The following is a 57,517-nucleotide window of genomic DNA, read 5'->3' on the forward strand; positions in this document are numbered from 1 at the left end:
AGAAAATTGAACTCTCTTTGTATATATATGAAGGCATCAAAAAGTGCATAAGATTGCTCAGGTTCTGGAGAGTAAATGTGTAAGCAAAATTAATGGTGTAAGTGTGCATGACATCCTGCACTTCAAATATTCACATCTGACCATCATGTTCACTTAGTTCAGAGATAAGCTCCATATGCACTTCAAATATTCACATCTGACCGTCATGTTCACTTTGTTCAGAGATATGCTCCGTATATTTTCAGTCAACAACTTGGAAATGTGCTTTTGTTGTTTTCATAATCAACAAAGTGCAACAGGCAAGTAACGTTCAGCTGTCACTGTCTATTTATTTGTTTGACAAGAATTTTGAATCATATTATTTCTTACTTTTAGCCATGTGTTTCCATTTTTTAGAACATAAGAAAATAAATATTTTCCAGCTTTTTAGCACAAAAAAATTCACTCCTTGACCATCATTTAATGTTTCACATAATTTATAGGGAAATCAATAACAAATTAAATAATTTAACGAGCAGAAATGTCAAAATCACATGGAAAGTTACAATTCATGTACAAAAGTAATGACCAGGATTAGAAATTGGAATTACAAATAAACACAAAATATAAGAGAATATTTTTACTACAATATTAGGCACAAGAGTGATTTTGCGGATCATGTATTGAAGAATAATAAATTAATACATTCTTCCAATCATAAAAATATATAAAATAAACCTTGTTAATTATACCAGGGAAAATGTGAAAACAATGAAATACATTCACAAAAAAATTAGAGACAAAATTACTCTTGCTCTACACAGGTTAAGAAAGGTTCTCAAAATCTGGTATGAAATCTTCTAAGTATGTACTTTGCAAAAATCTACAATAGATTTTCGTTGAGGTCCCTTGCATATTTTGCTATGTCGTCTGAGCATCCCCCTATTAAGAAATATTTTATTACACACAGCGCAGCCAAAAGACCTTTCAATTTAAAATCTACCATCAACATGAACAGTACGTTTATGTCTGCTCAGAGAAGATTTTCTAGAAAACTTTATACCACATGTTTCACATTCAAAGGGCTTTTCAATAATTTTGTTTGAAGGCTTGCATATTTTTAAGTGATTTTGAAGAAGGAATTTACGATTGAATGCTCTCTTACATAAGTCACACGCAAATGGTCTTTCCTTAGTATGAATCCTTTTATGTATCTTCAGATAGCTTTTATAATAAAATGTCTTTCCACATTCTTTACACAAACAACGATTTTCACCTGTGTGACTTTTCATGTGAAGCTTTAGTGCCGAGTTTGAATGAAATGACTTCTCACATACACATTTGAACAATTTGCTTCTTTCAGTATGCGTCTTCTCGTGTTCTCGCAACACAGACTTCCTTGTAAAATTTCTTCCACATACACTGCAAGGGTACAGTACATTGCCTGTGTGCCTGTTCATATGATGAGGCAAATACTCTTTATTTAAAAAACTTGCTCCACAAGTATCACAGGAATATCTTTCCCTTGAATCAGAATGTATTTCTAAATGTCTGGAAAGTGCAATCTTACTGTGAAAACTTTTCCCACAAACATTACAAAAAAGACTATCTGTACAATGAACAATTTCACGGTGTGACTTTAAGCATGCAGAAGTTTTGAAAGAGAAACCACATACATCACACGCATAATCTCTTGTACAAGCATGCACACTATTTTTGTGATAGTTGAGCTTCCAATTGTCAAAGAATAATTTGTTACACTCAGTGCATTTGTATGTACCTACTTTTTTCAAATGAACTCTATCCATGTGTCGTTTTCTGTCACAAGGTAGGAAGAACCATTTATTGCAAAGGGAACATGAATAAGGCTTCACTTTCGTGTGATAGCGCATGTGCATCTGCACACATGCTTTTCTTCTAAATACCTTTTGGCACACACTGCAGTGAAATGGCTTGTCACTTGAGTGTGTAATAAGATGGGATCTCAGGGAACATTTGCTCTTACAAGTTTTGCCACAAATGCCACATATACAAGGCCTATGCGTAAAACATGGAGGATGACTCTTCAAATATTTGCGGTTAACAAATGACTTCAGGCAAACTGGGCAAGTGTGTTTCTTCACCCCAGTGTGCCTCCATTGGTGACTATCACACGAACTCTTTGAGGTGAATGATTTTCCACACACTGAGCATGAATATGGTTTGATATTTAAATGAGTTAACAAGTGACTTTCCAGACCAAACTTGTATCTGAATTTATTTTTGCATATGGTACACGAAAAGGGCTTCTCATCTGTGTGAATCATCATATGTCTTCTGCATGCCTTTTTAGTGGTGAAAGTTCTATCACACAAGCTGCATCTGAGAGGGTCGCCGGTGCAGTTGGTTGTTGCTTCATACAGAGAGTAGGATTCTGGTACAAAGTTCTCATCATTTGAGCATGAGATGTAATTGGAGAGAATTTTTTTCCAATCATCTTCTTTGCTGAGCCCAAGTTCCTTTTTAAAATCTTCACTCTCATTCATGAAGTTCCTAAATTTGAGAAAAAAAGGGAAAAATGACTCAATGTCTACAATGTAAAACATATATGTGTTAAAAGTTTTGTAAAGTACATTTTTACACTTATAAACTTTAAACTTTGGAGTTTAAATAAACATTGACTAAATACAGGATGGTGCGGAGCCGACTGACACATTTGAAAGTTTAATATACAGTGTGTCCGAAAAGTCACGCAACCCGGTGTTTACGACCGTATAACGGAATAGCGAAACGGAATGAGAAGAAACGCTTTCTGCCAAGAGAATGCCCTGTATATTGGGAAAATTTAGAGAGACAAACATATGTAAGAACATGCATATTTTAATAACAAATAAGCAAAGTGTTGCCAAAGGCGGAAAAAAAAATATTTGCAAATCGTGTATATTGATGCACAGAACTCACTGAGGTAAATTATTGCAACATTTCACAATACCAACGAACAATTTGGATGGCCATCTAATGAATTTGACAGAAAAATAACTTTGACGAAGTTTCAAAAACATTGCAGAAGGGAATAAATGGGCTGTTCCAAAAATCGATGTTTTCACAATATTACGCAGGACACTGGCAACACTGTTGCTGTCACGTGTCACTAACAGACGTGTTTCACCTCAGGCTATCACACTAGGGCACTTTTAAAGACAAAGGAGAAAGTTGGTTATTCTCGAACATATGCAATAAATTACATACACCTTGCAACCCTGAAATGTGGGTATCCCTAAATGCTTCTCTTACGCAAGAATATGACGATGTTCGGATATATTCTTTAACAATAAACACTCTTTCCTGTGTAGAATATGGCATTTTAAAAACACACACACGACCTCAGCATAAGTAGACACAAAGTAGACACAATCTGGAATGCCGTTCGCTGCAAACAGCAACCACCTAAGGCACAGAAAACATAACAATTGATACACGTTCTTCTGAACACACATTTCAGGGTTGCAAGGTGTATGTAATTTATTGCATATGTTCGAGAATAACCAACTTTCTCCTTTGTCTTTAAAAGTGCCCTAGTGTGATAGCCTGAGGTGAAACACATCTGTTAGTGACACGTGACAGCAACAGTGTTGCCAGTGTCCTGCGTAATATTGTGAAAACATCGATTTTTGGAACAGCCCATTTATTCCCTTCTGCAATGTTTTTGAAACTTCGTCAAAGTTATTTTTCTGTCAAATTCATTAGATGGCCATCAAAATTGTTCGATGGTATTGTGAAATGTTGCAATAATTTACCTCAGTGAGTTCTGTGCATCAATATACACGATTTGCAAATATTTTTTTTCCGCCTTTGGCAACACTTTGCTTATTTGTTATTAAAATATGCATGTTCTTACATATGTTTGTCTCTCTAAATTTTCCCAATATACAGGGCATTCTCTTGGCAGAAAGCGTTTCTTCTCATTCCGTTTCGCTATTCCGTTATACGGTCGTAAACACCGGGTTGCGTGACTTTTCGGACACTCTGTATTATGCATGTGCGATAGTTTGAAGTGGATTGCGGGGGAAATGAGAAGAGGATAGGATGCCATTTCATATGAAGACAGCAACAGTCATAATGGATCGTTGGAGCGTTGAACTTCGCGTTTTCTGTGTTCGTAGTTATTACGAAATGAAGTCAGTGGTTAAAGTGCAGCGATTGTTCAGAAAACAATTCATTGTTAGCTGACATGGTAATACAGTCTCGGAATATCATATTGGCTTGGGTGAAGACATTTGAAGAAACTGGCAGTGTATTGGATGTGACACATGGAGCTCCAACAACAGTGCGTACGTCCGAGAACTTGCAGAGAGTGAACGTAGTCCACAATGCTCGGCACGCGAGCAGTCTCTGGGGATTCTTGAAAGACCTTGTGTTCAGAAGGCATATCACGACTCTTCAACAATTGAAAGAAGCCATCGTTGAGGAAGTAACTGCTATTGATGAGGAACTACGGAAATAACTTCCAGAGACGTCTGCAACAATGCATTGATGCCAAAGGAGGCCACCTGTCTGATGTAATTTTGAAAAAATGAAATTGTAAGTTGTTAGTAATAAAATTGCATACTTCAATGTACCATTACATACGGGTTTCCTTATTCTCCTTCCTTTCTTTCATCATCTATGAACATATCAAATCTGTCAGTCGGCTCTGCGCCACCCTGTATAAGACTGAGTGAACTGAAAGTGAGCTAACCTTCCCCTGGAATGAATGGTTTTGTCCAGTCCCATGACATGAGGTGGAAAGACTTGAGCCACCCCTGAAATTTCGTTATTAGGAAAGGCACGACGACTCTGGAGTTCGTGCATGTTAAACACCAGCAGGGTGGATAAAAAACATAATTGTTATTTGAAAAATAATTTTTGATGATTTTTTTCATTTAAATCGATTTTCTTGATCTTTTTTTAGAAAACATTTAAAATTGATTGTAATGTTTTCAGCACCATACAGAGATATATTTATTTTATAGAAAGGCTTTTTCTAGTAAATGGCCCTGCAAAATATTTGAAAAGTTTGATTAAAGAAAATAAAAAAAGAACATGAAAATCTACATTTTTCTGTTTCAGATGCTGCATATATGAACCTATTATGTAAATGTTTGGAGTGTGTTAATGAAACTGTAATAAAACAAACATAATTTCAGTAACTTTCCTTCCAGTGAAAATAAAATAGGCATTCCATGATAAAGTGACCTTAAACCTCAATTATTAAAATAAAATGCAGAGTTGTAAATCTATTCTATCTTGCGAGTCAACAATCTAAAATTCCTAGCAAAGAAATGAAATTTTACACAATTTAATTTTACTTTAATTGAAAAGATTTGTCGTTTATGAAATGTGCCTCCGACAAGACAATAAATTCTCCAATTAGAGATGTGAGAGCAATTGATCTATCACTGTTAGACTCTGTATACCTAAGTGAACATCACCAATTGCTTACTGTAATCTTCAGTCAGTTGTCTTTTGTGAAATGCACAGTGAAGTAGCTGTGTTTTGTACTCTCAAAGTGATGCTCTTAATGTGACTAAATTGAAATTAATTGTTATTATTAAACTAATGTTTGGTCTGTGGTTGATAAAACTGGTTGTTTAATTTACTATGAATATTATGTATGTATATTTTTTTGATATTAAGACCTTGTGTTTGTATCCTATACTACAATGTAAACACAAATATATATTTTTGAAATTGGATTACCAGATATTGAAAGTAATAAATATTACAAATTTCAATATTATTTGTAGTCCAAAAATTATAAAATAGATTAATACGAAGACTTCATCATCAACCAGACAACTTAAGTTATGGTTTTTAAGTTGGAAGTCAACAAATTTAGCAAATTTTGCAAACATCACAATACAAAAAAATTATTTCCATAGGAAGCCATTGCTGTCCCATTATGTAACTTTGTACACAAATAGTCAATGATGGCTTCAAAACATTTTTTTCAAAAATATACAAAATGGTGTTTTTGAGATTATTTTTTAAAAAACTTTTTTTTCGAGTTTCTTAAAAATTACAAAATTCAAATACCACAGTCATGTTGCATTTCAAATTAAAGCTCATTAGAAGCAGAAGAGAATGACACCAATTTGAGCTCTATGTCAAATAGTTTTTTATCTACATCTGTTTAGATTTCAAAATGTCGTCAAATTTTGAGATTTTTCCTTTTTGAAAGTCAATACCTCAAAAAACCAAGAGCAGAAAAATCTGAAATTTGGCAGTTTTTGTCTTCTTGATAGGTACAATGTAAAAACAAAATATCTAAAAAATCTGAATCCTAAAGGTTCAAAAATAATTTTTATCGGTTGATTTGATATGGAATGACCCTTATATAGTAGGGCGACTTTTCCAAGAAAATGTGCCTAGAAATGAACGTGGTACCACCACAAGCGGCAACACTATTTTTCTGAAAGAGGTCATCATGGAGAGCTAAAAAAGTGATGTTGCCAACTTCACAACTTGGGACGGTGTCCGCCATATTGGATTCAAAATGGCGGCAAGTCAAATACACTTAGCTTACTATTTCTCACGATAGAAACATTACTATGCTACACAGATTTGCAAAACTGGTGCCATTCGAAAGAGAAAGAAAGCTCCAAAAAAGTATAAAATTACCATCAAACTAAGTTTTCTTGTTATGCCTTAAATATAGACACAAAGAAACTTTCAAATACATATATTATTCTCATGGTATATCAATCAGATCGAAAATATGGTTATGATAGAAAGTAAAGTACAGTTTCTCATAATTATTTTGAAAGTTGTTTGAGAATGTTATATTTCTTAGTTCCGAAATTATGAATTAAAACCAATCTGTCGACGTTCTATTATAATGCAGATTTTACACCTGGCATTTCACTCTCTCCAGTTCACTTTACCAAGATATAATGAAGAAGACACACAACCTTCATGTACATTTGAAAACATATTTCATTCACAATGATTTAAAGTTTTTGAGATGATATAACTCTAAATTGATGTGTGAGGGTTGTTTAAAAAGTAGTTACCAATCCAGTAGGGCATTATAAGAACAAGGCACGTGATAAGTTCTTGGTTGCAAACACCTACTAAAAATGTTTCATAAAATACCAAAGGTCTGCTTTACGATTATATGAGGCTTGAATGGTCTACACAATAGGCAAATAAATAAAATTGAAACCTATTTTCCTCTCTGAATGGAAGAATTACCTCTGCAAGCCAACAGCAACATTTCAATTTCACTCAAATAACACTTATCCAGTTTTTAAAATGATGAATTTAATTTCCGAAATTGAAGTTAAACAAGTTACAATATGAAGCCTTGAGAATTCAGAAATCATATGTGCCTTTGGAAGAAACGCTAAAATGTTTGAAAATTACATTGAGCTACAATAATTGAAACTTCATGTAATAAACTTTTCATTCTATTTCGTGTTTTACGTTGCATTAAATTATTCCATTTTCTTGAATATATTTTCTTCATTGCAGGTATTATGGTTAAATTGTAATGACAGAACTGCAACAGAAACGAATCTAGGGGGATCTCATTCCTGTAATAAAATTGAAACCATTTGAATTATTTAACTTATTTACAGCCGTTGTTCCAATGGATGTGGCAAATGAAATTCTTAACGCACCGAGCAAAGGCCGGAAAATCACAAACACCATATTAGAGCATCGTCGAGACCGTAATGCTGATGCTGGTTTGTATGACAGAATACCAAATTTCAACCAAAAGACTTTCTGGGATATAAAGTCAACGGATTTGCTCTTCTAGCCTGATGGATCACTTCTGCTTGGTTACAAATCATCTCTTTCATATATATGTATTGGACAACATATTATTGGCTGCATAACTACTGAGAATTTTAAAAAAAAAAGTTCCAAACATTGTGGATGATACGACTCTTGATCAGAGGATTGGAAAACCAAAAGCAGCACAATATTTAGGAGAACTAGCAGAATGTTTTATAGAGAAAGTTTTTCTCATTTTAATCCGTCATGTAACAAAGTTGATGTTTTCGATCAGTAGGTTTCACAAACAAACAATAAAGTCATGCACAAGTGCAACAAGATGCGGCAAAGCTATATCTATTTGCAGAATTATTAATGCTGGAACAATTTCATGGCACTTGTCATGAACAAAGAGAGTCTAGCAAATTTCTGAGCTGAGGAAACTCAAATTATCATGAAAACAACTGAGAAGCAACCAAAAACTAATGGTTGTATGGTTTTCATTAGGAAATGCTTAAAAGAAAACTTCCAAGAAGTAAGCATTGCTGAACTTCATTCGCAACAAAAAGACGCAGACACACGAGAATAATACTGAACGGGAAGCTTTGGTTTGGTTTGAGTTGGTATTTTAAGTCCACTTTATACACAGTAAGGCTAATCAGGACTTTACCTACAGTTTAAAGTGGGATCCAAACCACTGTGCCAAGTGCCTCCACCGGATATCAAACCTGGGACCCCTCGATTACAAGGCAACGATGCTACCACTGCGCCATCGGGGAGGCCCTGAACGGGAAGCATTCACTTGATCATAGTTACACTTCACTTGTGCTTTGTTGTGGCATTACCGATGTCTTATCTTCTATGGTATAATCTAGCTCTTGTAGAATGGAGTATTATTGAGCAATACTAAAGTATAACACCCATTCATAAGATTGGAACAGATCTGGCTGAATAATATTGTTAATCATTATTAGGATTCCATCCTGCACAGTAGTTGTGCGGTCTAAGGCATCATGCTTTGGGCCCCAGCTACGAGACGAGTCTCCTGGGGGAAGCGTAACAACATTTCTCCTGAGATTTCAGCCTTTGTGTTGCACCGATGGCCACCCACCATCGTGAGGAATTTGGGGAGCTACGAATGTGTAGCGTAACCCGGTCATGAAAACCTACAATGACGACTGGGGATACATCGTGCTGACCACATGTCATCCCTTAACTGGTTGGATGATCTGAGGTGGGAGTGCGGTTTGCAGTCTGTAGGTAGTCCCTGCCCCCCACAAGATGTAGGCCAGTTCCACGAAATAAACAATAATACTTACATTTTATTGGAAGTACTTGTTCATTCTATTTGAAATATATATTTATAAGCAATAGCTTTCCAAGATTACTTCTTTTGCAGTTTAGGAAACCATATCTTTATCTCTGAGAAGTATGGATTGATTGTAATACCTCTCATGATAAACTTTTTAGAACATCTACCTTCAAAGTGTTATTACTGTCCGCCATATTCATTTCAACAAAGAAGTCATATCAGAAAATATCCTGAGTGTGTGCATATTCCATATCCACTTGCTGTAGCTATATACGTAGTACCTTACTTAACTTCGCAATAGAAAATTCATAACTTTACTTTTTGAACACCCCTCACACATCAATTTAGAGTAAGATCATCTCAAAAGCTTTAAATCGTTGCAAATGAAATATGTTTTCAAATGTACATGAAGGTTATGTGTCTTCTTCGTTATATCTTGGTAAAGTGAACTGGAGAATCTGAAATGCCAGGTGTAAAATCTGCATTATAATACAACATCGACAAATATGTTTTGATTCATAACTTCGGAACTAAGAAATATAACTATCTCAAACAACTTTCAAAATAATTATGAGAAACTGTACTTTACTTTCTATCATAACCATATTTTCGATCTGATTGATATTTACCATGATATGAAACAAAATATAATTTCAAGAGCGAGAATAATATATGTATTTGAAAGTTTCTTTGTGTCTATATTTAAGGGATAACAAGAAAACTTAGTTTGATCGTAATTTTATACTTTGTTGGAGCTTTCTTTCTCTTTCGAATGGCACCAGTTTTGCAAATCTGTGTAGCATAGTAATGTTTCTATCGTGAGAAATAGTAAGCTAAGTGTACATGACTTGCCGCCATTTTGAACCCAATATGGCGGCCACTGTCCCAGGTTGCAAAGTTAGCAACATCACTTTTTTAGCTCTCCATGATGACCTCTTTTGAGAAAAATAGTGTTGCCGCTTGTGGCGGTGACGTTTCCACAATGTAACAAGTTTTGGCCAGTTTGTCACCCTACTAATATGTTAAAGGAAGAAGAACAGTACTTACTGGAATATTGCATTTGACCACTTTCGCCCACAAAAAATTGATCAAATCTCCCAAGCTCGAATATATACAATATCAAATATCATTTCAATGGGACAATAATCGTACAAATATATGTGCAAAAATCCATCCTGGTAGTTTCTATACATAATCATCTATTCATTTTTGTATGTTGTTATGTATTGGTAAGATAGGCTAAATTACATTTTAATATGGAGATTACTATGTTCACTTTAGTTTCAATTTCACTGCATTTTTCACTTCACGATCCATATTTGAAAGTCCACTACCACCTGCAAGTTACGGTTATATGGGAACGAGTGTATACCAATTGTTTGCCTGTTCAAGCAATATTCACTTGAGCAATGAAACAGTCAATTCTGTAAGTGATCTAGCATCATCCGTGCAAACTATTAGACATTTGAGCAAAAAGGCCTCGATGCAGCATACTAGTACTTACATTTCCAAAAAAAAATAATAAATAAATAAAGGAACCTGAAATGTCTTCTACCTTCAATTTTTCCTTCATTTTATGACAATATTCTTAAAATATTTATCTTAATTTTTTACCTAAGATCAGGCAAAGTTACTTGCACATGGCAACATGTAAATTGTGTATGTGCACCTGTGATGGGCAGCAATAAAGTTATTACACTTTCTTAAAAATAGTGAATAAAAGATCAAAATTTCAGTACAAAAACTGTGTGCATGATAGGATCAAAAGTGGTATATAAAATAGCATTTTGGTGTTAAAATATCAAATATAATATTAAATTTGATTTTAAAACTTTACTTAATTACAAAAAATTAACATCCCTTTCTAATAGCACATTTATGCAGCTATCAGAATATTAAGGTTATTCCTGTGTAGAGGAGTCCATTTTTCCTTCTGTAATTTTTACAGTAGAAGTAATCGATTTTCTGTGATTTTGTCTAACAGGACAATTCAGTCTTCTGAAAGTATTGTGTCGGTAACTAAAATCTAAAATTTGCATTTAAGAGTTAATTTCATATCGTTCATGACAAAACCAAGTAGGAAAATAAACTTCACAACTTTCAAAAACATGACAAATGAACATTATAGCGTGTTATTTCATATTTTGTGTTTCAGTCAAACATTAAATATGCTTGCGTCTATGCATTACCATGGCAAGGTAAATGTTTTGCTTTGTGTTGTATACATTCAGTCTTTATGATCTTGGTTTATAGATGCGAAGGAACATCAGATATTGACTGGCTGAAGGATGGTTATGACAATTGGAAAGCAGCAAGTCCCCTCTCTTATTTACAGATGAGACGTCTACTTCAATGTTCCCACATATCTTGTTAACAGAGATGGAGGGGGTGGGGAATCCCCTAGTGAAGAAAATTGGGATAAAGCATCCCCCTTCACCTGCTTCATTATCTCCATGTTGAACCATACAAGCACCTTTCCAAACATATTTTTATGTAAATTATTAACAAAATTACTATTAGAAATGAAAATATAAAATAACACCTATCCCCAAACTTACCAAGTAGACATTGAACACCCTATTCCATACAACAATGGAGGCTTTAAGCCTTTATAATCTGTACTGTATGCATCTTCTCCACTGTAGCAAAAGCCTCTCTCTCTATTTAACTTGGCAACAAGCTATGGAAGCTGTACATACTCTTGCTGTGCCCTTGAGCTTTCAGAGGAAGGGAATGACAAGCCTTCCCTATATCTGTGTTAGGTAGCCAGAAAGGGGGAAGGACATTTGCAAATTCCCATAAGAAGCCTACTCCTAAGAAATCAGGTTTCAAATTCTGAAGCACTATCATTTTATAGAAATAAACAATTTTATGCACATTTTTCTATTTTTCCTGAAACATAATTTTCATACGTAGCTCTCTAACGTAATGTTTAACACATGTATGTTAGTATATTTGGAATGGAACACATTAATTAATACTCTATTGGTACTGGTCAATATAGGCATACAGGTGCATAGCTTTATTGGCAACATTACTTCTGGTAGTGCAATGAATATACAAATAAACACAAAATATAAAAGAATGCTTTTATTACAATATTGAGTATGTGGAAGATTTGCAATACAGTTACACAGTTTGTCGAGTTTGCATAATGAATAAGAATAAATTTATATCTGTTCCAAATCATTAAAAAGATATTAATATGCTTCACAAATACTAAATACATTTTTCTTAAGCAAGAGCCAAACTGTAAATGAATACAAAGTACTAGCTGGTCAATTACTTGATTATTATTTGATTCCAGCAGTAATTACATTTTATTACAGACAGGAACCAAACATGAACAGTCACATTTTATGGACTTGCATTGCCAAGTTCATATGTTGTTGTCTCTAGAACAGAGACAATTCCGAAGGCACACAAATTCCATTCACATCTTGTAATTACATTAATTGAAATGTTAGCAACAAGCCCTGGAAAGTAAAAGCTAACCCAATAAAACTATTTTTGCTATGAATAGAAAAGATGTAAAAGAAAGCAACAACATAAAATGTTAAACTTGTACCTTGCAAACATCTATATAAGTCCCCCTATTCAAGCCCTTTGCACATTCTGGTATGTCGAATGAGACTACAGACTGATTCCACATCAAATCACCCAGACCATCCAACCCTCCGATTCAGATATTCTTGAAACTTGGTGTATTTGTTAATACTAATGTTTCTTCTCTAGACCTCATAGTTACTGAGAAACAGGAGGCTACAGATTGCATGCATTGATCATTGCCGAGGCCATAGTGATGGCCCCCAGTGCTTAACAAAAAAAAAAGTTATTTCTCTGGGTCAAATCGACATTATTTTTTTTTCTAAAGTTCATAGATGTATGTGTATTCCATTTAAAAAGTTGTCACCAAGATTCCTTTGCACTGAGAGTTAGAAAAAAATATTGTATTGTAAATAATGTTGATTTTTTGCATCAACGTCTGACGTCACTGAAATTGCATTATCACTACAAGGCACTGCAGTTATCAAGCCATTTTTTTTAAAACTGAAGCTTAAACTATGTTCTAAAAGCCTATAAAATAAAATTAGTGGCATTCTCACTGCTTCTATTAATAAATCTTCATTAAAACAAATTTTATGTCATTTTTATGGGTTATTCCATGCAAAATCATCACCAAAAAATGACCTTTTCAACCCATTTCAGATTTTCATGAAATTTGGTAGGATGGTAGAAGACATGAAGTAACTCACATATGTAAAACTTTAGCCTTCAGTGATCCACAGTATTCATACAGCAGCGTTGCCAACCTTATAACAAATGTAACATTTAAGTGCTTTACAAGAATAAATAAAACAATTCATAACCTTGCTTCCAATTACGGTATAACTTTCATCTTTGGCTTGTTTTCAAGCTAAGGGAGCATAGTTTTCATAAAAAATGTATTTATATGAAAATATTGAAATTTTCACGTCAAGGTCACATCATGTTTATTGGCAACATTACTTCTGGTAGTGCAATGAATATACAAATAAACACAAAATATAAAAGAATACTTTTATTACAATATTGAGTATGTGGAAGATTTGCAATACAGTTACACAGTTCGTCGAGTTTGCATAATGAATAAGAATAAATTTATATCTGTTCCAAATCATTAAAATATATTAATATGCTTCACAAATACTAAATACATTTTTCTTAAGGAAGAGCCAAACTGTAAAACATATCTATGTTCAATTTTGTGGGGAAAATGTATGTTACACAGTTAAATGCAATCTCTGTTGGTGTGTGTTTCATATTTGGATGACTTTGGGAACAGGAATATTTTTTTTTTCTTTTGGTGATTATTTGGCATGGAATAACCCATATAAATGTATATAAAATTTGTTTTAATGAAGATTTATTAATAGAAGCAGTGAGAAATTTTATTTTATAGCATTTTAGAACATACTTTAAGCTTCAATTATAAAAAATGGTTTGATAACTGCAGTGCCTTTTAGTGATAAAGCAATTTTAGTGTAGTCAGACGTTGACACAAAAAATCAACATTATTTACAATACAACATTTTTTTCTGACTCTCAGTGCAAAGGAATCTTGATGACAACTTTTAAAATGGAATACACATATATCTATGAACTTTAGAAAAAAATTCAATGTCGATTTGACCCAGAAAAATAACTTTTTCTGTTAAGGCGATCTCCTGACCCGGCGAAGGTCGGAGCATTTTCCATGTAAGCTTATGGGGGCTATTTTGGTCATGATTATCTCGAGAACCAGTCGACAAAAAAATTTCAAATTTTAACTGAATACTGAGAAAGGATGTTTCTAAAGAACCACTGACTAATAGTTTCATTTTCTGCATCAACGTTCCGAAAATTAATTAATTCATTTTACTCTATTTTCACTTTTCTTGACAGGGCAACCTTGCAGAGCTCGCCCAGTCAGTCCTTCACTGACCCTCTTTCACGACTAATGAGCCAGGAGGAGAGGGGAGGGAGACCCAAGTAAAGCTCAACAGATGTGTTAAGAGCTGCATAAACCAGTTTCGGGTGTATACTGTATATCCGGGGAGGAAAGCTCTGTGAAGATTGAACTGGGTATTTTTTAAATTATACGGCTAGATTGAAAATGGACAGAAGAAAGTGTTCAGGAATAGAATCAGCACAGATACATATTCAGTTAGACTGGAGTATGAAATTTCTCGAAGTACCTGCATGGCAAAAGTTGGCTGTAAAGCATTGCTGTTCTCAATGAGAGGTTGAGGGCGACATATTCTCCAGTATCTCGGATGTCAAGAAGAGAAATTAATTACATAATGTGCATTTCAAAAATATTTCGGCAATGGAACAAAATATTGATATTCTGTGATGACAAAAAAGTAAAATATCTGTTTTATCAATCACTGGTGTACACAGAGGGGGAACTGAGGGGCTACAGCCCCTCCTGAAATTTTGAGACAATCAAATAAACCGCAGGTTAAATAGTTTATTAATATCTGGATAATGAATTTCTAACAATTGCCCAGATCAGCCTCCCCCACCCCCATGGCCAAAAGCACTCACCCCCAGATCAAGCCATAATTCCCATGAAGTATTAGGACCTTCCCAATGGCGCAGTGGTAGCATCGTTGCCTTTTAATCAAGGGGTCCTGTGTTTGATGCCTAGTGGAGGCACACAGTGGTTCGGATCCCACTTTAAACTGTAGGTCCAGTCCCTATTAGCCTTACTGTGCATAAAGTGACTTAAAACACCAAATCAACCAACCATAAAGTATTTTATTATGACACTCATTACTGAAGGTAATTTTTTTAGCTTTACTGAACAATTTACTTGATCTGGCCCTTCTCCAAATTACTCCTTCTCTTCTTGTAGCAGACTAAATATGGTGCACCCAGTGTGGTATTTGCAGAGGGAATTCCTCCCCTCTGGATACTTGTGTCCCCTATCTCTACTTGATAAATTTTATCCCTTGCGGGAATGATATTGTGGGGAGGAACAATAAATTATTGGCAATTTAGTTACTTTTTCCAAACTTCTCCATTCAATTGCAACATTTTCTGTCACAACTGGAATCTCCATTCGGATAACTCAGATGTGGCCAAAAGTTGCTCTATTCCTAGAACTGTCAAACAAGTGGCCAGGTTCAAAGACCACCTCCCTTCTTCCCTTTTCTTTGTCCATGTAATTTGGCAGGGAAATGCATGGTCTGTATTTGTATGAGTGGAACAATAGTGCATGATAGTAGCCTACATACAATTTTTGACGCGAGCACGATAGCGCTTCACAAAGTCATTTTTTTAAAGATCAGTGTGCTTCTTTTTAGAATAATGAGCTCGATTTCTTTGTGGAGCTAGCATGTGAGTGGAAAAAGTTAGCATTACGAGTTCCAGACTCTGCAATATCAGGCATCTGCCTTAGCCGGTGGCGAAGAAGGCTGTGTTGATCAAAGGAAAGGATGGGTTCTGAAAATTTGCAAGAGCATCTACACAAGAAGGCAGGAGTATTAAAGCGGTGAGTTCCTTTTGATTGTTGGTTGCCCATGAAAAATCTAACAAATGGAAAATTACATGGGCATGGTTTCATGTATCTAGTGATGAAGGGAATCTTTCAACATCACTGAATCAAAACACATGGATGACTTTGAAGGTGGTAAGTATCCTTTGTTGGAATTTTTTTTCGGTTTCAGCATGCATTGCCAAGTTAGTAGTTTTGTAATTTTGCACAAAGCTAAACACCTTTATAAAATATCATGACTAAAACTACAGAAGAATTGATATTGAATTCATTATCTTGATCAGTTCTATAACAACAATTGATCATGAAATTACGAACACATTGATGAGCATTAGATATACAGTATTGGTAATTGCTACTGTCTTGTATTCAAGGAGTCCCAGACTAATTAAGTGTAACTTCGCCTAACAAGCTAATGCAAATTGTGTTAAGCTACTGACCTGAGAAGCAAGTTAATGAGAAATTTTTATGATTTTGCAAATGTAATCATAATTTAGCAATGTAGTCTTGGGCGCAATTTTTATAGGGTATAAAACTTTTTGATTCTGCCCACTCCTCCCAACAAAAGTTATGCCCACATTCAATTCAGATCCCCAAAAGTTAGATCTCAGACTAGATGTCTAGGGGTGGGTGTCAAAATCTCACTTTGAAAACTCTAGGCCCAGTCCCAATTAGCTGTTCTGATCAAAAAGTGGACTTGGCCTTTTCTTTCTGTCAAGATACAAATTTTAATCGGCAATTTTTCAGAAATGATTAAAAATATGTTTTGTTCAAAGCTCTTTTTTTAAGGTTGAGTGACATAAAATGAAGTGTGGAGTGACTCCATTTAAAATTTGAAATTGTTGAGATACCCTTCTCAAAGAAGGAGAAAGGAAACACTCAAAATTCAAAATTTTCACTAACTTAGTAGCATCTTCGGTGTGAGACGAAGAAGATGGAAGTTGGGGCCTGCAGAGTTGCCATGTCCCCATCAAGGAAGAAGCCGTGCATAGAACAAAAAAAAAACCTGTTTCGTCACCAGGCTCATCGAAAACTGTGAGTGGGTGGGATGGGTGGGGGTGGTTGGTGTGGACGGTGACAGTGAAGTCCAGGTTGTGTGTGGAGGAGTGGTGGTTATTGATGTGGAGGTTGATGGTCGTTGATGTTTCCCCCAGGTAAAAATCACCACAGATGTTGCAGGTAAGGATGTAGATCAGGTTTGAGGCATGGCAGGTCCCTTTGGGATGGAGGGTAAATTTGCCAGTGGCCCTGTGCACTTGGAGGGTGTGAGAGGTAATGAGGATGGGGCAGGTTTTGCACCTATAGCAGATTGCATTTGTGGGTGGGGGGAAGGGTGGTTGTGTGGTGAAGGAGTGTTGTGGACCAGGATGTTTTGGAGGTTGGGGGGGGGGGGGGTTGAAAACCACTCTGGGCTTGTCGGGAAATATGTTTTTGGGTTCAGGATCACTGTGGAGAATGGGGAGAAGAGAGTGTAGTGTGTGAATGATTTTGTTGAGGTGGGGATGATATTGGGTGATGAGTGCAGGTGGGTTGGTGGCAGCAGGTTTCTTGGTGGTAATGGTGTGTGAGGCAACTCGCGATATTTGTTTGGTGACCAGGATGGAGGGATATCCATGGTTGACCAGGGCCTGGTGTAGGCGGAGGTTATAATTCTGGCGGAAGGTGGGTGAAGTGTTTGAATGGCTTTTTTGGTGTGGAACGGGTGGGAGCTGGAGAAGTGTAGGTATTGCATGCAATCCGGGGCGGTCCAGTCCCCGGTGATCAAGGTGGAAACCTAACGGTGCCACACGAAGCCTTGATCGTGACCTCGACGTGGCCATTTTAAGAAGTGGAGCCTGGCCACTGATAATCCTGCCTGGCAACTTTGTATATACTAGAGGTCCTTGTGACAGACGGATGCGGTGGAGCCTAGGCCACCTAGAATAATCCTCCAAGGCAACCATTTAGACACGCTACCCTGAAGACGGAGGCAGATGCAGCCTCCGAAACGTTGGTAAATCTCTTTTAAATAACAGTGGTTAAAAGTAAAAAAAAAACTAGAACAAATTTTATTAGTTTCCCAACCAGATATTGCTTTGGTTTCAGTTTTAAGTCAACTTTATGCATGGAAGGTTAATCGAGACTGAACCTACAGTTTATTAAAGTGAGATCCGAACCAGAATGTGCCTCCACTGGGTAACGAACCCGGGACACCTTGATTACAAAATGTCCACGTAACCACTATGCAATTGGGAAGACCTTTCCAACCAAGCATATACTTGGACCCAAATTATGAGAAAAATTAGCATCTTCAAAGAGCTTTAGCTCAATGCGGAAACCAGTAACAGAACTCAAATATTTTCTGCTGAAACTTTGTATGTACATGTTTCCTCTAAAAAAAATATAGCTCTGATATTTCATTGCTTATCTACTTAAAAAAATATCCTATACATTGATTTCCCTTCAAAACTGAATATCAGTCCGTTTGACCATAAATTTCAACCATTTGCATTAGATGTGGAGAAAAAAGATAGGGAACATAAAATGTAGCCTGAAATGTACTGAAAACAATGTTTTTTACCCCAGATTTCTATAATTTTTCTTAGCTGAGCTATCATAATTCTCCCAACTGTCTGCATAGGCCAAAAATATTGCAAGTCATGAAACAAAAATGGCCGCCATTTTCAAACGAAGTTTAGTTTTAGAAAAATAATGCCTGTTTTGAACTACCCTTGTACAGGGGTTACAATGATAAAAAATGAAAAATTTTAAAAATGGTGCTGAACCATTTCATACGGATTGACCCTGAAATTTTTGGCAATTTCCAAAAAATGTAAAATTTTCATTAGAAGGAATACAAAAACCAAAAATTTTATTTTTTGTAGAGAAAGAGCATGTCTTTGCAATTATTTTCAACATCAAAATTTGTTGGTTCCATCATACCCACATGTTGAAAATTCAAGTTTTCGTAACCTATTTTTCCCACCACAAAAATTAGGCTACAAATCCATTAGTGTTTTTATAGGCACTTGTAAAACTTTTTGAGTGCTGATGTATTTTTTTCTGAAATCCTCCTTACTTTATTAAACTTTGTGTAAAATTTCAAAGAGATCTGATGATTGCTTAAGGAGAAAATAAATAAAATGTAAGGAAGGGTATCTTGTGTCGAGGTGACAGACAACACTGATTTCATGACATTTCAAAGTGCTGTAAAATAAAAACAGTTTGAGATAGAGTGAAAATAATTTAGGGGGTTTCTTTCAACCATAAAGGAAAAGTGTATACCAAATTTCATCGAAATCGGAGTTGGTGGGTGTCAAATCTTAGTTTTTTGCGTTGATTTGATGTGGAATGACCCTTAAATGTTTATTGCTCAAATTATCGTTAGTATGTGATGATGTGGTATTTATTGTTTAGACCAATCACTGAAAATGTCCGGATATTGACTTACCGGCATGTACATATCTAGTAGTATTGGTTGAAATGGGAATTACGATTGTGTTTTGTCTTTACATAAAAGTTTAAAAGAGTGATGATGTGAATTGATCGTGTCAAGAGTAGCATATTTCCTTTTTCACTGATCTGAACGAAAATGCCACTAACACGTGAGGAACGGATTGCCATCATATTGATGTCAGGGGAGAGAAGTATGCGTGACATTGCCGCAGCCTTCAATAACCGCAATCATGCAAGACAACTGGTGTCATATGTGGCCATCAGCCAGTTGCTGGCAAAGTTTCAAGATACTGGATCTGTAGACGACAAGCCACGGCATGGACGTCCGAAAACAGCCATGGATGAGGGTACTGCTGTAACGTTGTTGGCATCATTTGCAAGGTCCCCAACCCGTAGCACACGGAGACTGGCGCTGGAAAGCGGTCAGTAGGGGTTCAATTCAAAGGATTGTACGTGACCACCACTGGCATCTGTATAAGATACAGCTGCAGCAGCACCTTAGTGAGGACGATCCAGACAGGTGTTCGCAGTTTTGTGAGTGGGCTATAGCACAACTGCAACGTGACCCTGCCGTCGGTAGCAAGATTCTGTTCAGTGATGAGGCTAATTTTTATGTGTCGGGGGAGGTGAATAAGCAAAATCTGTGGTACTGGTCCATTTTTCATTGAGGGCAACTTAAATGCAGAGGGCTACTTGCTTCTGCTACGGGAGCAGATCTTACCATCTTACTGTCCGAGGATGGGAGCTATCCTGAATGGTTCCAGCAAGATGGTGCACCACCGCAATATGGGATGATAGTCCGTCAGTACCTGGATCAAAAATTCCCTCACCACTGGATTGGTCACCGAGGGATTGTGGAATGGCCTGCACGCTCACCTGACCTGACACCATTGGACTTTTACCTCTGGGGACACCGGAAAGCCATGCTGTATGCTACGAAAATCAGGGACCTGGCCCATTTGCGCACACGCATTGTGGATGCCTGTACTGCAATAACTCCTGAGCTTCTTCAGAATGTGGTAAGGTCATGGGAGAGACGATTACACGTGTGTGTTGCACAAGAGGGACGTCATATTGAGCATGTGTTATAACTTTGTGGTATTGTTAACTCTGCAACAATTAAAGTTAGGTGAAAACAAATGTCACAGTTGTTTTCCTGGTAAAATTCTAGCCCATTTTGATATGTCGCATGACCCCCTTCCCATTTAAATTTCTGAAGTTGAATTCAAGATGGCGGACATCAAGATGGCTGCCGACCATGCAGGTGAGGTCAATGTGGTTCCCCCTTGGCCAGGCAACGATTGGTCATTGCCATTTTCATGTTCCATGCCACAGTGGCGTTGTACTGGGGGTGTTAAGCGACTTATTGAGCCACCCTCTATATCATCAAAAGCATTATGGAATGTGTAGTAGGGACGATGTCAGTAGCAATCAATTAACACTTCAAGAAGATATAAAAAAACTGTAGTACATTTCTAAATGTTATGTTTTATAATAATTTAATTACACTCCCCACACATAATTTACCTTTGTTATTGTTAAACTTATGAAAATTGACTTGGTTTACAAAGCCACCCTTCCCCCCCCCCCCGCAGATCAATTTTAGCTTTGAGACCTGATAAGTGGAAATAGATTGGTACGTATGTTGAAGATAAGCGATTCTTGGCACAACCTTCGGACAAAATTTTGTCTACTGTCTTGCCTTCCAAAGGTAAAAATATCCAAATGTGAAGATAGGAAGCTGTGACATCCCCACCCCGTTCTAAATTTTCTTCAATTCAAATACTGCCTGGTAGCATATTTTTTCTCGTTTACACTTTTTCTGTTTATTCGATAGATGGTTTTACCTGGCAATAACACTCGTCAGTAACACAGTACACTAGAAATTATAGTATATTAAATACCAGAACATTCACGCTATTTTTAAAAGTTTTATTTGCCAAATGCATAAGAAATGAGAATTTATTTTCTGTGTGTGTTGATTCTCAAGATGTACCGTGGCTGAAGTCACCCATCGAGGTTCATGAATGGTTATGGACGCCAAACCAATCCTCTGAGACTTCCAAACGTTTGGACAGCACTCGGGGGTGCTCCTTGGAATTCGACCACAGCTGACCCAACCCACTTCCAGTTTTTTCCTCCACGGCTGAAAACCGGGCTAGCGATCTGGTGGCAACAGGGAAAATGTCATAAATTAACAATAAGAGCTGCAGAAAACAGGTGGACGTTGATACTGGATTTCTAATGTTTTATAGTGTAAGAGCCGCGGTGGTCTAATTTGTCCACCCCCGTGGTAAGTGGTGAGTGCAACGTGATGCCAGGAATCCCAGTTCGGACATGGATGTTTGCGATTGTCTGTCCTCAATGAACAAGTTCAGATTAATTGGGATGAGATTTGTGTTGGAAAGCTGCCGCTTAGGAGTTTCCTTTGAAAGAAAGAACTCGGTATGGCATGTGACTGGCACACGAGAGACCCAGGTTTGATTCCCATGGTGAGTGATCTAAGGTCGGAATTTTCCCGGCCTTGTCTCTGCATAATACGGATCTGCGGCTCACCCAGCCTAAAATACATTGGCACCTTGGGGGGGGGGATAAAGGTGGCTGGAGCATGGTACCGATCACGTCACCTCCAAAAGGGTCGAGATCGAGAATGTGTGGGACCCTACCTTCAAATCTCTAACTGTGCCTTCATGGCACGGTGCTACATGCACAAAGAACTTTACCTTTTTATAGTGTTTACAATGAAATTGAAATATATCTTGGCATAAATACTTGTATTTTGTGCTTGAAATGCATCATTGCATTAGTGATATAAGAGCTTTCGAAATGATTGATTTAATAGTTAATTGGTGTTAATGTACCCATCATGTAAAATCATAATATGGACACTTGGGCCGAACTGCGTATGATGTGGTTAGCATAGCATGCTAAAATGCCGGGTGCCATGTGTTTGAAACCAGGCTAGGGCATAGAGTTATTTGTGAGTGGCTGTTCAACAATTCCATCTAATCCCCATTCTTCATCATTGTCGCAATTATCTAAACATAGCAGAAAGTGAAGAATAATAACCAAATTAATCAGTCAATCAACGGACACTCGGTTCTAGGATCCAGATCCAGGTACCCTTTTCTGGTTTCCATGAACTTTATATTGTTGACCATCCATAGTATATATGTATTTATATGGAGACCTTCCCATTGGCATAGTGGTATAAAGTCATCGCCTTGTAATCAAGGAGTCCCGAGGTCGATACCCGGCGGAGGTACATTGTGGTTTGGACCCCACTTTAAACTGTAGGCTGGCTACCCTTTCTGTGCATAAAACGATTTAAAAAAAAACAAAAAAAATGTGTTATTTATAGGTATAAAGAATAATCCGTATCTACATTAATAATGGAAGAATATACAATAGTGTATTTTACATTAACAATAATAATGCCACAACCAGCCCCTTTACGGGAACACCACTGCTTTAGAAACATAATTCACCCTCACAGTAAGTTGACGCATATTCTCGCACCACATCCCAACCATGTTTTCGTGGGTTCGGAACACATTTCAACAATTTCATTCCACCATTTCCAGTCTACAATTTAAAAGCTACCCAGTTAGAAGTTCAAAAGACATGTTGCTTTCTGTTCATATTCTAAACCTGATGTGTGTTGGGTCTAAACTACCTGCCAAGTTCCAACCCTTTTTCAACATCGTCGTTAAGGGACCGCGAGCACCTCCAGTGAGCTTGTCAGCCGGCAGCAGTGTTGTCCTGTCAAGAAAAGTGAAAAAATGCGAATAAAAATGAATTAATTAATTTTCGGGACGTTGATGCAGAAAATGAAAATATTGATCAGTGGTTCTCTAGAAACACCCTTTCTGAGTGTTCAGTTAAAATTTGAAAATTTTCTGCTGTCTGGTTCTCGACTGGTTTGTGACCAAAGTTACCCCCATAAGCTTACATGGAAAATACTCAAACATTTCGCCAGAGTAGGAGATCACCTTAAGCACTGTGGGCCATCACCATGGCCTCAGCAATAAACGATGCATGCAAAATTCAGAAACTTTAGCCTCCTGCTTCTCAGTAACTATGAGGTCTAGAGAAGAAAAAAATTGCATGTATTCATACCTTGTTAGTATTAACAAATACACCAAGTTTCGTGAAAATCTGAAAAGGTGGGATGCATTTTGAAATTTTTCTGGGAGATTTGATGTGGAATCAGTCTACACTAGGGATGGCCAAACGGATCCGGATCCAAAAGTTACGGATCTGAAAATTCTGGATCCGGATCCGGGTCTGAATGTTTCGAATCTGGATCCGGATCTGAAAGTTCCAGATCTGGATCCGGGTCTGAAAATTTTGGATCTGGATCCGGATCCGAGAGTTCTGGATCAAGATCTGGATCCGAGAGTTCCGGATCCGAAAGTTTCGGATCTGGATCCGGATCCGAGAGTTTCGTATCTCAATCCCATTATAATATTACCACACCTTAAAAGGTATTATGATCTTCGATTACAAAGAAATTTTTCGTTAGTCCTACAAGAATTTTTTTCAAGTGTTGTTCCTAAAATACTTTGCTACGCATCGGCTAACACACTCGTGCACAAATGTCAGAGGTGATTTTGTAAATGCCTTTGAAACGAATATGTATTCATTCGAATGTATTGGAAATGCAAACACACATAAATGTGAGACATTCCATTCCAGGATGAAACCTTTGACACATATAACAAGATAGAAATGTTATACAAAAATTATACAATTGTTCTACAGTTACAGTTTTACAAATTAAAATAAAACATTATAATATATGCAGTGTTAAATAATTACAAAGTGTAAGACTAACAAGGGAGGTTATCTAAGTGTCCCCCTCCAATTTCCATGAAATTTGGCAGTATAGTGGGGCCCAAAGGAAGAATTACGTGTTTTTTTTTTTGTTTCAGCTAAAAAACGGTTTTAGGGGGCAAAACCCCCTCAAATGTCAAGATGAGGACAAATTGAAGTGAGGATCTGACCCCTGTTTCCCTCCGATTTCCATGAAACTTGGCAGGTGTATAGTGGGCCCCAATGGAAGAAATACGTGTTTGTTTGTTTCCGCTAAAATACGGTTTTAGGGGACAAAACCCCCTCAAATGTCAAGATGAGGACAAATTGAAGTGAGGATCTGACCCCTGTGTCCCCGTCCGATTTCCATGATACTTGGCAGGTGTGTGCATAAACGGGCCCAAATGAAGAAATACGTGTTTTTTTTGTTTCAGCTAAAAAACGGTTTTATGGGGCAAAACCCCCTCAAATGTCAAGATGAGGACAAATTGAAGTGAGGATCTGACCCCTGTGTCCCTCCGATTTCCATAAAACTTGGCAGGTGTATAGTGGGGCCCAATGGAAGAAATGCATGTTTTATTTTTCAGTTAAAAAAAATGGTTTTAAGGGGCAAAACCCCCTCAAATGTCAAGATGAGGACGAATTGAAGTGAGGATCTGACCCCTGTGTCCCCGTCCGATTTCCATGATACTTGGCAGGTGTGTGTATAAACGGGCCCAAATGAAGATACGTGTTTTTTTTTTGTTTCGGCTAAAAAATGGTTTTAGGGGTCAACCCGGCCCCCCCCCCCCCAAATGTCAATATGAGGACAAATTTAAGTGTGCATTTGACTTATGTGTCCCCCTCCGATTTCCATGAAACTTGGCAGGTGTATAGTGGGGCCCAAAGGAAGAAATACGTGTTTTTTTTTTTGTTTGAGCTAAAAAACAGTTTTACAGGGCGAAACCCACTCAATTGTCAAGATGAGGACAAATTGAAGTAGGGATCTGACCCCTGTGTCCCCCTCCGATTTCCATAAAACGTGGCAGGTGTATAGAGGGGCCCAAAGGAAGAATTACGTGTTTTTTTTGTTTCGGCTAAAAAACTGTTTTAGGGAGCAAAACCCGCCTCAAATGTCATGAAGAGAAATTCACGTGGGGAACATCTGACCCCTGTGTCCCCTTCCGATTTCCATGAAATTTGGCACGTGTATAAAGAGGCCCTATGCCCCCTGTTTCTTCCTATGCCATATTTATGTGGTTTCGGGGTCAGATCCCCACGTCAATTTCTCCTCATCTATACACATACCAAGTTTCGGAAATCGGAGTGGGAGACTTAGACCTCCCTTGTAAGTGTATTAATTAATTACAAATCGCGTACGCACGCACACACACTATATATATATGTGTGTATGTATATTATATATACGTATATATATGTATATTAGCAGGTAACAATAGGCCTATGTTATAAGCACATTCTTACTTTCCAAAGAAGAGCATGTGGGATGGCAAAACGGATCCGGATACAAAAATTCCGGATCCGGATCCAAAAGTACTGGATCCAGATCCGAACGTACTGGATCCGGATCCAAAAGTACCGGATCCGGATCTGAAAATTTCGGATCCGCCAGGATCCGGATCTGGCCATCCCTAGTCTACACCTACTTAGAAATCCTTTATTACATGTAGCACAATGGAAAGGTTTTTCTCCTTCAGGGATACCATCAACGTGAAAAGTTTGTGTATGATTGTTTAGATAACGTTTAGTTGGAAACTTCTTACCACATGCATCACATTCAAAAGGCTTTTCAATAATGTTGTATGCATGCTTGCAGATCATTAAGTGTTCTTGAAGATAATTTTTATGATTGTATGTTCTATTACATGAGTCACATGTAAATGGATTTTCTTTAGTGTGAATACTTTCATGTGTCTTAAGGTAACATTTATTACGAAATATCTTTCCGCATTCTTTACAGACAACATTTCTCACCTGTGTGACTTTTGATGTGAATTTCTAGTGTCCACTTTTTATTAAATGACTTTCCACACATTCATTTGTACAAATCGGTTTTTCAAGGTGTATTTTCATATGCTGTTCCAACACATTCTTCCTTGAAAATGTTCTTCCACAAAAATTGCAATTGCATGTGTGTATGTTCATATGAGTACACAAATAATCTTTCTTTAAAAAACTTGATCCACAAATATCACAGAAATATCTTTCCCATGAATCAGAATGTATTTCCAAATGGAAAGAAAGCAATCTCTTATGGCAAAAACATTTCCCACAAACATTACAAGAAACAGAAAGTTTTCGGTGCACCATTTTACGGTGTCTCTCTAAGTTTCTGGAAGTCTTGAAAGCAGCGGTACATATATCACAAGCATAATTTCTTGTACGAGAATGCACATCTTTTTTATGGTTGTTGAGCCTATACCTTTCTAAGAATGTTTTGTTACACTCAATGCATTTATATGATCCTTCCTTTTTCAAATGAACTTTAATCATGTGTAGTTTTCTGTCATGAGATTGGATGAACGATTTATCACAGAGTGAACAGGAATAAGGCCTTTCTTTTGTGTGGTATCGCATGTGTATCATCAGATTTGGTTTTTTTCTGAATACCTTTTGGCACACACCACAGTGAAATGGCTTGTCACTTGAGTGTGTTTCAATATGACGCTTTAATGTACCTTTCTCCACACACATTTTTTCACAAATGTTACATGTCAATGGGTTTTGGGTAAAGCATGGTGCATGATATTTCAAAGTCCCCAGATTTACAAATGATTTTAGGCACACTTTGCAACTGTATTTCTTCACGCCAGTGTGCCTCCATTGGTGACTATCACACGAACTCTTTGTCCTGAATGACCTTCCACACACAGAGCACGAATATGGTTTGATATTCAAATGAGTTAACACATGAGATTCCAGAGAAAGTCTGTATCTGAATTTATTGTTGCATATGGTACACGAGAATGGTTTCTCTGTGTGAATCATCATGTGAGTTCTACATGAACATTTTGAGGTGAAAGTTTTATCACATATCCTGCATCTGAATGGGCCACTTCTATCTTTGGTTGCTGCACGATAGAGTGAGTAGGATTCTGCTTTCAACTTCTCATCTTCGTTTGAACAAGATATGTAACTTGACACAAGAGTTTTCAAAGCTTCTCTGTCAGTGATGCCATTTCCATATCTGAAATCTTCATTTTGATTCTTGAAGTTCCTAAAATATGAAAAGAACACAAAAATGACCAAATACATCCAATGCAAATCAAACATGGATGAGAATTTTCTCGAGTACATATGAGGCGTTGCGGATACAAATGGTCAACACAACAAATGCTGGTTTCGAGAAAAATGCATTGAAGTAATTTTGCACTCGGGCGAACTCAACAAAAAAGGTATTTTAGCTATTTTTGCTCTGGGATGTCTAAATTGTGTTAAGAAATATTATCTATAACAAACATTCGAAAGTGAGCAAAAAAAATAAATGTCAGGAAAAAAAATTAGGGAAAACCAGACTTGTAATGAAAAGAACTATATTGCACTATATTGCACAAAAATACTAATGAAAGGAAATGTATTGCACAATACACTAATAACAAAATCAGAACTCACAACTTTTTTTCTCATTGAATTTAAAACATTATTATAACTTTATTTTAAACTGAACAATATGTAATTTAGTTATCGTAATCCACTTGGTCGTCTTCTATTTCCTCAGCGTCACCCTTGTTTGTGGAGCTTTTTCCAGGTTGATTTTCCAGAATGGTTGTGAAGTATGTTGATCATGGCAATGGAACGTACAGCAGTAGATCACTAATACCCTTCCACGTCGTCTCGTTTTTCCCTCGCTTTCTGGAGTATCCCGCAACTTGATTATCCATAATTCACGTAATGAGATAGTGATAATATTCCACCAACGTATGCAATAGAAGTGATGGGCAAACTAAACTAAACTAAAATAAACGGATTGAATCCAAGCCACGTGCCAAGCGGTGGAGTGGAGGGGGGGCAGGGTCCAAGTAGCAGGGAGCTAGGGTGTTGAGTTCACCCTTCGTATCTGGAGCTCTACCGCTCTTAGAAGATAGGATAGCTTCTGTCAGCCTTAATTTAGAAGGACGTCTTCAACAGAAAAGCTTATATACCATATTCACTAATGCCTGACAAACCAAGTTATGGAAAACTTTTTCGCCCAACGTTGAGTTCGGCCTTTGTATCCTCAACACCTCATATTTTATTTCCATCAACCATGCAATTGTTATAAGCATTGTCCAAATGCACTTTGGAGTATTTCACTTATTTCAAAAAAGTAAAACACATTGCTTTTCTGCCTCATTGGTATAATATCACAATCATAGAAGTACAACATAAAATAGGGAAAAGCAGAATTTCATCTTGTGTTTACATTCTATTAGCAAGAGCATTTTCATAACACTCCACCACTCCCTTCTTGCTTCCCCCTCGATAAAGATTGCACATGCACAGATATTAACCACAACATCTGAACAAATTCAGAATACACAACAAGACATAGGCACATTTTGTACATTATATAGTACTCAATATATGAGGTGCATTAAAAAAAAGTTATAATAAATTAATAGGAATAATTATTAATTAATAATAATTTCATGGAATAACTAGCTTTAGATGCAATTTGTACACAAAAGTGACTATGTTTAGTGCAATATTATTCTTTGAATTTATCCAAAGAAAAACTTCATCATATTTTGAAGCACTGCATCACCATATGCTTTTCAATGTTCCCCATGGTGAAGTTCTTCCAGTTGTCCATGAATGGGCACTTGTACAGCCATGGACACTTCTGGGTTGTAACAATCCCATTAACTTTCAATGTGATAGTTACAACCCAGAAGCATCCATGGAGAACCTTCTCTCTACGCTTCAGGAAGTTATTGATGCAATCTTCATAAATGCAACTGTGCCTCATTCTCAAAGCAGGTTTGGTTCTCTCCGAGGCATAGTGGTAATGTCGCCACCTTGTAACTAAAAAGAGGTCGTAGGTTCGATATCCATGGGAGGCACATAGTGGTTCCCAGATCCCACTTAAACTTTAGTTCAAGTCCCGATTAATCTATCTGTGCATAAAGTGTGTTAAAAAAAACTCAAACTGCAGGCACGTTTGTACTGGTGTTCTCTCCTTGATGAACAGCCTCTACACTAGGGCAGTTGTAGTTTCCGATGCAAACTCGTATCTTTCACCTAACTGTTGTGCCACCGGGGGAAAAGGAGACATGACTGGTCACTTGCAGGGTTGCTTTTCCTACTAGTCACAGCAGGCACTGGAAACAGTCAATCAGACAGAGGTATTCTTGGAATCTTCACGCACTCTTACACTGTTGGAGGCCAGGAATATGTTGGCCCTGTTTTAATAACTGAATGATTTTTTAGCTAGGATTCAGTGCGTAAAAACAGCCTGCATCTTGTTTGGAATAATCTATCTATAGTCCCTTTAATTGCCTGGAAAGTACAGGATTTAACGCCTTATCCAGTCAGTTTGCTCCACATTTTCCCAATTTCGTGATACAGGCTGGTGGAAATTTGCACAAACGTTGACACACCTTCATGTTGCATTGCTGCTTTTGCCACTTGGATTCGTTCAAGGTCTCAAAGTTTAAGGGTCTCAAACCTTTGTGGTAGAAATTAAGAGTCGTTCTCAACAAAAGTTATTTTTAAAGTTAAGCGAATAGTTTAAAATGATTTTTTCAAGTTAAAAAGGGCTTTTAGGCATTTACACTAAATTTATGGTTAATTTAGGCATTTTTAGGTCCTATAGAATTTCAGTAGAGGGGTGCTGCGTTCATGAAACGCAAAAATCTCTAAGTACCATATGTCTATGACAGCAAAAAAAGTAGGTATGGACCTAGAAATCCATTCCCTACTGATTGCACACTCCCACCAGTTGAGAAGTGCGGGCTGTGATTCGATTTCTTAATGCTATCAAAATTCTCCGAGAATTGTGTGAAGTGTATGGTCAGGGTGTAAGAACTGAAGGAAAAGTACAGCAATAGTGTAATGCATTCTAACATGAGAAAGTTCAATCAAAATCTATCTACACAAAAAAACATGGGAACTATTTTCTGGGACCAACAAGATGCACTTTCGGAGGATGTCACGGAACTTGGAAAAACAATCTCATCATAAGCATATTGTGAAACAATATCAAAACTAAGACATGCCATACAAAACTGACAATGTGAAATGTGACACTTGAGAACTGTTCTAATCTATGATAATGCTAGACCACAATTTGTTGCCCTCAGGCTGCAGACGATTCGGTGGTTTGGATGAGAAAATTTTGATCACCCTGTGTATAGTCTGGATCTTCCACCTAGTAACTGTCACGTCTTCCTACACCTAAAAAAAGGTGCCTTTGCATCTCAACGATTTGAAAAAAGGAAAAAACAACAACAAGGTGTTGAAAAAGACTGTATTGGATTGGCTGATATCCCAGGAGGTCACGAAAGTGCTTGGAAAATAATGGTACCTATGTTGAAAAATGAAGTGGATATGTACGTGGGCGTACCCAAAAGAAACCAAACTAATTTGGTGGTGGGCAGAGCTTTTGTAGTACCATATTTTGGCGCTAGGAGCGCATAGAGCGAACCTTCCTGAGTCCGTAAGCCGAGTGCCGTCGCTGAAGCAGGTCAGGACATGTTTCAGCAGAGTTCAGAGTGACAGCTGTTTTGTGTGATCGTCGTTTTTGCAATGGCTGATTTTCGGGAACAGCGTGCAGTGGTGAAATTCTGCTTTTTGTTCGGAAAGAGTGGAACAGAAACTCTTGAAATGTTAAAAACGGCGTACAAGGATGATGCTATGGGGAAAACTCAAGTGTTTGAGTGGTTTTCCCGTTTCAAAAATGGTGAAATGTCAATTGATGACAAACCTTGTTCTGGTCATCCTTCCACGGCCCGAACACATGACAATGTTGAAAAAATTCATGAAATCATCAACGAAGATCGATGATGGACCATTCAGAGTTTGTTCCACAGGGTCAGACAGTTAACCAGGCTTTCTACTTGGAAGTAGAAACAACAGTGTGCGGCAGAAGCGGCCCGATTTGTGGCAGTCGGGTGACTGGTTTTTCCATCATGACAATGTCCCGGCTCACACAGCCCTGTCTGTACGACAATTCTTGACCAAAAATGGTATGACCCCTGTTCCTCACCCCCATACTCACCCGACCTTGCCCTGTGCGATTTTTTTTTGTTTCCTAGTATGAAAGGAGGCATGAAAGGAAAGCATTTTGCTGATGTTGCTGAGGTGAAGAAAAAAGCGAGGGAGGCACTGTCACGCATCACAAAAGATGACTTTAAAAAATGTTTTGAAAAATGGAATCAAAGACTGGACAAGTGTCTTAATGCAAGTAGAGAGTACTTTGAAGGGAATTGAAGGTTTGTACTTAAATTGTTAATAAATAAGTTCACACAAAAATTAGTTCGGTTTCTTTTGGATACACCCACATATGTGTTTGTAGCCATTAATACAATATTTTTACAATTCTTTTTGAGTTTCATATATTTAATTGACCCTTAATTTTTATATGTGCCTTGTCTTTTAAAAAGGTAAATTTTGGTAATGAGTTTTGAAGTCTAGGCTCAATAGAAATTTTGATCGACAAGATTCATAAGAATCATCCAGATGGAAGTTGTACACTATTTCTTAACCTTTAAAAGGAAATAGAGCTTCATATACTTGCTAGTAGAGAAATGGCATGAAAAGGTTGTCACACGCACAGGGCTGCATTTCTCCATGTGCTAATTTCTGCACAAGTAGTCAGTCCCCAGCCTTACCTACTTTAGCATTCATCATTTTATCTTTAATCCAGGAGATTAGGGAAGTGTTTGTGGACCAATCAGTGTATCTTAAGATCTCTTCTCAGCAGGGGTAATTAAGGATGGCCCACAAGTGAGCATTATCCAATACTTTCTGAACTACAGCTCACCGCTCACGAGAAGATCCCCAAATGAGGGGTGAGGATGTGCGGAGGGACAGGGGAAAACCGGTCTATTTGCAGATTTTAGGGGTAGCAGGAAGTTTTCTGATGCGGTCATTGTCGTTGTGGAAGTGCTTGTGCGTGGGTGTTTAATTGTGATTTTTGGGGGGATTTTGATTGGTTTTCGTGGTGTTTTAAGAGTTATGACAGGTGTAAGGAGGAAAGGTGCTACTGTGCATAGTGAAGCACGTGAGATTATCAGCAAAGTTATTGAATTCCGAGACTGTGAATCTGAAGAAAAGAAATCTGTCAATTACGCAGAGCACCAAGCGTGCATCTGCAGCAACAGGTTTGCCGGAGCCAACAATCAAGAGGATTCGGAAAGAATCGCTTGAACGGAACGATCGGCCACCGATGAGAAAACTTGTTTCCCCCAGAAAGATTAGGAAAACACCACTTCACTCTAATGTGACTCAATGATTTTGACATGTCATCATGAATTCAATTCGTTTTGAATTATGAATTTGTTTATTTCTCATTGGTTGCTGTTTTTTTTATTTTCAGTGTACAGAATATTTTTGTATTGCTTATCCTGTACATTATTTAGCCGTGTTGTGTCGGAAACGTTCGAATAAAAGAAATTATAAACAATGTCGATATGAAACAATCAGCCCAAAAATTTTCATGCTAGAACTAGATCAATAAAGTAATGTTTACCATTGTTGACATTTGTAGCTCTGCACATTGTAAGTGCAAATAAATGTTCCCTAATTTTTTATTTTTTTTTGTTATTTTCTTCGAACGCCAGTGCTGTAACAGCCAATTCCATCGTTAATAATATCTTAAACATTGTAGTTAGTACAATTGTCAGGTTCTTTATTTTAAAAAAATAAAAATAATAAAAAATCGGTGTACTCTGTCAAGAAATTAACCCCAGATTGACGATGATCATACCTTGACCGCTAATGTGGATACCCCCTGACCGTGCGTGGACAGTGATTTGAGTGTAGATGTGAATCAAGCCTTACAGCTTACAGCGAGACCAAAGTGCTTGTTTCTGACCCAGGGTGCACTCGCCCAACATTAATAGTGGAGTCGCCTGCCCCTACGTCACTTGACTTCCGGCAGGGATCTTCTCCTGAGCGGTGAGCTGTACAAGGTGTAGAGATTTCCGGTAAATAATTATGCTTATTATAAATAAAATTACCGAAAATCCTACAAGTCACATCTCTCTGTGTTCTTGGCGTAAAATGCTTACGTAATACATTAAAACTTGCGTAGTTCTAAAAATTCACTATAGGTGGCAGCACCTGTACAGCTATTCTCGGCCGTTTCTTGTATCACACCAGTAGTGGCGATGACGTAACAGCAGTAGGTCACTCGCTCTCGCTTCAATTGAGAGAGAGTAATTTCTTATAGCTACTGAACATGCAATAAGTACTTTATCAGATAGGGACGAGAAAAATGAATTGAGGCATAAAATACACGATCTTATTGAGGAAAGAGTTTAGAAAGAAAAAGGTAGGGGAAGAGGGAAAGTAGTAGGGAAATTCAACACCGAAAATTAGGAGAAAAACTTAAAAGGGTGAGAGAGTGGGTTGACAAAAACAATTTATTCCTTATAAGATCCGATAAGAAAAATAAATTGGTATTAATGGAGAAAAGAACATACAGGGAGAAGTTGGAAGAATGTTTTACCAATAGTGACTTTGGAGTAATTGAACAAAATCCCATTAGTAAAATAAGAAATAAAGTTAGGAAAGGGATTGAAACAAGTCTGACTCTCTCAAGATCCGATAAGAAGAAACTTATCGAATAATGTAAAAAAAGTGAAATTCCTATCACTTTTGACATCCCAAAAATGCATAAGGAAGGGACCCCGATGAGGCCAATTATACCCATGTACACACACCCGGGGTATATACCGGCAAAAACTTTAGTATCGAGATTAAGGGAGATTGGGGGGAATACTGAATACAGTGTGGAGAACTCTTGGGAAATGAGGATAGCATTAGATGAAATAAATATAAATGAGGGGGGATGAAATTTGTAGCTTTGATGTCATTAACTTATATTCCAGTGTTCCCCGAGATAAAGCTGTGGACTGTCTTCAACATTGGGTTATGGATAAGAGGATTGATGTTGTTACGGCTTGGGAGTTTGTAAGATGGTTCCAACTTGTTTCGGGATACAATAGTTTTAGTTTTAACAGGAAAATATACAGACAGAAAGAAGGATTAGCTATGGGTAACCCTGTGTCAGGAATAGTTTCCAGCATATTCTTACCTTTCATAAGAGGGAAGCATTGGTTGAAGTTAATAATGATATTAAATACTTTTGTAGGTATGTTGATGACATTTTGATAATCGAGAAAAAATAAATTTTAGATTGTATTTTTGAAATTCTGGGGGAACAGGATAGTAGAATAAAATTCACAAGTGAGAAGGAGAAAAATGGCGTCATTAATTTTTTGGATTTAAGGATCGAACGAGTTAAAGATGGAGTTTTAACAGGCATTTATCACAAAGTATTGGCAGGGGATAGATATATACATGAAGATTCTGAACATGCAAACAAAATTAAGAATAATGTTTTTATGAATTTTTACATATGGGCTGGTAGACTTTGTAACTGTAGGGAAGAAAGGGAGAAAGAAGAAAATTGGATAATGAAAGTGGGTTTGAAAAATGGTCATAAAACCGAGGAAATGAGGAGAATAAAGAAGGGGGCCAACAAAGTTTTGAATAAAGACGGAGATAGAAATGACGTAGGCGAAATCAAAGAAAAAAGGGGATGAAGAATACAAATATGTGGAGATTCCGTATGTAAAAGGGATGTTGGAAAAGTTTGATAGAATCCTAAAAGACTTTAGATTAAAAGGAGAAATGAGAGCACCACGAAATATCGAGAAGTATTTTACAGAATACAAAAAGGACAGAAAGGGATGTAACGAGGACAGGGATGAGAAGGGCGTATATAGGATAATTTGTTCATGCAATAAAGAATAGATAGGACAAACTGGAAGGAGCATGGGAATAGCTAACCTAACCTGGGATGAGCATGACAAGGACATAAAAAGAACTGGTACCGAAAACAGGGCTATCCGAGCATGTTATAGAAAAGAAACATAATATTAGAAAAAAAGAAGTGGCAAAGAGAGTTTTTAAACAACGCGATAGAAACGTTCATGAGGCAGCATGTATTTGTATAGATAGGGGGAAGAAATTAAATACGGACGACAGCAACTTGGATGAAAAATGGATCAAAATGTTTAAACAATGGGGTAAAAACGATGACGAGCCTGTGAAATTCCATGTCACGCCGGAAGTGACTCACGCTGCATCGGAAACGATAAAGTTCTCATTGGAAGGAATGTAACACACATACGTAACAGCAGTTAATCAGCCATGTAGGTAGAATGGGAACACAGCTCCTTTAGAAGTATACGTCAAGTTTTTATGGCATTTTTAACAGTTATGTAATTTTACGTCTCTTAATCCAAAACCTTTTTTACCCTATCCTGGATTTGTCTACCTGACGAAGTATTTTATGTGCTGATCAAAAAGAAACCTGAAGAAGTGGCACGTAGCTCTGCGAAACGTCGTTTACAAGATTGTTTTAACAACGATACTCACTCACGTAAGTGTCTATTTTATATATATTTTTTTCTTTAACTAAAAAATTTAGACTGTTGGAAGCCAAATATTAAAATCTGCAAATATGGCAGATTAGGCCATGTCTTAAAATGCATTACATAGAGCTTTGTTTATGATGCCTACTCCAGTGCAAGAATTAATTATTTTGTATTAATTCATAAATTAGATGTTTCAAGGTCACATTTCAAAATGTGTACCTTTATCTTAGATTCATGGCTTTCTTAGCCAGTCTTAAAAAATAGTAGAACTTTGTGCAGACATGTTTTTCTTCTGATGAAATATAATGATGTGTCTATACTCTATATACTTTGGAATTTATGTGCCACTACAGCCAACATTAAGAGAATGAGAAAATCATACTTAAGAATCCAACACTGTCCTGCGTAAAATGTCTGTAACATATTCCTTGTACTCAATTGGATAATAATAATCCTTAAAGCATTATGTGACAACACACCGATTCCAGATCACTTTCATACAAATTCCTGTTTCAGGCAGAATAATCAACCACAAGTAACCTCAATGCAAGAGGATATGTAACTTGCCAAACTGACCAAAGTGCAGCTTATTTTTCCAGCAGAAGTTCTATGCCTTATAATAAAGAAACGTCAACAGGTAAAATGATTGCCAATGCAACAACTCTTATGTACAAAGATAAGAATGTTTGTAATAAATATTTGTAAAAATTCGACATCATCGACATCACATGATGTCCAGCAGCACTTTTTGTGCATCACAGAATCAAATTATACACAAACTAGTGTGACCCGTAAAAAAAAAGTAAAGTGCTCCCCTGTGCCTTGCATCACACCATGAAGGCATATAGGGGGTGTGGAACTAGTATGACCCATGGTGAACTTAATACAAAAATTCAATCAAATTCAACCTTAAAGCAGAAAATGAGTTATGTTCACAATCTTAGTTCAACATGCATAATTTGAATCTTCTAGGATAAACAAATTGGAGACTACTTAGACAAAATGGCAACTGCCAATCACCATGAAGCTACAGGATCCCAACTTTTATAATTTTTATAGCATGTGGTTTCATTGAAGTATTTCTGTCTGCTGAAGAAGAGGAAGAGAACTGCACTAAAGCTGCCAGTGGATATATCATTAAGCATTTGTGAAAAAGCATAACTTGACTGAACACGCACACACTTTGCAAATACAGCAAAACCCTGATGGACATTCTTGGATTTTGCATTTTCCTGCTTCATAGATCTTACCTCTTGGTGCTAATAAAGCAACATCTTGAAATTTCATAAAATTCAGACTTTTTTTTGCACTGTATGTTCTTTAAACAACATTGAGGTTCCACTGTATTTGAAAATGTCTAACAGGATTATCTTAGAAAGTTACATCCAGGGAACAGATTTAGATTTGTAAATATATGTATATTTAGTTATTTTAACCAAAATATGAAATTAAATATGGACTTACAACCATGAAAAATGGGAATTAGCTACCTACTAGGACGAACTTTCATTTTGACAGACACAGATTTTCCATGTAATATTTTTCACTTCTTTTATTCGGAGCTTGAATCAAATCTCGTTTCTTTTATTGCTCTTATTTTCACATCATCTTAACCATTTGTTACAAATTCTGTCCCCTACAGTGGCTAATAGAGGGGCACAAAAGGAACAAATTGTCTGGTCAGGAAGACGGAGTTATGCATATTCAATTAAATCATGGATGATGTGGAGTTAACTGAACATTGTCAAAACTATAATTAAATATATACATAAATATATCATCTTTCAACATCATGGTGTGTATATGCATTTCATGTATTTATTTCATTTATTCATATATTATTTATGAGTGTATTTGATTTATTTACTTATGGTGTATTTTTGAGTCTATTGTGAAACATTTTTTTTACCATTTAGATTGTGTATACTTTTTTCTTTAGTGGGAACTTTTGAAAAAATAATTACGTCATTCTATCACAAAAATTAGAAATACACGAAAACTCCATTGGAAAGGAGGATATGCCGGACCCCATGCTGTAGTGGTTAGCATATCGTGCTATAATGTCAGGGGTCCTGAGTTCGAATCCTGGCCTGGGCATGGATGCTTGTGAGGGTCAATTCATCAATTTCATCCCCATCTTCGCAATTAGCCAAAAGTGGCACAAAAGCAAAGTAAAATAAACAAAATGAATCAATAAAAATCAATAAATCAGGAAACATCAATCTGCTGACACTCACATGTACTGTCATCTTACACATCTTAATTCAAAGAATAATTGTAGAAAAGTTCATAAGTTGTATGTAATGAACATCTATTCTGACATTATCAATATCTTCTCTGTTCTCTGCACTCATCATATTCATAAATATTGTCCTCTCCTTCAGATTCGACATCTTACAAAATCACAGAGATAATAAGGTAGCTACATCACGATCCAGTAAGCCATGTTCGGGGGACATATAAAGGTTGCCAATATTTTACTCTAGATAATTTGTTCACCGATCTGAACTAACATTCACATTGAAAATACATCCGTCAGATGAACAACTGTGAGCAAAGATGAACTCACACTCATGCTTAAAATATGCTATTGCTAACTAGATGTATCTACCTAAAAACTGTACCCATCAAAATGTACTAATCCAGTGTATTAGTGTTCACACGCGAGATAAAAGTTTAACTTTTTACACAAGTGTAGACCATTAATATTTGTTAAAAGTCACAGAACATGGAAGCTGTTGAGTAAAATTAACATTGTTAAAATTACAATAAAAATAAGGTCACCCGTGAAAATGATAGGTAACGTTCTCCTAGTGTTAAGGAAGCCATTTGCTGAGCTAAATAAAATGCATTAAGCATCTGTGACATTCAGTAATCATAATGCAATACAAAATGTGCTTTACTTTCCGTTACAGAAACAATGGATTAGTAAACTTTCTTTTTTTAAGTGCTGACTTGCGAATTCCCTGTTGCCCCTAAATATGGATTTATATGGACTGAAAGTACATTTAATATCGCATGAAGTAATGGAAGCATATTTAAAATATCCTTTACCCTTTTGGCGTTAAGTCCAAGTTTGTTTGCACATTTGAATTACTAAATACTGTAAAAGTGCAATAACCTTCTGAATTTCTTGTTAGAAAACAGACTCCAACTTCATTTTGATCATATCTCCAACTTGCCCCTCACCATTAAATAATTCTTCAACCATCTTATTTCAAAAGTCAGCAAGAAAATATGTTTATTATGAAGATTTTTGACTGCTTCGTAATCCACAAAAAAGTATGTCGAATGTAATCTTAGTTCCTCAAACTTCTGTCACAGACGACTGTTTTGAGAGGAATTCTAGAAAACCAGATGCATGATCTATTGTCAAGATTTAAAATAATCAGAGTTCAATATGAGCAAAATTGAGATGAACAGAAAGCCTTTGGTATTTAACACAATCATGAATCCTACTTTAAACTGTAGGTCCAGTCCTGATTAGAATCTCTGTGCATAGTGAACTTAAAAAACACAATTTAAATTATACATATTTACATACAAATCTGGCTATGCCAGTAATCAATGCACCTACCTTGCTGCTGTGGTCTTCCGTTTCTTGCCATCAGATCTGCGAGATGAAACTTCACCAGCAGAAGAAACCTCACCAGTAGAAGAATCTTCACCAGCAATATCATTGTCTGCACAATGATTAGAGACTTGGTCATCCAATTTACTTTGGCATTTCTTTTTAACCTGTGAATAAAAATAGACATCAACACCAGACATAAATATTTACACACTGTCAATGTAGCCAGAAGCATTTTATATTAAATAATTATATTTAAAAAACACACTTCCTGTAGATAGAACTTCATTAAGACTAGCCCCAATCGAAAGAGAAATGGGATAGCACTGGTGTGTTACAATGTTTTACACAGTTTGGATTGTTTAATTAATTTGGTTGATTTTACTTCACTTTTGGCTAATCACGAAGATCAGGATGAGAGATGATATGATGAAATTGATGAAGAAACACTCACAAACAACACCCATGGCCTGGCTGGGATTTGAACCCGGGACCCCTAGCATGGTATTGTGCTGATTACTCTGCCGTGGATGCTGGTAATGTATACATTCTTATTTTTGTTATTTATCATTGCATATGTGGCACAATTGGCTCACTATGATGATGAGGCAAACCTATCACTATCTAATGTGTGTTAGTAGCGGAGTCATCTTCAGTGAAGCATCTTGATGCCGATTGCTGTAGTAAAGAATGACGAATGTGGGTGGAGGTAAGAGCCATGAAAGAATTGGCAACTAGAGCTCATTGTAGACCAAAGTGAAGATACTTTCAGATCAGATTAGATCAGCTTTTCTGTTGATATGCTGTGCTAAAATATGATTCATTATTACCCATAATGAAATTTACAAAAATTGTGTAAAATTGAAGTTTTTCAGGGCACATCATATGATCTGTTCCTCAGTGCTAGTGTGGGTGAGGCAAAAGTCTGGTTACATAGGTGATATTGTTCAACGTGCTGTCCTATGGCCACCACAGTCACCAGACTTCTTTTTTTTACACACAAAAAGGCCATTGTGTACGCTAAGAAAATTAAGAGCCAGGGACACATCTAAGTAAGTTCCAATCTCCCAAATCACCCCATCACACTAGCAGACAGCCTATGCAGCTGGCAGAGTCAAATTAAAGCATGCAGACTGTGCACGTGTCAAACATGTACTGTAACTGCATGGAGGTTGGCTGTAGAAATGTCAGGTAAATAAAGAGTTATAATCAGTTTTAATTAAGAAGTTCTATAAATTTACACTTTGGGTGTAAAGTGGAAAATTTCAATTGATGTAAATGCATGAATAAACACAGGAAAAATACATTTAATCCATGGAAATGCATGTACAGAGTACGCATGATTGAAATGCATTTAATTTATCTCATATTAATAATGTTGCTAGGGATATAATAAAGTATATAAAATATATAATTGTAAGTATTTGTTCGGTTATAATGAATGTCACTTTACTTCTTGAAGATGACATTGGAAAGATGTGTTCCATCTCGTCGTACACATTCTGATAGGCTGCTGTGAAAACTCTGGAATGTTCGGTGTATCATGTCTCGAAGAATGCCAGTGATTTCATCTTCAATCTTCTGTTTCAGTTCAGCGATGGTTGCAGGACGTGTGCTGTATACTTTGCTTTTGAGATGCCCCCACAGAAAGAAATTATACACGTTGAGATCAGGGGATCTCGGAGACCATGGAATACCACAGTTACGTGAAATGACCAGCCTTTCAAACAATTTGCGAATGGCATCCATCGACTGCTTAGCTGCATGGGACGTGGCTCCGTCCTTCTCAAACCACATGTTTTCGAAGTCAAGATGTGCATCGTGCAACTTTGGTGCAAAGAACATTTCAAGCTTAGCAACATACTGAGCTGATGTCACCGTCGTTTCAATGCCCTCCTCACTTTCAAAACAATAAGGACCAATGACACCATGATATGACACTGCACACCATACTGTAACCTTTGTGTGTTATGTAATGGATGCTCGGGAAACTGACAAGGATTTTCCTTTGCCCAGTAACGGACATTCTGTTAACATAGCCGCTAAGGTGGAAATATGCTTCGTCTGACATCCACAAATTGTTAAGGAAAATGGCATCCTCGTTAACTTTACCGAACACCCTTACGCAACACAGGGTCGTGAGGATGTAGTTGCTGCACAATCTGTAACTTATAGGGGTGGAACTGTAATTCATGCGTTATTCCATGTATGCTTCTTTGACTCAACTGTACTGCTGATGCATGTTGTCGAATAGAGCAACGAGGACTCTTCTCAATGGCAACTCAAAACTGATTCCATATTCTCTGGGGTACATACCGTTTGAACGCCACCTGGGAGCTTCTTCATCAAGGCTGAACCAGTTTCTTTGAAATTACGCACCCAGGTTGTAATCGCGTGAGCCGATGGGACATGACCGTGACATCCTAGACGGTAATCCTGCCGAAATACCCTCTGCATTGCAGTTACATTAGCACCATTCATATAAAACGCTTTCACAGCGACCGCACATTCCGCACCACTCCAATGCACCATCCTTACTGATTGATTGATTGATTTTGTTTATTTTACTTCGCGTTTTGTGCCTCTTGGCTAATTTGCGAAGATGGGGATGAGTGATGAAATTGATGAATGGACATTCACAAACAACCAAGCCTGAGCGGGATTCAAACACGGGACCCTTGGCATTGCAGCACAATGTGCTAACCACTTGGCCACAGGGTCCGGCCCACCATCCTTACTAAATGCAAAGCCTTCTCAATGATCTCGCATCGGTCCCAAACAAATGTTGGTGCTACAGTGTTGCTAATCCTAGATTCAAAATTTCCCATATCCCTGCACCACCTTGTACATGTGCCTGTGCATTTCTTAACCTCAAAGACAATAGGACTATCTATTTAGCTATGTAGAGGCTCTACATTCAATGCCTAAAGAAGACTAATGATTGATTTAGTGTATGGGTACGTTAGCACATGAGCTATTTTTCCCCATCATTGATTATGGGGATAAGCCCCTAAAAAAAAAATGGTGTTAAAAATTTTGTTACTCAATTTTCAAACCTAATTAATTCATTACTTAACAAGAACTAAAACTATACTATAATCACCCTACCAGGCTAAAAATTAAAGGGGCACACACAAGAATGAACACAGGACAACAGAACCTCCCAAAAGATTATCCAGGCCGTGGGACCAGGGACCAAAGCCTACAAGAAGCCATTACTGGGACGTTGTACATGGAAGTAAGGCTGACTCTTGGGTGCCTTTACGACACTACCTAAGAAGCAGACTTTGACTTCAAAAGTTACACGAGGATTATTACAGGAAAGACACAAAAAAGAACACATACACTAAGCTTCTTCTAATTCATTCCATGGTTCCTTACCTGTTTGGTTGTGGCTGAATCCCTCTTCTGCCAATCTGCTTTCAGAATTGCCTCTGACTTGACACAAGTTTGGCTGAAACTATCGAATGTTTCAAAATTGATTAGGCACTTCGTACACATCAAATCTGATGAACTTATAGCACTTGATGCCTGGAAGGATGGAAGGAAGGAAAGTTACATTAAGTAATTAATATTCAAGCAAGAAAATTAACATTGATGTAGTGCTAACTGTTTAGAATGAATATCCTATTTCAATTTTCAAATTCAATATAAACTGAATACGTACGAGGTGGTATCAAAAAGTTTCGAGACTAGTTCTGTAACACGCCAACAGATGGCAGCGCAAGGCTGCACGCACAGGCACAGGGAACACCAACCTTCATTAGTCAGTGGGCCAAGAGACATCGTGCTGTGTACATCGTGAGCTGTGCAGCTGGTGCTCTTCTGACCACGTGCGTTACCACGTCTGCGATTTCATCATGGACAGCAAGTTAGAACAATGAGCGAACGTGAAATTCTCTGTGAAACTGGGCAAATCTGCCATAGAGATGCTTGACATGATTCGGCAAGTGTACTGCGATGCTGCAATGAGTCGTGCGAGGTGTTTTGAGTGGCAAGCGCACTTCAAGAGTGGAAGAACATCACTGGAAGACGACGAGAGATCAGGACGACCTTCAACAAGCACAACACCCGAAAATGTCGAAACCATTCGGCAACTTGTGCATGAGGAACACCACGTCCAAGTCTGCCAATAACTCCGTCAGCGTGCCGTGGATGACTAGGATCATTACTGGTGATGAAACTTGGGTGTACGGGTACGACCCTGAGACATAGCAACAGTCTTCACAGTGGAAGAGCCCATCATCTCCATGACCGAACAAGGCGAGCCAAATCCGCAGCTCAACCTTGTCTTTTTCGACATTTGCGGCATTGTGCATCACGAATTCGTCCCCAGGGGCCAGACCATCAATAGCGAGTTCTACTGCCAGGTTTTAAGACATCTGAGGGAGGACATTTGGCGAAAGCGACCAGATCTGTGGCACGCGAAAAACTGGCTGATCCACGACGAAAATGCACCCTGTCACCGTACTCTCCTCACATGTGAGTTTCTCACCAGAAACAAGATGATCGCACTTCTGCACCCACCCTACTCACCAGATTTGGCTCCTGCGGATTTCGCCATCTTCCCGAAGCTCAAGATCCAGCTCACAGGTCGCCGTTTTGACACCATTGCGGAGATCCAGTGCAAATCGCAGATGATGCTTGACAAGCTTCGAAAAGAAGACTTCAAGGACGCATTCCAGCAGTGGCAGAAACACTGGGAGCGCTGTGTTGCTGTACAAGGTGACTATTTTGAAGGTGATCATGTGTAAACGTAGATAAATAAAGTACTTCCATGTAAACAGAGCTAGTCTCAAAACTTTTTGATACCACCTCGTATGTACAGGGGTAGAAAAAATAAAAATATTTCAGCCCCTTTTTCTCAGGAGCCAGTATTATATATACACATATATAAATTTATACCTTTTTTTATGGCGGCAAACAGGTTCTTACGACAGATTATTTATAAAATAAAAGCCATATTTATGTGAAACCATTACAACAGGTATGTCACCTATATTCAAACACCATGGGATTTAAGATTAAAATAACAATATAAATGTATTGTTAAGAATTTCTGGGTAAAAGTTGATTAATATGGAGAATTCTGTAGCTTCTGTTCACATCATGTTGCCACAATATTATTGTTGATATCAGAGCGACACACTGAGCACGATGGATTCAAACCATCGAAGAAATACAGTATTGCAAAGAAAAGAAATGTAGTTTTAATGCACAGATCCACATTTATTTATATATATGCAACACTGCATGCAAATGTCCACTCGTTGAGTCTTTCAGCTGACAGCATGAAACTAAGGAGAACTGTGCAAATGAATGAAAAGAAAATAATAATTAGAAAGTGCAGAATAGATTGAAAAATACACGTATATGCACAGAAACTTTGATTCTAATCTGTATTGAGAGAAACTAAATTTTGGTTTCATTATAAATGCATATATTTTGGACACGTTAATTCTTCCTTTTACTGTACGACCGTGATATAACAATTATATAAATTTAACACATAATATCTTGATTAAATTTCATAAAATGAGAAAAGGTGAAGGAGACTGCAAGTGTGTGTAACTAATTGGTTATTACAAAGTTTAATCACTTGTGACAGTGTATGAAACACATGGGTGTAAACTGTAAAACACATTTGAAAGCTTTGGCTATAACATTTAATTACCATTATCAAATTTTAACAAATATATTTAGGCATAGTATACACATATTTTAAGAATGATACTGATAAAAGTGGACACCCAGGCAATTACTTACACGATTTGTATATACGAGGGCAAATTGAAAAGTCTTTGCGCCTATTTTCTTCCTAGCTTGTTATAAGTGTTATTACAAAAGCGATATTTATGAGTGATGCAGTAGGCTTTTCTTGGAATGGCCCTATTGTAACTTCTGATTTCTTCCATGACACGGCGCTGTTATCAGTTGGCAAAGATGGCCGGAGTGCTCAGGAAGTTCACACCATAAGAGCAGCGAAGTGTTATTCGTTTTTTAAACAACGTTCATCATCAAGAAGCTCAGGAACCAACTGACACGACACTTTGCAGTATCCCAACGAATCGTGAACAATGTCGTAAACACTACCATAGGAAATGCCAAGTTCAGTGGCAATGTCCTTCAGATGAACACGTTGATCAGCTTTCACCATTTCATCAACACGGGCAATGCTGTCCAGTGTCAGCAAGGAACGAGGTCGGCCTGATCGCTCATTGTCCTCCACATTCTCCCGTCCATTTTAAAACTCCTTGCACCACCACTGCACACTTTGCACTGATAAACACTGGCTCCATTTCCCTATGGATATCTGTGGCTCTTTGTCCTTTGCACCATAAAAAAAACTAATAACACTTTGCTGCTCATAAGAGCGTGAACTTCCTGAGCACTCCGGCCATCTTTGCCAACTGATAACAACGCCATGCCATGGAAGAAAACAGATGGAAGAGATCAGAAGTTACAATAGGACCGTTCCAAGAAAAGCCTACTGCATCGCTCGTATATCACGCTTTTGTAATAACACTTATAACAAGCTAGAAAAAGTTAGGCGCAAAGACTTTTTGATTTGCCCTCGTGCATCCAAATGCCAAACACAACCGTACCACGTTCAACTCACTTAAGACTGTATTAATTGCTTGAAACTACACATGCCAACTATTAATGTAGCGAAGAAACACTAAATAAGACATTCATTTGTAGTACTGGATGTATAAATATGGTAAAATAATGATAGAATGTCCTATACGAAAGCAAAAAGGTGAGAAAATAAACGCAAGCTTATGGGATAATCACGTTTTCTTTACACGTTCCCTGTAGGAACTAATAGCAAAAGTAGTTTCAATTTCCGTGGCCAATCAGTGTTGCAGCGAATGTTCCAGTTATTATATATAGTTCACCAGCATTGCACAAACAAATACACTATAGAGTGTCTCAACCTTAAAAGTCAGTATGGAAGTAAATGGAGTACTTCCCTCTCTCTCTAATACATGAGTTTTGCCAATAGCTCTGTCCTTCTCTACCACCGCAAGATGTTACAAAATTTATAAAATGTAAAAGTCGAAAATTTCAAACAGTGAAATCATTATGCTTTAGTTTTTTATGCTCTATCTACTGACGGCATTATATAACCTGTCATAAATTCATGTGATCTGAATTTTTCATAATTATGCAATTTTGCAAAATGCTTAATTTTTTTCTAGTAAATACTTCAAACGCCATAAATATCAAACCGCTTGAACAACTTCGCCAATTTTTTTTCTACGGGATCTATGATGTTTGTAGATATGATATTCTTCAGCTGAGTGAATTAATTTGCTTACGAGGAAAGTTATATATATATATATATATATATGGCGTGAACTTCCTGAACACTCCGGCCATCTTTTCCAACTGATAACAGCGCCGTGTCATGGAAGAAATCAGAAGTTACAATAGGGCCATTCCAAGAAAAGCCTACTGCATCACTCGTATATATCACTTTTGTAATAACACTTATAACAAGCTAGAAAAAAATTAGACGCAAGGACTTTTCAATTTGACCTCGTATATACAAATCGTTATACAATCCATTATATATATATAATGGATAAAAGCAAGGAGGGCCAAAAGGGCTAAGTAAAAATCAAAGAAGGTAAAAGGAAACACTCACCGGACAGTAGAAAAATTCAAAATTTTCGCTAATTTCATAGCATCATCATCTCCTCACACCGATGATTTATATTTATATTTTATGATTGATTTATATATATATATATATATATATATATATATATAAATCAATATATATATATATATATATATATATACACACACACACACACACACACACACATTGGATATTTTGTATAGATCATCAGACTGTAACACAAAAAAGTTGGTTAGCGAGAAACTTTTCGGTTTGCCACGATACACATGCAGACCAAACGAGAAAAGTGTTGACCATTGTTTGAAGTTGGAAGTGAAGTGTGCTTTATTTTCCGAAAAAAATGTATCTTAATGTTTGTTTTTGCATCTATTTAATTCTGTTTATGTAAATGATACAACATTCAATGAAAGAAGTAACAATAGTTGCATTGTGTATTACACATATAATGCAAATGTAAAATGGTAAATAGTTACGTTGAAATATAAACATTTACATGCAAATCTTAAGGTAACTAAATTTTTTTTTTTTCAAAATGCATCAAATATATAGATTCTGATGATTTCCTATACGATATTAAGGAAGTAAATTTGTCACAATCATTAGCGATTAACAGCAACTCAATTTGTTGATCTGGTAAAGCCGCGCTCCACTTAACCCGTAAGGTTGAGATGCTCTATAGCGGCCTCTGGAAAGTGCCTGCTCAACTTCCTTTCGTTTAATGGTGATTTCTACATGCTGTGGACACATTTTTGACATGGATCAATTTCGATTTATGACTGTTAACACAAACTGAGGAGTTTTAGTGATTACTTATTGTGTATTTCCTTGAGAATGTCTTTTCATTTCAATATAATACTTTACTTGTCATGAACTATTTGTTTACAGTCATCTTAGTTATTGGTGGGACTCATCAAACGTTAAGTCAAACACCTTCTCTCTCAAGCACCATATTTCATTGGTAACTGTTCGATCCTGGACCAACATATTTCTTCAATTTTACAGAAGAAACTACTTACGGAAATGAGTTCAAATTTTCAAAGTTCGTGAAGGTATTTCCTTTCACCGTTGAATCTATTGGACTGGGAATTCATGTATTTTTTAAGAGAAATATATCTCCGACGTACAATTGCCGTTGCTTCATCTATGTGAACTGGATGTTGTGTACGTTTGATGACGTAACATCCTGTCAGTATTTCCAACCACGCCGTGATTTTCTGATGATGAATTCCACTATGAACTCTTTTCTTATAACTATGTTTACCTAACCTAACCTAACCATGTTAACATAATGTAGTCAGTAACATGAAAGTAGGTATTTTCTGGTTAAGAAGGTTGGAAACACTGTATTCCACAATGCTACTCAAGCTGTGGCCGCCATATTGTGTGTTACGGAAGCGAAAAAAGGAAGAACAATAATTACTGTTAATTTCAAAAATTGAAATTATTTTCATGAAAAAAGCAAAATCCCACCTTAAAGAATGTTTCGCAATGCACAATACGTAAGTATGAATGTTAAAAATGACGAAATAAACGAGTGAGAGGTGTTGTCCCGAGATTGAACAGGTAATAAATGCACTACATTTAGCGTAACAAGGAAGCAATTAACTAGATGTTAGAAGATTAAATACGGCACTTGACAGAAAAGGTGTTTGACTTTTGTGTGACGACAAGTGAATAATGGTGGTAGTCTGTGGAATGTCTCATTAGTACGAAACTAGAACTTTGGAGCAAGGTAACACTTTCATATCCTCTTTGCATATAAATTGGACTTTTTGAAACAGCAAACTGCGGTAATTACTTTCAGTAAACTTCCAATTTACTTCCAAAATCATTCCTACTAGTCTACTATACTTCCTCTTCCTTCTATGAATGGAGAATGCTAAGAGAACTAAACCTGGCGCATGTAATCTAACCAATTTGTTTGTAACCAAGACGATAGTAAATGAATGGCTGCTGGAAAGTACAGAATTATACAGAAGTATATGGAAGTGAAAAACCAGTGAACATCAAGGAAACACGCAGTAAGTAATCTCTAAAACTCTGCAGTTGTTTTAACAGACGTAAATTGAAATCGAACCATGTAAAAATTGCATACGTAGCATGATGAAATCATATTCCACCATATATAACTCTTTCTGGAAATCCATACAGGGTTCATTAGTTTCACGAAGGTTCAGATGTAGTGTGACAATGATTGCCACAATTCTTTATTCTAGAAGATTTTGGAAATAAAAAGGAACGAGTTTACAATACCGGACCACTCTCCGATTTCTATGAAATTTCACCTGCTCACTAATTGAGACCTCCTAATCACGAATCTGCATGTAATAATTGCGGTCAAGTATGGAAATGTAGAGAAAAACGAAAGAAACTATGTTTTCCTAATGTAACGTAACCCTACCGTAACAACAGCAGCTCTATGGAAGACGTCATTTTCCCAACATGAAGAAATCAGCGTGCAATACACAATTGCCTAACTTACCTAATCAAACGAAATAATAATTTTTCATTGCATTTTTCTTAATGGAACCTAACCTAACCTCGTCTGACGTGTGTGTCCCACCATTCTTCCAAGGTGAAGACAATGTAACTGAGAATGCAACAGTGTGGCAACGCTGGAGACAGAGTAATGAATTGTGTCTCACTTATCGCACAATACTTGACCAACCTTGTGTTCTGACGTCAAGGCAGAAAGCTTTTCAATGTTAGTGTGTTTAGGTCTCTTAGCGTAAATAATAATGTTTCGTTGTATTTATGCTAATGGTACCTATACGACGTACGCTTTTAGAAGCGATATAGGGAGGGGCCACGTAGAGGGTGTGCGTGGCAATGAGCCAATGGCAGGAGTGCAACGTTGTACAGTTAGGAGACTGCGGCGCGGAAGTTAAAAGCCGTGTTCTGTATTTTTCTTGCGCGCAAGATGTTTTCATAAAACTCGCCACTTTAAGGTTCATCATAAGATGGGGAAAGACATTTTGAACCTGACTGTCCAAGTCCCATGAATTTCCGTCGCCTACAGACGGAGTTATCGTTCCTTGAAGAAACAAGGGAAAAGTCACCTTTCATTTCCTTCAGCCTTTTTTTTTCATTGCCACCGTGTTGACGCAGCTGAGTTGTTGTGTCTAAGGAAAACTGTGGGTGTTAAATTCGTCTCGATATAAACAATGACCCTTCATTGTTCTCGAACATTGAAAGTCTGGGTCAGTTTGAGTTAAGCGTTTTCGTAGCAAGGCTGATGTAAAATTATTCGCTTATCGTTCACTCGTGCGCCACAAAGAACAGTTTGTGGAAAGATTAAATACAGCCCTTTCGTACAATAATGTGTGTTCCATGTGTTCTTTTTATTTTAAGTAATGTCACTCTCGAAACCTAGCACCAGTAGTACAGGCACCAAGGGTGCAAAATCTAATCATTAACCTCCAGGAGAGTGACTCGGAAATGAGTGAAATGAGTGACACGGAGACCGAGGAAGACGACGAGAGCTTCTTTCAGGTATGGGTTTCTCGTATATGCTACAGTGATATGATATTATAATCCTGTGTAGAAATATTCACTACAGTAAACCCTCGTTAACACAAACTCGCTTAAGACGAACACTCGGTTAACATGAACAAAATGTTGGTCCCGGCAGGGATGTATTATATCTTATAGAAAGTTTTATCGGTTAACGCGAATTTCGGTTACCACGAATTACGAACTGTTTTTCAGTCCGTTGTGTCATTAGATCTCATTTAACACGAACTTTCAAATTTTTTCATATTTTTTTTTTTGTTGTTCCTCTGTCGTTCCTCTGCTAGGTATGTAAGAAATCGGTCAACAATCTCTATCATCTTGCCAACAATCAACTTATACAGTATTGTAACCAACAGATTCAGATCACAATGTGTTCAAATGTGTTTTTCTATTCTTTAAAACATAGCCAGTACGAGTAACATCAAGATTAAAACTTGGGTGCAATTTCTCGACAATCGCCATCACCGCGTCAACAATGAGCTTATACGTATTTAACCAACAAATTCAGTTGTGTGTTCCGATGTGTTTTTCTATTCTTTAAAACGTAGAAGACTGAAACCCCAAGTAGGAGTGTGCTTGATACAATAAAAACTATCACCGCATCCTGGGAATCTGTGTCATCACAACACATACAGAACTGTTTTTCACCAGAAAATGATCTGTGAGTACTTTTTTAAAAAAATAATTAATGTAGTAGTGTTTTCTATGGTGACATACAAAATAAGTATTGTAAATGGTTAATGTGTAGAAAGAACTGTATTGCAACAATAAAATTTCAGTCCCCGGTTAGCACGATTTTTTTTAACACGAACTCTTGATTTTTCGGTCCCTTGGGATTCGTGTTAACGAGGGTATACTGTATATTATTTCACTGTACTCATATATACTGTACATGCATTATCAAAATAATGGATACATCGCGAATCTTCTGTCCTTTCCTTGCGCTAGCAGTTAGTTTGGCAACGGCGCAGTAGCACTGGCCGGGTATTGGCCGAACTCATGTTCCTTCTAAAAGCGTACGCCGTATAACCTAACCTCGTAGCCATTCCTCGTCTGACGTCAGAACACAAGGTAGGGAAACTGTTGTGCGACAAGAAAGGTCATAGTGATTTGCGAAAGAAACATGGTTCTCAATTGCTTTTTACGGAGAATCATCGTGGTATTTAACAAGGTTATTCATTAATGTTGTCAATCAGCCGAACACCTCTCACTCGTTTATTTAGTCACTTTTTGCATTCGTATTTACCTATTGTGCATTGCGAAACATTCTTTAAAGTGAAATACTGCTTTTCTGACGTTTTGTGACGAATCCGTCAATGGTTTGTGATGACAAAATGAACACGAAAGTAGGTATTTTTCGGTTAAGAAGGTTGAAACACTGCATACCCACTCCAAATAGACAAAACACAAGCACGACGCGCGATGATTTACAGCTGTGCATGCCACATTGTATGTTCCGCAACGGAAGAAAGGACCCAAAAGAATTACTCTTAATGTGAAAAATCAAAGTTATTTTCATGTAAAAAGCGTAATGACACCTTCAACTATGTTCCGCAATACACAATTGGTAAGTACGAACCATTTAAAACTGAAAATATCCGATAGAAATGTGTCTCCGATATAACAGACATTTACCCCAATTGTGTATTGCGGAACATAGTTCAAGGTGCCATTATGCTTTTTACACGAAAACAAAAGCAATTTTTCACATTCTGACTGCTTTTTTTTTATTCCTTTCTTCGCTTCCGGAACACACAATATGGCGGGCACATCTTGACTCACATGGTGGGTATGCAGTATTTCAACCTTCTTCACCGAAAAATACCTACTACTGTCTTAGTCACCGGTGGAAATTATACATTATGCACGGGTAGCTGACGTATAGCTCCACGAACCATGCACGGATAGCCCCACAAACAATTCACGTATAGCCCCATGAACCATTCACGGGTAGCCCCACGAACCATATCCGATAAGGTTAGGTTAGGTTTGCTTACATTAGGCAAGCATAGTAAAAAAAGAAGGGGGTTGAAACACTGTCAGGGGCTTCCGTCATCAAACGTACACAGCATCCGGTAGTTGTAGGGCAAGCAAATGAAAGCAATGACAATTGTGCATCGGTGAGATATGTCTCTTGAAAAATACATGATTTCCCGGTCAAATATATTCCACGATGAAAGAAAATAGCTCGACGAATGTTGTAAACCTTAGAGAAACTCATTTCCGTAAGTCGTTTCGGTACTACTTTACTATACCAGAGACACCTGTCAATGATTTATTTCGCACTTTCTTACATTGCTAATGTGCTATTCTGCATTCCGGAACATTTACTTAGGTGAAATAATGAATTTCTAACGAAAATAATGCCTATTTCTTACATTTACGAGTACTTACTGTTCTTCCTTATTTTCACACAATATGGGGATAGCTTACCCGTTCATTGCGCGTTGTGCCAGTGTTTTGTCGATTTGGAGTGTGCATGCAGTGTTGCAACCTTGTTCACCGAAAAATACCTAAATTTTTAAAAAAATTAAAAACACTTCACGAAATTTTTTCACGAAAAAAGTTCAATTTTCGACATAAAGAGTAATTATTAAACCATTGAAGTTAGCCACAAAAACCATCCACGGGTAGCCCCAAAAACCATTGACATTAGCCCAAAAATTCACGATAGCCCCATGAACCATCACGAGGACGAGGTATGCCTACTAGGTTAGGTTAGGTTCCATTATCTTATAGCGAAAAGACGGCGAGGTTGAAACACTGACTACGCAGTTTACGTCATCAAACACATAGAACATTGTGCTCTCATACAGAAAGCAAATGGCGGCAGCAGCAATAGCGCATCGGAAAGAGATTTTCGTAGAAAACCACATGCATTCGCATTAAAATGGATCAAAACTACATTACCGAACATCAACAATGCTACAGAAAATGATTTGCGTAAGTACTTTCTCCTGTAAATTTGAAGAAATCCATCTCCGGTATAGTAAAGTGTTACCATAGTTTCATGTGTAAAATTGAAGAAATGTGTTTCCGATGTATGAAACTGTTACCTAGGCAAACATAGTGGTCGTAGTAAAATCGTGAAAAACACATGATTTACCACTGCAGCAGATTCTACGATGACAGAAAATATCTCCACAAAGGGTAAAACTTCGATAGCGTCCAAAACACCTCTCACTCGTTTATTTCGTCATTTTTAACATTCGTAACTACCTATTCTGCATTGCGAAAGAATCTTCAAGGTGCTATTTTGCTTTTTTCACGAAAAAAGTTCAATTTTTGACATAAAGAGTAATTATTAAACCATTGACGTTAGCCCCAAAAACCATTGACGTTAGTCCCACAAACCATTGACTTTAGCCCCAAAAACCAACCACGGGTAGGCCCAAATACCAAAAAACATTAAACAATCGGAACAGTTACAGCACTTCCAAATACACCTATAAATCTTGCATTAAACATACGAAACCATTGCCCTTCCCATATGCTGGAATATTTATGTGAGTCACTGTATTATAACCACACAGCAGTGGATAATGATATCTTACCGTAGTTCCAAGGCAACATTTAACTTTGTCAAGCACTGATATTCCATTTCTATCTGGATTCTTAATATTCACGCCGCAAGTAGAATTGACGGACTGACAGCAAAATATGCACTTTAAAACTTCCATTGTGTTTCAAATGTAAACAACGATGTATCGATCACTCGCCAGTGTTGCCACAATCTGTAAGCACAATTTCCCTTTGTAGAGGTAAAATTTCCCTTTTTCACTCATTTTTCCCTTCATCTAAAGAATTATTATTATTATTATTATTATTATTATTAATAATAATAATTAAATATTATCGTTTACCCATGTTCGTATGTATGTATAAAATGTTAATCAATTTAACTTTTAAATGCTACGAAGCCAAGGCAGGCCTGTAGCTAGAGAGGGGAGGGGGCAACTGCCCACCCTGATAGCCTGCTCTGTCCCCCCTGTGAAAAATACAGAACACATTCCTACCTGGAATTCTCACTAATCTTTACAATTATTTCATGTGTTTCTCTAGTAACATTACAGACACTTATTGATTTTGTGATTTATTAGGGTGTATGGAATTCCGTATAATGTCGTATCAGGATTTAGGGGGGGAATGCAGTAGTGTTAATTGATTGTTTCAAAATAATACTTAGTAGGTATCGTCTTTCAGCCTCTTTTTTTATCAATTGAATATCACTTTTTGACATATTTTGACAATTTTTTTGTCGATGTTTTAGCGTTTAGCGATGTTTTAGTAAAATTTCCCTTTTTTTCCCACTCATACTTAGTAGGTATGCATTTGTATCCTCTTTTTTTTATCAATTGAATATCAGTTTTTGACAATTTTTTGTCGATGTTTGGGCCGTATTCATAGTTAAATCTCAAGACACCGTGTAAGAGATTCTTAGCCAAGACGATCTTGGGAAGGTAATCTCGTCTTGAGACAGTGTCGTTTCATAGTCGTATCTTGAGAAACTCTTGGCTAAGAGCCTCTCTTCTAGAGATGAGTCGTTCGCGAACGAACGAATCTTTTTGAACGAATCTTTTCAACGAACGACTGATCCGGTTCACTGATTCGCTTCGAAACGGCTCAGTCGCGAACGAATACCGAAACCGCTCCGCGCTCGCATAGGAAAGACTGAAAGACGCCTCGAGCGCTCGGGGGAAACAGTTGGTCCCTTTGTTCACACTCCGCGCCTGCGATTGAAAACAAAATTCCAGCAAGTCACATGATACCCGAACCAACCCCCTCCCTCCTCCGCTTCACCGGTCTTCAAAGGAAATTTCCTCGTCAGAGAAAAAAAAAAAAGCGGAAGTGGCTAGAACCAGGGAGGGACAAGACGGGCACTTGTCAACCCCCTTGGAAAAAGATAGTGCTGTTCATTTGGTGCACTGTTCTTTTTACCTTGGAAAGTAAAATAAATATAAATGTTATTTATTCCCTTACTAATTAATTCAAAATAAAGCATCGCCATAAGTACGGGTACATATTCTTTGTCCCCCTGGAAAATAGTTTTGATTTATCCCCCTCTGGGGATAAAAAGTCTCGACACGCGTATGGTTAGAATTATTTGGCAAATTTGTCGTTCATCCGAAAGAAAGGAAAATGCGAGAGGTATTTCGATCTAGGGATGTCCCGATTGATTGATTGAATTGGTGTGTTTTTACGTCCACTTTATGCACAGTAAGGCTAATCGGGACTGGACCTACAGTTTAAAGTGGGATCCGAACCACTATGTGCATCCACCGGGTATCGAACCCGGGGGCCCTTATGTTAGCAAGGCGACGACGCTACCACTGTGCCATCGGGGAGGCCACATGTTGGTTCGGATATCGCTTTAAACTGTACATCCGGACTCACAAACTTTGAGAATTTTTTTGATAAGGAAAGATCTCGAAATACAAACATTTAAAACAAGAAAACCTCCATGAAGACATAAGTTTGTACATTAAAGAGCATAGATTCTTTGTTATATTCTAATACGTCTTACAGTAAAGCAACTTCGATTTCGCCGAAATCGTCGACGTACCACTGAAGGTCTGGGTTCGAAAACTTACATGCGCATCGTTATTGCATACCTTATGAGAGTCTCTTCATCATATACAGTAATCATCATTCACCTTCGTCGTAGCAATTAGCCAAAAATGGCAGAATCGACACACAAAATAAGGAAAATAATTTTAAATTAAGACTCTCGAATATTTAAGTTTCGATCTCGATTTTACATTCCCCGACGTTCTTGACCTCGTCTTAACAAGTCTCGATGATACTTATCTCTTCTTTACCTACGCAGGATGACATTTTCCTTATCACTAAAGTACCATCTTATGAAAAACAACAGGGCGATAAAGAAAATCAATGTATACTTACCTTTGCTAGCGACTGCATATTTCTTTTTTCATACACTTATCCACAAAGGAAAAACACGCCCACATACAGAGGAGAGGGAGTTACAAGCGTCGCAGTTACAAGGGAGTCATCACTTAGTGTATTTTGCACCCGTCACATGATACGGGGTCCAACATAGGTAATAATACAACTGTAATGCCGTATAACTAAAATCTTAAGATATTCTGGCTTCAGTTAAAAGCTGAGGCTGTAGAAGGGCACTCAGCAGAAACAAGGGCGAAACACAGGACAACACACACACTACGAATATTATACTGGCCGTAGGTCCCGACGCCAGAGCCTCGTTAGCCTGCAAAATACAGTCCAGGTTGTACTACGTGGAAGTGAAGTTGGAAATTGAATGTACTACGTGGAAGGGTCACATCTTACACCACATGCAACAGATGAATTCCAAGGACAAATAAGAATGTTATGAAAAATAACTATAAAATAAACAGGAAGGAGTAAAACAAATCTTTGCAGAGAAAATAAGTTTATTTTTAGTGGTTTATATCCACTACTATTTCACACATCCTGAAATATGTGACAGCTGGTAAACATTTCTGAGGCATTGTTCTCATGTCATAGGAGGAGGAAAGTGCATTTTCAATGTTACAGTTTCTTTTTCGGACAGAAGTTGCCATTATTTAAAAGTTCGTTGTATTGCAAGCTCATGATAATGGTCACTTGCAGGGATATTTACCGTAAGTTCTACTAGATGAACAAATTAACCTATATTTTTCATATCCGGAAAATATTATAAAATTTAAAATTATAATATTTCGTGCAAGTTCTTTCCATGAAGAATTCGCAGTTATTGACACATTGTTAAAATGTTGCTTTTTAAACATGTCAGTTACTTATAATAATTAGAATAGAGAAATATATTTTGTAGCTATTCCCTACTTTACCATGGATATTTCAGTGTTCGTATCTCTATCTGGGTATCCTTTCATCAATTTAATCTAACCACTAT

The 57,517-nt window shown here is 37.3% G+C and overlaps 1 protein-coding gene across 5 annotated transcripts; it reads right to left on the reverse strand.

Annotated features, from left to right (window-relative positions):
• Positions 1–657: 657 nt before the first annotated feature.
• On the reverse strand, positions 658–54,313 carry LOC146002789 (uncharacterized). 5 transcript variants are annotated; one of them, XM_083140727.1, is made up of 5 exons: positions 54,174–54,313; positions 42,840–42,989; positions 39,465–39,625; positions 26,274–27,516; positions 21,246–21,650 (listed from the first exon to the last, which is right to left on the reverse strand). In XM_083140727.1, the coding sequence occupies exons 1-4, from the start codon at positions 54,297–54,299 to the stop codon at positions 26,298–26,300; spliced, it is 1,656 nt and encodes a 551-aa protein (XP_082996853.1). In that variant the 5' UTR covers positions 54,300–54,313; the 3' UTR covers positions 21,246–21,650; positions 26,274–26,297. The 5 variants fall into 5 exon arrangements, with proteins under 5 accessions (XP_082996849.1, XP_082996850.1, XP_082996854.1 ...); XM_083140723.1 differs by lacking the exons at positions 21,246–21,650; positions 26,274–27,516 and adding an exon at positions 658–2,511; XM_083140724.1 differs by lacking the exons at positions 21,246–21,650; positions 26,274–27,516; positions 54,174–54,313 and adding exons at positions 658–2,511; positions 48,905–48,967.
• Positions 54,314–57,517: the final 3,204 nt, after the last annotated feature.

The sequence above is a fragment of the Lepisma saccharinum genome, chromosome 19 (assembly GCF_977018435.1).
Source record: "Lepisma saccharinum chromosome 19, izLepSacc3.1, whole genome shotgun sequence".
NCBI lineage: Eukaryota > Metazoa > Arthropoda > Insecta > Zygentoma > Lepismatidae > Lepisma > Lepisma saccharinum.

Coding starts and splice junctions, on each gene's coding strand:
- LOC146002789 (XM_083140723.1), bottom strand. CDS start 54,299: ATGGAAGTTTTAAAGTGCATATTTTGCTGTCAGTCCGTCAATTCTACT. Junction 42,990..54,173: donor AATGTTGCCTTGGAACTACG/GTAAGATATCAT, acceptor CCATCCTTCCAG/GCATCAAGTGCTATAAGTTC. Junction 2,512..39,464: donor CGGAAGACCACAGCAGCAAG/GTAGGTGCATTG, acceptor TCTCAAATTTAG/GAACTTCATGAATGAGAGTG.